The sequence below is a fragment of the Lagenorhynchus albirostris genome, chromosome 2 (genome assembly GCF_949774975.1).
Source record: "Lagenorhynchus albirostris chromosome 2, mLagAlb1.1, whole genome shotgun sequence".
In the NCBI taxonomy this organism is placed as follows: Eukaryota; Metazoa; Chordata; class Mammalia; order Artiodactyla; family Delphinidae; genus Lagenorhynchus; species Lagenorhynchus albirostris.
In genome coordinates this window covers 88,679,394-88,750,312 of record NC_083096.1, presented here as the reverse complement: position 1 = coordinate 88,750,312, position 70,919 = coordinate 88,679,394, and the positions used below count along the sequence as shown (strand labels likewise).

Below are 70,919 nucleotides of genomic sequence, written 5' to 3'. Positions count from 1 at the left end.
ATGTGCATGATTTTAAGCCAACTGATTTATATTCATTATCATAAAGTCTGAGAAAGTAATTATGTTCAAGCAATATTTACCATTTCATCTGATAGAGTAGAATGTAAGAATTGCCAATACATTCCAATTTTTAAAAAAACCCGGTTGCTTAATTTAGATTTTTCTAAAGAACTTTGAGTACATTCATAATGATAACACAAATAATTTTTCTAAAGTGTTCAGTAGTGAAGGAAAATTATTATACAGAATATTTTATCAAGGCAACATCAAAGTTTCTGACCAGGCCCAATACCAAAGCAATGTTATTTTAAATTGAGGGACTCATGGATTTTGAAGTTTTTCTTTTCTATCCTTTGCTTTAAAGGAACAGCCAGCTGAAAACTCTCCTGGCCATTGGAGGCTGGAATTTTGGAACTGCCCCGTAAGTCCTCTGCAAGAGAGCCTGGTGTTCATTTGTTACAGAAAACAAGTTAGCCCAATGTGACCTATGTCCCTTCAGATTTCACATCTTAAGACAGGATATTAAGGATATACATTAAACAAATATGCTACTTAAATAAATTACTACACCAGAATCTCAGTATTAATTAGAACACCATTTATTTTGTATGTTTACATTTAGTTGGATATTCTGGGACTACATTCACAGAAGCTTAGTTACTGAGATTTCAAAACAACCTCTTCTCAAAATGTTTCAGAAGTACAGCCTCTGAGGAGAGTGTTATAGCACTTCTGTCTATTTACCTTCTGGGAGAAGGGAAGAGAAAGGCATGCAAATAAACAAGAAGAATTTTTTGAGGGTATGCGAACATCAGGGACTATTTGGAGAGATAACACAGTGGGCCAAGGTAGCCAGGTGTTCAAAGCAACAGGTACAATTTGGGAGAAAGATCAGAGTTGGGTGGATAACAAAACAAAGAGAACACTGAGGTACCATGGCTGACAGAGCAGTGATTACAAAGCAAGCACAGGAGAAAGCCAGGAACATAGTTTTATCTGGGATGTGGGTCTTGGTGTAAAGCTCTGAGGCAGAAATATAGGAGTTTGTCTTTGCTACAAGGTGTTGGGACTACCAAGGCCTCACCCTGCCTTCTTTGGATCTCCTTCAGTTTCACTGCCATGGTTTCCACTCCAGAGAATCGCAAGACTTTCATTTCTTCAGTCATCAAATTCCTGCGTCAGTATGGATTTGATGGGCTGGACTTCGACTGGGAGTACCCTGGCTCTCGTGGAAGCCCTTCTCAGGACAAGCATCTCTTCACTGTCCTGGTGCAGGTGAGGAGGGAGGTGGCAGTGTTTAGCCCAAGAAAATTCAAAGCCTGTTCTTTTCAAGGAGAACCTGGTAGTTCCAGAGTGAAACTAAACTGGAATTTAGAATTTTGGAAACTTTACATTGCAAAGATTCTTAGATATCATGCCTACATTTAACAGCATTTAATAATAATAATATTATTATGTGTGCTCTGTGTCAGGCACAATTCTACAAGCTGTTTCTAGAATCATAACTCATTTCATCTTCGTATCTACTCTATGATATAGGTACTGTAAGTACCATAATCTTTATTTTACAGACGAGGAAGCTAATATATAGCGGGTTTAAGTAACTTGCCTAATATCACACAACTAATAGGTGTCATAACTACCCAAGTAGTCTGACTACAGAGCCCATTGCTTCTAACCTTTATATTAGACTGCCTATTATCACTGAGCACTTACACCATCCCAGACACTGCATTAAGTGTCAGGCTAAAGATAAGAATAAGACACAATCCTTGGCTTTAAAAACTACACCATCTTAGGTGGAAGCCTGAAAAATAACCAACAATTACAGTACACTTAGGTAAATGTCATGATAGAGGTATTCAGAGTGCAAAAGTAGCACAGAGAGAAGGTACCTAATTCTGCTCTGGGGCAGGATCAAGAAGAGCTTAGTCTTGAAAGTGGTGTTAACCAATTAAGTGACGATGGGATTGCACAAATGAAGACATGTAGATATGTGTGAGCAGGTATGTGAGTAATGGATTATGAGGCTGCACCAGAGACAAGAATCAGATCATGTAGGATTTGTATATTATGTTAAGTAATTTGGACATTACGTTCAAGGCAAATTTGAAGGATTTTTAAGTAATGGCAAGATATGACAAAGCTCATGTTTTAGAAGGATCACTCTGGCTTTAACCACGGCAGGTGAATTAGAAGGTAAGGAGTCAGGGATAGAGTTAGGAGGCTATTGCAATAAATCGAGCAAGAGATGCTGAGGGTCTAACGAATACCCTAACAGTGAGAACAGAAAAAAGAAGTATATAAGATATTAGGAGGGTAGAATCAATAGGATTTGGAGACCAATTGGAAGTGGAAAAAGAGAGAACTTCCAGTTTTCTGACCTTGAGAACTAGTTTGACTATGGTCCTGTTAACTAAGATGGTAAATACAGGAAAAAAGGTAGATTTGGAGCAAGAAAAAGGGCTCATTAATTTGTCTTTGAACATGCTGAGTGAGAGGAATCTGTAGGACATCCTATAGTTTTGCCTAATAGACACTGGATGAATAGATATTGGGTGAATGCCAAGCTGGAGTTCAGAACAAAGGACTTGATTTGATATACTGTATTGACATCATCAGCAAAGGTAGATAACTAAGAGATCACCAAGGAAAAATGAATGGAGTGAGAAAAGCCAAGGATGGCTTTTAGATTTACTCTCCCCCAAGACAGGGTTTTTCCTATACCATCTGGTATACCAGATTGTCAGGCAGCCTCCAATAGTTTCAATATTAAGTAATTCACTGGTTGAAAAATAAACCTACTTACTTGTTGAACAGCTCTAGAGATCAAAAACAACATCTGTATTCTTAGTCAATACATGCGTCCAGTCATAATTAATAACTTCCAATTAGTGGTTCTAGCTCTGCCCACTGAAGTAACATAGAATAAAGCTGCACCTTTTGCAATATATTAGTTTGATATTTGAAGACAGCTATATCTTGCCTATAATTTTTCTCCTTCCAGTTAAATAACCTAGTTCCTTTAACAAGTACCCATACAACAATTTTCAGAGCCACTCTTCACTGGAACACACTCTGGTACACCCTAATAATGCAGTTATAAAAACTAAATCCATGGATTCCCTGGTGGCGCAGTGGTTGAGAGTCTGCCTGCCGATGCAGGGGGCGCTGGTTCGTGCCCTGGTCTGGGAAGATCCCACATGCCGTGGAGTGGCTGAGCCCGTGAGCCATGGCCGTTGAGCCTGCGCGTCCGGAGCCTGTGCTCTGCAATGGGAGTAGGCCACAACAGTGAGAGGCCTGCGTACCGCAAAAAAAAAAAAAAAAAAAAAAAAAAAACTGAATCCAGTGCTCCGGGTAAGATTAGAGTCACAAAATAACAGTGGATTAACCTCTAGCATTGAACGGGAATCTATCACCTGGCTGTTACCACCTTCCTCACTGGCCAATTCAGCATTTCATTTGATGGGATGTCAGTCCTATAAAGTAGCTCATTTACTGGACAAAGGGAAGCAAATCTCTATATTGCTAAAAGCTGGATATAGGTTACTGTAGCAAGTATAACTTCAAAGTGTAGTGATATAAGTAAAGCTCTGACTGGTCATCTGGAACCTGGGTTCTCGTCATGACCTGGATACTAACTTGCTGTGAGACTTTGGTGAAATTGTCTAACTTCTATGCATATTAGCTATAAAATGAATACCATCAATTCTGTCTACTTTATAGGGATATGCAGAAACTAAAGATAAAATATGTGAAAGCACTCTGAAAAAGAAAAACATTATACAAACATATATTTATTAATATTTAAGGAGGTGAAATCAGTTTCATAGATGTCCTACTATACTTGATTATTCTATAGGAAATGCGTGAAGCTTTTGAGCAGGAGGCCATCCAAACCAACAAGCCCAGGCTGCTGGTCACTGCTGCAGTAGCTGCTGGCATCTCCAACATCCAGTCTGGCTATGAGATTCCTCAGCTGTCCCAGTGAGTGACTCACCTTATCCTCAAACTCCTATAGGTATCAGTTTTGCAAAGCAGACTTGTCCTTAGTCTGTCTTGCCACTCAGGGACTTTGTTTAAGAGGCATTGGAAGTGGTATCTTTTGTCTGCACAGGTGTGGGAAATAACAATTGGAAATGCTTTTAAACGCTTTATCCCACCTCAGGTACCTAGACTACATCCATGTCATGACTTATGACTTCTATGGCCCATGGGAGGGCTACACTGGAGAGAACAGCCCCCTCTACAAATACCCAACTGACACTGGCAACAATGCTTACCTCAATGTGGTGAGTACCCACACAGATGCAGGTTCAGACCAGAGATGTTGTAAATCACATGGAGATTCAGAGACAAAAGAAATATAAATTCTGCAAAAGTCTCATTTGGGCAACTCTCTTCTTAAGTGGCTGATCATATTTCATTAACTATAACCTCACCAAAATATTTCCAAAAATACCAACTAATCTATCTGTTATTAGCATCATTCAATTTTACCTTTTAGGACAGTGGACTAGCATAACTAAGCAATGGGTCATCAGCTGGGTGGGCCTCTAACTCACCTGCTACGTTTTCAGGATTATGCCATGAACTACTGGAAGAACAATGGGGCCCCAGCTGAGAAGCTCATCGTTGGATTCCCTGCCTATGGACACGACTACATCCTAAGCAACCCTTCCAACAATGGCATTGGTGCCCCCACTTCTGGTGCTGGTCCTGCTGGGCCCTACACCAGGCAGGCTGGGTTCCTGGCCTACTATGAGGTAGGTAGCCTGGGCTTTACAGTTGAAATTCTGTGAATTTCATGCCCTGTGCTGCACAGTAGCCTTAGGGCTAGAATCTGTGTAAAGCTTGAATGTTCATTTTGTCCACTACTTACCTACTGTAACACAGATGTTACTCCAAACGCTTCAGGTGTTTAAGTAACCTATTCATTTACCTAATCCAGTATGAAGAACATTTGTAGTGTGCAATATCCCTTCAAACAACAGACTACATACTTAAGGTCATTTATATTAGCACTTAAGGGAATTAAATAACTGTATCTCCCATACTAACATGGGTTCTCAAAATCAAGCACTAAAAATAGGGATAACATCTGAGTATTTCAAAAACAACTTGATCTTATTTACTGCAAACAAAAACCCATAATTAGAAATCTGAGGAAATCCCCTATTGCAGGCATGGCAGAAAAAAAAAATCAAAGAGGAAATTGTATGTTTTCTCTTTTTGGGGAGTCATACTTAAAGGATTTGAATCTCTTGACTTTTTAAAGATCTGCACCTTCCTGAAAGATGGAGCCACTCAGGCATGGGATGCCTCTCAGTACGTGCCCTACACCTATGAGGGCAATGAGTGGGTTGGCTATGACAACGTCAAGAGCTTTAATATCAAGGTAAGGTCAGCCCCTCCAATGTGCTGTGAGCTCAGCCCTGAGTCCCCCGAAATAAAATGACTGCTGGTGTCCTCTATCCTTAAACAGGCTGAGTGGCTTAAACAGAACAACTTTGGAGGTGCCATGGTCTGGGCCATTGACATGGATGACTTCACAGGCACATTCTGTAACCAGGGCAAATTCCCCCTGATCAACACCTTGAAGGATGTTCTTGGCCTGAAGAGTGCAAGTAAGTGACAGCAGGGGGATGCCCATGGTGTATAAATGCTCCTTTTCCAACTCAAAAGACAGCCTAACATCTTCCCCCTTTGCCCCAGGAGTCTCTTCCCATTTTACCTCACTGTTCTTGCCTGCCTGAGAGAGAAGTGTTATATTCTTTCCTTACCCTTGAATGTCCACATCAGGAATTTTATGTTCTTATGAGAAACCAGGCTTACTGGGTGGGTTTTCCAGGTCTACTAATTCTTAAAGGTGTGGAAAAGCCTCAAGAAATTAGGCTGACCTTCAATATAAGCATTTATTTTTCTATGAATCCCTTATTAAAAGTCTCCTTCAGCCTGCTTGGGGAGATCGAACAAAAAATCCTAAGCAGTACTGAAATATTTCTAATCTATAATTCAGAGGAAGTACCAATTCCCTAAAATTTGTCCAGATTTTCTCTTACAGCTTATTTGCTTACCGCTTATAACCAGATCCTAGAAAAGCATTTTGCATATACTGGGTGCTCAGTAAAATATTTTTTAAATGATTTTAACATTATAAGAGAGAACTTTTAAAATTTAAAACTGGGCTGGCTTGAAATTATAGCTGTTCCTAATTCCTAAGATGGAGTTATCTTGTGAGCTCCTCAGTTACAGGGACCCAGAGCGAACTGCACTCCACCTCCAGACCTCACCCCAGGTCTGCTAGTTCTTCACCTCTACGTGAATCTGAGAGCTTCTTCCAGGTCCACTAGTACGCTCTTCATGCTGTTTCAGGTTGCACCACCTCCACTCAGTCCAGTGAGCCCAACAGTCGTACTGGAAGTGGGAGTGGAAGTGGAAGTGGGAGTAGCAGCTCTGTGGGTAGTGGATACTGTGCCGGCAAAGCCAATGGCATTTACCCTGTGGCAAATAACAGAAATGCCTTCGTGAACTGCGCAAATGGAATCACATACGAGCAGTATTGCCCGGCTGGGCTTGTCTTTGACACCAGCTGTCAGTGCTGCAAGCTGGCATAAATCTGACCTGTGTCTCCATTCCCTAGTGTGCTGAACAGTCTCCTTTGTTTAGCACACCTTGCTCCTACCTAGAGTTCTGCAATAAAATCCATCAGTCAAAACATGAGTGTCCTTGGTTTTAAGTGATTTGGGTGGAGACCCTTCTAGATTTGAAAATACAGGTTGTGCATGGGGGTGGAGTGGCAGAAGAGAGTGTGTGAGGAAATGATGACACCAACAAACCCACAAGCCTTCTACTGGCTTAGGTTGATCTGCATAAAGGTTGGATGCTGTCAGGAGGAAACATCTGAATGTTTGGTGTTGGCATGGGATGAGGACATGAAGAAGATAGGTCTGCATCTTGGTGACTGTTCTCAGTAGGGAACCAAAGTGATTCTGGGAGACTCGGGGGCACAGGCCTGTTTGGCTTGCTCAAGGAACAGAAGGCCAGGACTTTCTTTCCGTGTCTGCTGAGGTCCCAGAGCTGGTCCAGCTCCCCTGAATTGGCACCATCGGGAAGGTCTTTGCAGTGGGCTCCTTTGGGGATGTCTGCCTTTCTCAGGAGTGAAAGCAGAGGTCCTTTCCTTGAAACCATAGCTGTGGTCACTAGCAGCTGTGGTTTTACTGCATTATCTCCTCCCCTGGCTTGGCTGATTGACTGGCGTAGACGTCAGATTCAAGAGGGCTTATCAGATTATCACCCCTTGGAATCTGCAACAGAGAACAAGGAATGGCGAACAGTCCCTGAGACTGGCTTTGCCTATAATATGTAAGCTTAGGATCTGTAGTGAGAAACTGAAGAGAAGGGAAAGTTGCCCTGGATGCAGAGCAAGAAGACTAAAGGGGAGCAGTGGAGAAAAGCCACGATGAAAGATGCAGAGAGGACATTTATCAATAGCTTTCCAACTCTTCATTCTAGCTCCTTCCTGAGGCCCAGATGCATTTCTGCCTTTGGGTTCTGTGAAACACCCCTATAACTATGTAATAACCTCCTCTTTGCTACATAAGCTGGCTTAAGTTTGTTTCTTTTATTTTCAACTGAAAGAATCCTAAGTAATAAGAATATAATGACTCCTATTTTCCGGCATGCTTACTGTATGTCAAACTCCATTTTAAGTGTTTTACATGTGTTTTGTTATTTAATTCTCTCAGCAACTTTGTGAGGAAGATAACATTAACCCAAGAAGCTGAATAACCTGCCCGACATCTCACAGCTAATAAGTTGCAGAGCCAGATCCAAAAGAGGTCACAGTCCTAACTACTATGTTTTACTGCCTTCTTTGACACAGATCTCAGTGTTCTCATGGTAGATGGCAGCAGTGGTGGTAATGATGAGTCACATGCAGCTTTCTGGGTAATGACTATTCATTCATGAGCCCACAACATTTCTTGATTATTATGTGCCAGATAATGTTCTAGGTACTAAAGACATAGTGGTGAATAACATAAAGAGTTCACCCTTATGGGGATTATATTTTGCTGATGGGAGTGTTAAGCAATAAATTAGCAAAAAAGAAAAAGAAATGAGGAAAGTGAATCAGTGATAGAAAGTGACCAAGGGAGGAGCCTATTTTAGTTTGAGCAGTCCAGGAAGGCATCTCTGGAGAGATCCCATATGAGATGATCCTTGATATTAGAGAGGAATCAGTCATTCTGAGATCTGGGAAAAGTGCAGAGGTGCAGCAAGTACAAAGTCCTTGAGGTGGAATGAACATGGCATGTTGGGAAAAAGAAGATCAGCGGTGACGTCAATATCATGGTAGTATGAGACAGTCTGTTGGTCTCTCCTCTTCAATCTACAATGAGTAAAACGTTCATAACTCAACAAAGGTTCCTCTGGTCCAGGACACTAGGATTCTGGAGAGATCCACACATCTGTACATCTGAAGATAAGTAGACTGGAACAAATAGAGGAGGTGGAATTGGGAGAACAGCAGAGGTGGTACTTGCAATCTGGACTCCGTGGCCATGACAGTACTGAGCCAACAGTTCCAGAGGACCCAGTAGTAATAGGGGAGGCAGCACACACAAAGTAGGCCTCCAGACTGCAGCAATAACCCAGACACAGGGAACCAGGCATCAGCAGAGGCAAGGCCCATGACCTCAGTCCCTCCAGTTCTGGTGGTGCCTGGACTCTGGCACTCCTGCATCTGACAATCCCAGATGCATCAAAGGCACCCATGACCCCCTTCCCACCCCACCCTCCCTCTGCCCTTGCTGTGGCAGAGTTGCCCACCACCCAAGCATCCCTGGACCCAGTGGAGGTGCCCACCATCCCGATGCCCTTGGCAGTGACCCTAGCAACAATGGCAACATTGACAACAGCAAGGCACCAGAGATTCTGGAGGCAAAGCAGCAAGGGCATAAGTGACACCTCTGGCAGAGGCGGTGGAGGGTGGAAAGTCAATTTTCAAATATAGCCAGAGACATTTCAGGTAAGAGAAACAAAAACTGTGCTATAGCACTACCTACTGGAAAAAAAAAAAAAGCCCTCTAATAACCAACATGTTGAATTGTTAAAATCAAAGTGAAAAGAGTTTTACCTAATTAAAAAAGGTGTTTGCTACTTCAAAAGTGCCAACAGAGGAACAACTCATTAAGCACCATGAAAAACCATGGTAATATGGTATCACAAAAAGAAAACGGCAATTCTCAGGAAACCAAACTTAAAGTCATGAAAGAGTGTGAACTAACTGATAGAGAATTGAAAATATCTGTTATGAAAGAACTCAATGAGCTACAAGAAAACTCAGAAAGACAGTTCAATGAGCTTAGGAATAAAATTAATGAACAGAAGGAATGCTTTGCTGAAGAGACTGAAACTCTAAAGAAGAACAAAACAGAAATTCTGGAGCTGAAGAACTCAATAAATTAGATGAAGAAAGCATTAAAAACATTGGAAATAGAGCAGACCATAAGGAAAAGAGAGCTAGTAGGTTCAAAATCTACAAATGATTCAGGTAGAAGAGAAAAGAGAACTACAATTTTTTTTAACGAATAAATTCTATGAGAACTACCCAATTCCATTAGGAAAGGCAACATAAGTCTAATGAGTATCCCAGAAGGAGAAGAGAGGGAGAAAGGAACAGAGAGTTTATTTAAAGAAATAATAGGTTAGAACTCCCAAGCCTGGGAAGGAACTGGGTATACAAGTTCACAAAGATAAGAGAACACATAATTATCTCAGTGCAAGAAGACCTTTTCCAAGACACATATTAAAACTGTCAAAAGTCAATGACAGGGCTTCCCTGGTGGTGCAGTGGTTGAGAGTCCGCCTGCCGATGCAGGGGACATGGGTTCCTGCCCTGGTCCGGGAAGATCCCACGTGCCGTGGAATGGCTGGGCCTGTGAGCCATGGCCGCTGAGCCTGCGCATCTGGAGCCTGTGCTCCGCAACGGGAGAGGCCACAACAGTGAAAGGCCCGCGTACCACAAAAAAAAAAAAAAAAAAAAGTCAATGACAAAGAAAGAATTTTAAAGGCAGCCAGGGGGAAAATAAAGACAGTAACCTACAAGGAGCCCCCATTAGGCTATCAGTAGATTCCTTAGCAGAAACTCTACAGCCCAGGAGAAAGTGGGATGACATACTCATAATATTGAAAAATTAAAAACTGTCAGCTGAGAATACTCTACCCAGCAAATTTATACTTAATTATAATGAAGAAATAAAGGCTTTCCTAGACAAACAAAACCTGAGGGAGTTCATCACCACTAAACCTGCCTTAAAAGAAATGTTGAAAACACTTCTCACTACCTCTATTTCAACTACGTTGGTGTCTTTGCTGTTTCTCCAATAGTCCAGGCGTGTTACTGCCTCAGGGCTTTTGCACAAGCTAGAATACTCTTTCCCAAAATATCCATTTGACTTTCTGCCTCACTTCCTGTAGGCCTTTCTTTGAAGCCACCTTCTCAGTGGGCCCCTTCCTGGCCATGAAACTCCCTTTTCCCTTCTTCCCTGTCTGTGATTCCTTTGTTTTTCCTTGGCAAAATCAATACCTGACATCCCATACGTTTTATGTATTTACCATTTTTATTGCCTCCCCTGCTAGAATAAATCTCTAGAAGAACAAGGATTTCTGTTCACTGCTATATTCCCAAAGCCTAGAGCAGTACCTGACATATTATAAGAGTTTAATAAGTACCTGTTGAATGAATAAATCAATGAGGGCAGGAAGGGAAATGATGAACAAGTTGAGTAAGCCAAGCATTGGACTTTATATAAGTTATCTCCTACATGGTGAATATTGTCCTTGTGCTACAGGTGAAGTAACTGAGATATTGTGAGGAAAATTTGCCCAAGATTATGAAGTTAATAGTTAGCAGAGCTTATTTTCAAAGTTGGGCTTTTCTGGCTCCTTCTACATCATAATGTTGCCTTGTAGAAAGCAATGTCACAATGACTTCAAGCGGGAGGGGCTGTTGCTTAGCAGCCAGTCTGAGTTACACCCATCAAATTCTTGGTTAAAGTCCACTTGTAAGAGTAGTCACTCATGGAGATGGTATACAAGAGAGTCAGGGTTTTTAAAAGTCCCTTTGATAGAGAGTTCTGGTTCAGAGCTTCTCAGAGATCTTCAAAGTTCATGCCATCTGGTCTATCCAGGAACATGAAGGGAAACAAAATTATGCTACAGATCACCCAGCCATTCCTTTGGGACTTTGATCATGGTAATCATATTCTTGGACTCCAGCACATGTATGAAAACTCATTCCTTCAGTATTGGAGTCTAATTGGAGAGAAGTAGGGGAAGGACCTTGATCCTCATGGGGATAGGCGCAGTGCTCCACTCACCAAGTCATGAGCCTTGACTGGGTGTGACACCCATCCAGATGAAAGGATACAATTTTAAAATTTGCACAAAGGTACCCTTGGAGTTAGCTATAGTCCTGGGCATGGAGTTGGTAGATTGGAAGTGCATTAATATTTGTTCAATGTCAATTATAGGTTAGTCACTTGCTGTGCAAGATTTGTCTGTGTTATCTCCTAAATTCTCATGGCAACCCTAAGAAGCAAGAAATGATTAGTGCTATTTTATAGGTGAACCAAGGCTTAGGTGGTTTAAGTAACTTCCACAAGGTCATGTAGCTAGTAAATAATAGACCTGTACCTATTAGAAACCAGTTCTGAGGGGCTTCAAAGCCTGTGTTTGTTCTTCTACCAATAAATGAAAGAGAGTGGTGTTTAAGGAAGTCAGGAAAGTTGGATTTAGAAAGTCTATTATCCTCTCCTTTGTTTCCCTTCTCAAGACACATCCATCCTACAGCAGAATCCCTATTATTTTGATCAGAGGTTCTCAATTCTGTTTAGACCCAAGTCCTGCTTTGAGTAACAAATTATTTTGTAACTCTCCCTTTATTATCCTAAGATTAACTTCATGGATAGCATAACCTACTAATATAATGCTATAATTGTAAAGGAGGAAAAATAATTCCTAATAAAAGAATAATATTGCAATATATAAATGCTCAGATACAACTACTTTAGAAGAATAGAGTAGTCAGGCTCTTGCACCATATAATGAATAATGAGTAAGTCTAGAATTAAGAGAGAAGGTTAAATGTCATTTCATACAAGTAGTTTAGGAAAGTAAAAGAGCAGTGTTATAAGTGGACATCAGAAAAAAAACTAATGTTAGGAGAATTAATAACACTCTAGACTTACTGGTTTCTGGTAACAGAAGAAGGTAAATAGCTTTAGTTAGAAGAAGGATAATACTCAAATTACAAATCATTGAAGTAAAAAAAAAAAGTGAAGTGGGTGTGACTATGTTATTCTTGAAAAGAAGTGAGTAAATAATGTTAATGTGCCAGATTTTTAAAAATAAGCTATTTTATTGGTCTATCTTACATACCAAAAAAGGTCCAAATCATAACTGAACAGATTAATGAAATATTCAAGGTGGACTCATTGGTTTAAGCAGTATCCAGTTCAAGAAATAGGGAGAGTTAGCCAAGATGGAGGAGTAGAAATACCCTGAGCTCACCTTCTTTCATGGGCACATGAAAATTATAACAATTTACAGAACAGCTATCAATGAAAAAGAAAAGGGCTTACCAGAAAAGATCTTCTACAACTAAAGATATAAAGGAGGAACTACAAGAGATGGGTAGGAGGGGTGGAGTTGCAGTATAGTTAAGACGGATACCCCTGGGTGAGTGACCTACAAACAGGAGAATAATTACAAATGCAGAGTTTCTTCCCAAGGAGAGAGGGGTCTGAGACCCACAACAGGTTCCACAGCCTGGGAGTCCTGCACCAAGAAGACGAGCCCATAGAACATTTGGCTTTGAATGCCAGGAGGGCTTACTTGCAAGAGACTCAGAGCATTGTGGGAAATAGAGACTCCATTCTTAAAGGGCTCACATAAATCTCACATGCTTCAGGACCAAGGGAGAAGCAGTAATTTGAAAGGACCCTGGGTCAGACCTACCTACTGATCTTGGAGAGCCTCTGGGAGACACAGGAGAGAACTGAAGCTCACCCTGGGGACCTAGACATTGGCAGCAGCATTTTGGGGTGCTCATTCTACCACGTGGACACTGGTGCTGGCAAGCACCATTTTGGAATTCTCCTCCTAGCTAATTAGCCTCAGGACCCAGCCCGCCCACACTCACCAGCTCGTAGGCACCAATACTGGGTTGACTCGGGCCAAGCAACTAAGTGGGGACACAACCCCATCCACCAGCAGAAAGACTGCCTTAAGATCCCCTGAGCCTATAGCCACCCCTGGACATGGCTCTGCCCATCAGAGGGCCCAAGACCAGGCCCCACACAATGGTGTCTTCTTCTAAGAAGAAGACATAACAATTGTAAATATATATGCACCCAGCATAGGATCCCCTAAATACATAAAGCAAATATTAACAGACATAAAGGGAGAAATTGACAGTAAAACAATAATAATAGGGACTTGTAACACCCCATTTACATCAATGGACAGATAATTCAGACAGAAAATCAATAAGGAAGCATGGGACCTAATTAACACATTAGACCAGATGAACTTAATGGATGTATAAAGAATATCTCCTCTAAAAGCAGCAGAAAACACATGTTTTTCAAGTGCAAATGGAATATTCTCCAGGACAGATCATATGCTAGGCTACAAAACAAACCTTGATAAATTTAAGAAAATTAAAATCATATCAAGCATCTTTTCCAAACACAGTGCAATGAAACTAAAAATCAACAAGAAAAAACTGGACAAAAACAAACATGTGGAGGCTATACGATATGCTATTAAACAACCAAAGGATCGCTGAAGAAATCAAAGAGGAAATAAAAAATAATACCCAGAGACAAATGACCATGAAAACACAATTCAAAATCTATGGGACACAGCAAAAGCAATTCCAAGAGGGAAGTTTATAGTGATACAAGCTAACCTCAGAAAACAAACAAAAAATCTCAAATGAACAACCTAAACTTACACCTAAAGGAACTAGAAAAGAAGAGCAAATAAATCCCAAAGATAGCAGGAGGATAGAAGTCATAAAGATCAGAGAAGAAATAAATGAAACAGAGACTTAAAAATAGGAAATATCAATGAAGCTAAGAGCTGGTACTTTGAAAAGATAAACAAAATTGATAGCCAGACTCATCAAGACAAAAAGAGAGGGCCCAAATCAATAAAATTAGATGGGAAAAAGAAATGACAACTGACACCACAGAAATACAAAGGAGCATAAGAGACTACTACAAGCAACTATATGCCAATACAATGGACAACCTAGAAGAAATGGACAAATTCCTAGAAATGTACAATCTCCCAATCTCTGAAGGCTGAACCAGGAAAAAATAGAAAGTATGAACAAACCAATTACCATTAATGAAATTGAACCAGTAATGTAAAAACTCCCAAAAAACCAAAGTCCAAGATCAAATGGCTTCACAGGTGAATTTTACCAAATATTTGGGGATGGGTTAATAAATTATCCTTCTCAAACTATTCCAAAATAATTACAGAGGAAGGAATGCTTCTAAACTCATTCTATGAGTCCAGCATCACTCTGATACCAAGACCAGACAAACATATCACAAAAAAAAGAAAATTACAGGCCAATATCACCAATGAACATAGATGCAAAAATCCTCAGCAAAATATTAGCAAACTGAATCCGACAATACATTAAAAGGATCATACACTGTGATCAAGTGGGTTTTATCCCAGGGATGCAAGGATTTTTCAGTATCCATGAATCAATCAATGTGATACACCACATGAACAAACTGAAGAATAAAAACCATATGATCTTCTCAACAGGTGCAGAAAAATCTTTTGACAAAATTCAACATCTATTTATGATAAAAACTCTCCAGAAAGTGGGCATAGAGAGAACATATCTCAGTGTAATAAAGGCCATATATGACAAACCCACAGCTAATATCATACTCAATGGTGAAAAGCTGAAAGCATTTCCTCTAAGATCAGGAACAAGAAAAGGATGTCCACTCTCACCACTATTATTCAACATCATATTGGATGTTCTAGACACAGCAATCAGAGAAGAAAAAGAAATAAAAGGAATCCAAATTGGAAAAGAAGTAAAACTCTTACTGTTTGCAGATGACATGATACTATACATAGAAAATCCTAAAGATGCCACCAGAAAACTAGAGCTCATCAATGATTTGGTAAAGTTGCAGGAGACAAAATTAATATAAAGAAATCTATTGCATTTCTATACATAAACAGAAAACTATCAAAAAGAAAAATTAAGGAAAAAATTCCATTAACAGTTATATCAAAAAGAATAAAATACCTAGGAATAAACCTACTAAAGGATATAAAGGACCTGTACTTGGAAAACTATAAGACACTGATGAAAGAAATTGAAGATGAAACAGACAGATGGAAAGATACACCATATTCATGGATTGGAATGATTAATATTGTTAAAACGTCCACACTACCCAAGGCAATCTACAGATTCAATGCAATCCCTATCAAAAAACCAAGGGCAATTTTCACAAAACTAAAACAAATAATTTAAAAATTTGTATGGAGGGGCTTCCCTGGTGGCGCAGTGGTTGAGAGTCCGCCTGCCGATGCAGGGGACATGGGTTCGTGTCCCAGTTCAGGAAGATCCCACATGCCACGGAGCGACTAGGCCTGTGAGCCATGGCCACTGAGCCTGTGCCTCTGGAGCCTGTGCTCCACAATGGGAGAGGCCACAACACTGAGAGTCCCGCGTACCACACACACACACAAAAAAAAAATTGTATGGAAACACAAAAGACCCTGAATACTCCAAACAATCTTGGGAAAGAACAGAGCTGGAGGTATCATGCTCCCTGGCTTCAGACTATACTACAAAGCTACAGTGATCAAAACAGTATGATCAGGCACAAAAACAGACACATGCCCAATGGAACAGAATAGAGAGCTCAGAAAGAAACCCACACATGTATGGTCAATTAATCTATGACATAGGACCCAAGAATATACAATGGAGAAAAGACAATCTCTTCAATAAGTGATGCTGAGAAAACTGGACAGCTACATGTAAAAGAATGAAATTAGAACATTTTTCACACCATGTACAAAAATAAACTTAAAATGTATTAAAGACCTAAATGTAAGGCCTGAAATCATGAATCTCCTAGAAGAAAGCAAAGGTGGAACACACTTTGGCATAAATAGTAGTAATACTTTTTTGGCTTTGTCTCCTAAGGTGAAGTAAACAAAAGCAAAAATAAACAAATGGGACCTTATGAAATCTAAAAACTTTTGTACAGCAAAGGATATCATCAACAAAATGAAAAGGTAACATACTGAATGGGAGAAAATATTCCAAATAATATGACTAGTAAGGGGTTAATATCCATCATATATAAACAGCTCATACAATTCAACATCAAAAAAACCCAGCCTTATTAGAAAAAGGGGAGAAGACCTGAAGAGATATTTTTCCAAAGAAGACATGTAGATGGCCAACAGGCACATGAAGAGATGCTCAATGTTGCTAATCATCAGAGAACTGCAAATGAAAACCACAATGAGAGTTCACCTCACATCTGTCAGAAGGACTGTCATCAAAAAGACCACAAACAACAAATGTTGGTGAGGATATGGAGAAAAGGGAACACTTGTACACTGCTGGTGAGAGTGTAATTGGTGCAGCCACTATGGAAAACAGTATGGAAGTTCTTTTAAAAGCTAAAAATAGGACTACCATATGATCCAGTAATTTCACTTCTGTGTATATATCCAAAGAAAACAAAAACACTAATTTGAAGGGATACATGCACTCCAATGTTCATAGCAGAATTATTTACAATAGCCAAGGTATGGAAGCAACCTAAGTGTCCATCAACAGATGAATGGATAAAGAAGATATGAGATATATATACATATATATATATATATATATACACACACACATACACACAATGGAATACTATTCAACCATGAGAAGCAACAACTGCTATTGTTATTATTATTGTTGTTATTTGCAACAACATGGATGGAGCTGGGGGTTATTATGGTAAGTGCGATAAGTCAGACAGAGACAGACAAATACTGTATGTCATCACTTATATGTGGAATCTACAACATAAAGTAAAATAATGAATACCTTTTTTTAACTTAAAAAAATCTTTTCAATAGAACCCCTTTTATTATTATTTTTAACATCTTTATTGAGTATAATTGCTTTACAATGGTGTGTTAGTTTCTGCTTTATAACTCAGTGAATCAGCTATACATATGCATATATCCCTATTACTACTCCCACTTGCATCTCCCTCTGGACCTCCCTATCCCACCCCTCCAGGTGGTCACAGAGCACAGAGCTGATCTCCCTGTGCTATGCAGCTGCTTCCCACTAGCTATCTACTTTACATTTGGTAGTATATATAAGTCCATGCCACTCTCTCACTTCGTCCCAACTTACCCTTTCCCCTCCCTGTGTCCTCAAGTCCACTCTCTACGTCTGTGTCTTTATTTCTGTGCTGCCCCTAGGTACTTCATAACCACTTTTTTTTTTTTAGTTTCCATATATTAGCATATTAGCAAATATTAGCATATTTTATTTGTTTTTCTCTTTCTGACTTATTTCATTCTGTATGACAGATTCTAGGTCCATCCACCTCGCCACAAATAACTCAATTTCGTTTCTTTTTATGGCTGAGTAATATTCCATTGTATATATGTGCCACATCTTCTTTATCCATTCATCTGATGATGGACACTTAGGTTGCTTCCATGTCCTGGCTATTGTAAATAGAGCTGCAATGAACATTTTTGTACATGACTCTTTAAATTATGGTTTTCTCAGGATATGTGCCCAGTAGTGGGATTGCTGGGTTGTATGGTAGGTCTATTTTTAGTTTTTTAAGGAACCTCCATACTGTTCTCCATAGTGGCTGTATGAATTTACATTCCCACCAACAGTGCAAGAGGGTTCCTTTTTCTCCACACCCTCTCCAGAATTTATTGTTTGTAGATTTTTTGATGATGGCAATTCTGACTGGTGTGAGGGGATACCTCATTGTAGTTTTGATTTTCATTTCTCTAATGATTAGTGATGTTGAGCATCCTTTCATGTGTTTGTTGGTAATGTGTATATCTTCTTTGGAAAAGAGTTGATTTAGGTCTTCAGCCCATTTTTAGATTGGATTGTTTTTTTGATATAGAGCTGCATGAGATGCTCATAAATTTTGGAGATTAATCCTTTGTCAGTTGCTTCATTTGCAAATATTTTCTCCCATTCTGAGGGTTGTCTTTTCATCTTGTTTATGTTTTCCTTTGCTGTGCAAAAGCTTTTAAGTTTCATTTGGTCCCATTTGTTTATTTTTGTTTTTATTTCCATTTCTCCAAGAGGTGGGTCAAAAAGGATCTTGCTGTGATTTATGTCATAGAGTGTTCTGCCTATGTTTTCCTTTAAGAGTATTATAGTGTCTGGCCTTACATTTAGGTCTTTAATCCATTTTGAGTTTATTTTTGTGTAAGGTGTTAGGGAGTGTTCTAATTTCATCCTTTTACATGTAGCTGTCCAGTTTTCCCAGCACCACTTAATGAAGAGGCTGACTTTTCTCCGTTATATATCCTTGCCTCCTTTATCAAAAATAAGGAGACTATATATACATGGGTTTATCTCTGGGATTTCTATCCTGTTCCATTCATCTATATTTCTGTTTTTGTGTCAGTACCATACTGTCTTGATTATTGTAGCTTTGTAGTATACTCTGAATTCCAGGAGCCTGATTCCTCCAGCTCCATTTTTCTTTCTCAAGATTGCTTTGGCTATTCAAGGTCTTTTGTGTTTCCATACAAATTGTGAAATTTTTTGTTCTAGCTCTGTGAAAAATGCCATTGGTAGTTTGATAGGGATTGCATTGCATCTGTAGATTGCTTGGGGGAGTATAGTAATTTTCACAATGTTGATTCTTCTAATCCAAGAACGTGGAATATCTCTCAATCTCTTTGTATCATCTTTAATTTCCTTCATCAGTGTCATGGTTTTCTGCATACAAGTATTTTGTCTCCTTAGGTAGGTTTATTCCTAGGTATTTTATCCTTTTTGTTGCAGTGGTAAATGGGAGTGTTTCCTTAATTTCTCTTTCAGATGTTTCATCATTAGTGTATAGGAATGCAAGAGACTTCTGTGCATTAATTTTGTATCCTGCTACTTTACCAAATTCATTAATTAGCACTAGCAGTTTTCTGGTACCATATTTAGGATTTTCTATGTGTAGTGTCATGTCATCTGCAAACAGTGACAACTTTAATTCTTCATATCCGATTTGGATTCCTTTTATTTCTTTTTCTTCTCTGATTGCTGTGGCTAAAACTTCCAAACCATGTTGAATAATAGTGGTGAGAATGGACAACATTTTCTTGTTCCTGATCTTATAGGAAAGGGTTTCAGTTTTTCACCATTGAGAACTATGTTGGCTGTGGGTTTTTCATATATGGCCTTTATTATGTTGAAGTAAGGTCCCTCTATACCTACTTTCTGGAATTTTTTTTTTATCATAAATGGTGTTGAATTTTGTTGAAAGCTTTTTCTGCATCTATTGAGATGATCACATGGCTTTTATCCTTAAGTTTGTTACTATGGTGTATCACCTTGATTGATTTGTGTATATTAAAGAATCCTTACATCCCTGGGATAAATCCCACTTGGTCGTGGTGTATGATCCTTTTAATGTGTTGTTGGATTCTGTTTGCTAGTATTTTGTTGAGGATTTTTGCATGTATATTCACTGGTGATATTGGTCTGTAATTTTCTTTTTTTGTAGTATCTTTTTCTGGTGTGGCTTTCAGGGTGATGGTGGCCTCATAGAATGTGTTTGGGAGTGTTCCTTCCTTTGCAATTTTTTGAAAGAGTTTGAGGAGGAGGGGTGTTAGCTCTTCTCTAAATGTTTGATAGAATTCACCTGTGAAGCCATCTGGTCCTGGACTTTTGGTTGGAGCATTTAATCCATTCACATTTAAGGTTATTATTGATATGTATGTTCCTATGACTATTTTCTTAATTGTTTTGGGTTTGTTTTTGTAGGTCCTTTTCTTCTCTTCTGTTTCCCACTTAGAGAAGTTCCTTTAGCATTTGTTGTAGAGCTGGTTTGGTGGTGCTGAATTCTCTTAGCTTTTGCTTGTCTGTAAAGCTTTTGATTTCTCCATCGAATCTTAATGAGATCCTTGCTGGATAGAGTAATCTTGATTGTAGGTTCTTCCCTTTCTTCACTTTAAATATGTCATGCCATTCCCTTCTGGCTTGTAGAGTTTGTGCTGAGAAATCAGCTGTTAACCTTATGGGAGTTCCCTTGTATGTTGTTTGTCGTTTTTCCCTTGCTGCTTTCAATAATTTTTCGTTGTCTTTAACTTTTGCCTATTTGATTACTATGTGTCTCAGTGTGTTTCTCCTTGGGTTTATCCTGTATGGGACTCGCTGCACTTCCTGGACTTGTGTGGCTATTTCCTTTCCCATGTTAGGGAAGTTTTTGACTATAATCTCTTCAAATATTTTCTCTGGTCCTTTCTCTCTCTCTTCTCCTTCTGGGACCCCTATAATGTGAATGTTTTTGCATTTAATGTTGTCCCAGAGGTCTCTTAGGCTGTCTTCATTTCTTCTCATTCTTTTTTCTTTAATCTGTTCCATAGCAGTGAATTTCACCATTCTGTCTTCCAGGTCACTTATCCATTTTTCTACCTCAGTTATTCTGCTATTGATTCCTTCTAGTGTAGTTTTCATTTCAGTTATTGTATTGTTCATCTCTCTTTGTTTGTTCTTTAATCCTTCTAGGTCTTTGTTAAACATTTCTTGCATCTTCTCGATCTTTGCCTCCATTCTTTTTCCGAGGTCCTGGATCATCTTCACTATCATTATTCTGAATTCCTTTTCTGGAAGGTTGCCTATCTCCACTTCATTTAGTTGTTTTTCTGCAGTTTTATCTTGTTCCTTCATCTGGTATATAGCCCTCTGCCTTTTCATCTTGTCTATCTTTCTGTGAATGTGGTTTTTGTTCCACAGGCTTCAGGATTGTAGTTCTTCTTGCTTCTGCTCTATCCTTCTGTGAATGTGGTTTTTGTTCCACAGGCTTCAGGATTGTAGTTCTTCTTGCTTCTGCTCTATCCTGTATTCTTTTCATTCTTTTTTCTTTATTCTGCTCTGTGGTAGTTATTTCCACTATTTTATCTTCCAGGTGACTTATCTGTTCTTATACATCAGTTATTCTGCTATTGATTCCTTCTAGAGAATTTTTTATTTCATTTATTGTGTTGTTCATCATTGTTTGTTTGCTCTTTAGTTCTTCTAGGTCCTTGTTATACGTTTCTTTTATTTTCTCCCTTTTTTTTCCAAGATTGTGGATCATCTTTACTATCACTACTCTGAATTATTTTTCAGGTTGACTGCCTATTTCCTCTTCATTTGTTTGGTTTGATGGGATTTTACCTTGCTTCTTCATCTTCTGTGTGTTTCTCTGTCTCCTATTTTGCTTAACTTACTGTGTTTGGGGTCTCCTTTTCACAGGCTGCACGTTTGTAGTTCCCGTTGTTTTTGGTGTCTGTCCCCACTGGCTAAGGTTGGTTCAGTAGGTTGGGTAAGCTTCTGATGGAGTGGACTGGTGCCTGTGTTCTGGTGGATGAGGCTGGATCTTGTCTTTCTGATGGGCAGGACCATGTCCAGTGATGTGTTTTGTGGTGTCTGTGACCTTATTATGATTTTAGGCAGCCTCTCTGCTAATGGGTGGTGTTGTGTTCCTGCCTTGTGAGTTGTTTGGCACTCTAGCTTGCTGGTCGTTGAGTGGAGCTGGGTCTTAGCATTGAGATGGAGATCTCTGGGACGTCTTTCACCATTTGATATTACGTGGAGCAGGAGGTCTCTGGTGGACCAATGTCCTGAACTTGGCTCTCCCACCGCAGAAGCAGAGGCCTGACACCTAGCCAGAGCACCAAGAACCTGTGAGCCATATGGCTCAGAAGAAAAGAGAGAGAGAAAGAAAGAAAGAAAGAAAGAAAGAAAGAAAGAAAGAAAGAAAGAAAGAAAGAAAGAAAGAAAGAAAGGAAAGAAAGAAAAAGAAAGAAAGAAAAAGAAAGAAGGAAAGAAAGAAAGAAAAGAAAGTTATAACATAAAGAAAAAAACTATTAAAAATAAAAATATTAAAAAGTCATTTAAAATAATAAAGAAAGAAGAGAGCAACAAAACCAAAAAATAAAACAAATCCACCAATAACAAGTGCTAAAAAGTATACAAAAAAACACAACAAATAAAAGGACAGGTAGAACCCTAAGACAAATGGTAAAAGGAAAGTTATATGGACAACATCACACAAAGAAGCATGCACATACACACTCCCAAAAAGAGAAAGAGGAAATATATATATATATATATTTATATATTAAAAAAATAAAGGAAGAGAGCAACTAAATCAATAAACAATTCTACCGGTGATAATAACCTCTAAATAATAAACTAAGATAAATATCAAACCAGAAACAAACTAGATGCAAAAAGCAAACCCCAAGTCTACAGTTGCTGCCAAAGTCCACCACCTCGATATTGGGATGATTCATTTTCTATTCAGGTTCTCCACAGATGCAGGGTACATCAGGTTGACTCTGGAGATTTAATTTGCTGTTCCTGAGGCTGCTGGGAGAAATTTCCCTTTCTGTTCTTTGTTCGCACAGCTCCTGGGGTTCAGCTTTGAATTTGGCCCTGCCTATGTGTGTAGGTTGCCTGATGGCGTCTTTTTCCTGCCCAGACAGGACGGGGTTAAAGTAGTAGCTGATTAGGGGGCTCTGGCTCACTCAGGCAGAGGGAAGGGAGGGGTATGGAATGCAGGGCAAGCCTGCGGTGGCAGAAGCTAGCATGACATTGCAACAGTCTGAGGCGTGCCATGTGTTCTCCCAGGGAAGTTGTTCCTGGACCACAGGACCCTGGCAGTGGCAGGCAGCACAGGCTCCCAGGAGGGGAGGTGTGGATAGTGACCTGTGCTTGCACATAGGCTTCTTGGTGCCTGCAGCAGCAGCTTTAGTGTTTCAGGCCCTTCTCTGGTGTCTGCGCTGATAGCCGTGGCTCATGCCCATCTCTGCAGCTCATTTAGGCAGTGCTCTGAAGCCCCTCTCCTCGTGCACCCGGAAACAATGTTCTCTTGCCTCTTAGGCAGGTCCTTACTTTTTCCCGGACTCCCTCCCGGCTAGCAGTGGTGCACTAGTCCCCTTCAGTCTGTGTTGACGCAGCCGACCTCAGTCGTCTCCCTGAGATCTGACCTCCGAAGCCTGAGCCTCAGGTCCCAGCCCCCACCCGCCCCGGCAGGTGAGCAGACAAGCCTCTCAGGCTGGTGAGTGCCGGTCGGCACCGATCCTCTGTGCGGGATTCTCTCCACTTTGCCCTCTGCACCCCTGTTGCTGCGCTCTCCTCCATGGCTCCGAAGCTTCCCACCCTCCCCCGTGCCCACCCACCCCCTAGCTCTGCCAGTGAAGGGGCTTCCTAGTGTGTGGAAACCTTTCCTCCTTCACAGCTCCCTCCCAGAGGTGCAGGTCCTGTCCCTATTCTTTTGTCTTTGGTTTTTCTTTTTTCTTTTCCCTATCCAGGTACGTAGGGAGTTTCTTGCCTTTTGGGAAGTCTGAGGTCTTCTGCTAGCGTTCAGTAGGTGTTCTGTAAGAGTTGTTCCACATGTCGATGTATTTCTGACGTATTTTGGGGGAGGAAGGTGATCTCTGTGTCTTACTCCTCCGCCATCTTGAAGGTCCCGTTTTAATGCTAATGGACATTCATTTGTTCCAGTTTGGGGACTATTATGGGTAACATTGCTTTCAATGTTCTTGTATCAATACATGTTTTTGGAACACAACTGTATTCATTGCTGCTAAGTAGATATCAAGGAGTAGAAATTATTAGGTCACAGAGATGTCTATGCCCAGCTTCAGTAAATACTATCAGTTCTCCAAAGTGAATGTATCAATTTACCCTTTTATTAAAAGTGCATTAAAGCTTTCCAGTTATTTCACATCATTAGCACTATTCTCCATCTTTATAGTTTTAGCCATCAGGTGGGTATGTCATTATGATTTTAATTTTCATTTCCTTTTGACTACTGACATTGAGCACTTTTTATATGTTTACTGGTCATTTGAATGTTCTTTTTTCTGTGGTGCGCATTCAAGTCTTTTACCAATTTTTAAAATTAGGTTGTTTTTCCTTATTGATCTGTAAGAGAGCTTTATATCTTCTAGATCAGCACTATCCAATGGAAATACGATTTGAACAAATGTGCTTAATTTTAAACTTTCCAATAGCTACATTAAAAAGAGTAAAAAGTGGCACATGAAGTTAATTTTACTGTATGTTTTATTTAACCAATTATATCTAAATATCATCGGTTCAACATGTAACCAATATAACATTATTAAAGACATAATTTGTACACTTTGTTTTCATTCTAAGTTTTTAAAATCTAGTGTGCATTTTTCACTTATATACATCCCAATTTGAACTAACCACATTTCAAGTGCTCAATAGCTACATATGGGTAGTGGATACTTTATTGCATATTGCAGGTTCAGATGCTTTTTTGCTTATATCTTCTCCCATATCTTGTCTTTGTTGTTCACTCTCATAATGATACCTGATACATATATTTTTTAAATTATTATTTTGAAAGTTTCAAATTTAAAGAAAAGCTACAAAAACAGTACAAAGAATCTCCTTATCCCCCTCACCCAAATTCCTCAACTGTTAAATGTTACTTCTCTCTCTCTCTCTTTCCATATATACATATTTTTTCTGAAATGATTCCCCCTTCTCCCTAAAAACTCTACTGTTACTCTCCCAGACATTCTCTCATAAATTATGATCATACAACTGTACCAATCTGAAAATCAACACTGATAAACACTATCATTAAATCCACAGACCCTATTCAGATTTGCCAACTGTCCCAACTACATATTTTTCCTATCTCATTCAGGATCCTATCCAGGAATAAATGTTGCATTACATTATGTTCATCAGTATCCCTCAGTCTGAAGTAATTCCTCAGCCTTTCTATGTCCCTCATACTCTTGGTACGCATACATTAACTTTGTTTCTGTTAGTTTTCATATGAGATATATATTCCATCCTTTTACTGTTATTTCTTTAGCACTTAAAAATACAATTCCATTGTCTCCTGGCTTCTCTTTTTTTCTATTGAAGAGTTACCCTCCAGGCTTCTTGTTGCTTCTTTAAAAGTAACCTGCCTTTTTTATCTGGCCAATTTCAAATCTTTCTTTTTAGGTTTTCATCAGTTTTACTATGATATGACCAAATGAAGTTTTCCTTGTATTTGTCTTGCTTAAGATTGTAGCATTTGTTAATCTCTGGTTCGATGTTTTTCATCAGTTCAGAAATATTCTTAACCATTATCTCTTCAACTCTTGCATCTGCCACATTCTTTTTCTCTCCATTCCTTGTGGAACTCCAAATACATCTGTGTTAGAACTTTTCATTGTTTCTCATCTGCCTCTGTATATTCTGTCTTTGTCTCTCCAAGCTTCAGTCTGAGTACATTCTTTTGATTTATTTTCCATTTCATTAATTTTTTTCACCTTTTATAATCTTCTGTTCTTTATGCATTCAGTTATTACTTTTGGTGACAGCACTTTTAATTTCTACAGTTTTTATTTGCTTCTTTTTTTACTTCTAAAATTCTCCATCTTTTCATTTAGTCTCTTAAATACAATTATCAGCTTTTACTATTTGCTGTATATTGACATATTACTGTTAAATCCAATACATTTTTATTTTATTTTATTATTTTTTTAACATCTTTATTGGAGTATAATTGCTTTACAATGGTGTATTAGTTTCTGCTTTATAACAAAGTGAATCAGTTATACATATACATATGTTCCCATATCTCTTCCCTCTAGCAGCTCCCTCCTTCCCACCCTCCCTATCCCACACCTCTAGATGGTCACAAAGCACCGAGTTGATCTCCCTGTGCTATGTGGCTGCTTCCCACTAGCTATCTATTTTACGTTTGGTAGTGTACATATGTCCATGCCACTCTCTCACTTTGTCACAGCTTGCCCTTCCCCCTCCCCATATCCTCAAGTCCCTACTCTAGTAGGTCTGTGTCTTTATTCCTGTCTTACCCCTAGGTTCTTCATGACATTTTTTTTCTTAGATTCCATATATATGTGTTAGCATACGGTATTTGTCTTTCTCTTTCTGACTTACTTCACTCTGTATGACAGACTCTAGGTCCATCCACCTCACTACAAATAACTCAATTTCGTTTCTTTTTATGGCTGAGTAATATTCCATTGTATATATGTGAAATGAGACAAAAATCTATTTCAAACATTATACAAAATGTTGAGTCTACTTATCCCCATTCAATTAGACCACTAAAACAGAGGAAGTGGTTCCCTAGAATCATAATTCTTACAATGGCCTCATACATAGTCAAATGAGGAAAGCAGATAATTATCTCATAAATCTGTAACAGATAGTCTCCATAAATATCAGGCATCCTCTTTATGCTATCACTATGGTTAGAAATGTACATGACAAGAACTGCTGAATTCTTTAAGGTCTTCATCAAAAGTGGCTACATATAAAACTTTGTCTAACTATTCTTCTGTTCTAAGTGGTCATCTGCAAAGTTTCCTTTGCACATTATCATCATTCAAAATAATCCATCATTTAAAGATTCTATGATTCTTGACAATCCTTGGAGCTACCTGAAATTCTGCTTAGCTTCTGAATTTTACCATTCCACAAAGAGTAATACAGGAGACATAACATATAGACAGTCTATCTTTGACTGCACTATGTCTGGATTGGCTTTAATGAAAAGTTGATACATTTGCATCAGTCTGGATGAAGGTGGGCTCTGTTGTGTGTTATATGAGTAACATAAACATAAAGACTGATGGGGAAATTTTATCTTTCCCTGAGTACACTGGGATCTCTATTGGTTTTGTTTTTAGGGTCTAATCTATCTTTTTCTTTTAGCTTCTTACCTCAGAAACAAAGAATTTGCTTCATGATCACAAATTTCCTTGCTTTCTTTTGCTTCCTATGTTCATGCTGCAATCTTCAGCCTTCTTCTAAAATCTGAAGCCAAGTACGGGTATTTTAAAGTCCGCACTTGATTTTAATGTCCACACTAATCTCTGGATTTCCTTTGGGTTTATTTCTACTTTTTTCTTTTTTCTCTTTTTTCTTTTTTGTAGGAGTGGTTGTTTTATATTGAATGCCAAACATTTTGCATAAAAAAGTTATAAAAATTATTTGAGGCTCGGATGATGTTATGCTAATACATGAATTACTTTTGTTTCTGGTATGCAGTAAGGGTAGAAATAGATCATCTTAATGCAACTGGGGACTGAGTTGATACAAAGCTGAATTTCAGAATTTTTTGAGAGTTGCTCTAGTTCTTACTTACTTTTATTCCTGAGGTGTATTTCTTTAGAGCTCTAACTAAAAGTCCAAGGTGTTTTCCAGTCTCCTCTCCCCCATGGTCAGCCTAATTTTTGCTCCCCATCTTTCAGAGACCGTTTGCTCAAGTTTCTGCTCAAATCCTCTGCTTCTCCACCAGGTTTTTAAAAAATTATTATATTTTAATTTATTTTATTTATTTTTTTAATTTATATTTTTATACAACAGGTTCTTATTAATTATCTATTTTATACATATTAGTGTATATATGTCAATCCCAATCTCCCAATTCATCATACCACCCCCCCCCACCCCACTGCATTTCCCCCTTGGTGTCCATATATTTGTTCTCTGCATCTGTGTCTCTATTTCTGCCCTGAAAACTGGTTCATCTGTACCATTTTTCTAGATTCCACATATATGTGTTAATATACGATATTTGCTTTTCTCTTTCTGACTTACCTCACTCTGTATGACAGTCTCTAAACCCATCCACATCTCTACAAATGACCCAATTTCATTCCTTTTTATGTCAGTCAACTTTTAATTAGTGAATGTTCAAAGGGAACAGGAGCATCAACTGTTGGGCTCACCACTTTGGGCTACCCCTTTCTCCGGGATCTTGGTCCTGCAGGTTCTTTCTTCTTCGGTATATCTCTGATGTCTTGAAATATATATGCTTTATTGAGTCTGTTTTTTCTATCTCTTCTCACCTGGAGGATTATCTTGAAGCAAACCAATCTACCAATGAGGGAATATGTTGCCATAATTTCAAAATACTTTGTGAGACATGTTTCATGTCACTAATAATGTAAACACTAATTTTCAAAAAACACTGTATTAAAAATGTTAATATTCCTTAAAATATTAAAGAAAGTGAAAATTATCAAATTAATACTACATCTCTTTACATTTTGTTTACCATAATTTTTACTGTAATTATATTTTGAGTGGAAAGGAGGCTTGAAGCAAATTGTGCAATAATGTTGAGACCATATTTTTATTCCAATTAAGCTTTGTTTCTCATAAGACCTTCTCCTATATTACTGGGCTTTCTGCATTATTTGGTTTTAAAAAAAAAAACCTTCTTCAATGTTGCTATATATGTCAGATACAATCAGTTATTTTTGTAGAGGCCAGGAAGACATTTGAATGTTATATACGACTTGACACAATTCACTGTGTAACTGGGCAATGAGCTACAGGTATCCAGCCTCCCTGGCCCATTGACCAGGAGCATTACCTCAGTAATTTTTAACAAGCAAAACACTTCTACAAGTTTCCAAAATATCCTCTAGGACTCAGTGTTACCTCTTTTGGAACCCCTATATTAGAGCTATAAAATCATCCCTGTAGACTGTGCTAGCCTTGGGTATGTGTGGATCCCAAGATCATCCTTAGAAGCCAAAGGTAGAATGTACCAATCACACTGCATCCTGTTGCCTCTCACACCTGACAACTCCTAAAGTTATCCTAAAATCAAGTGATAACAAGTTAGTGTTAATATCTAGGACAAAAGTAAAGAAGTCATCATACACTCTGATATTTCTTCTTGGGTTAGGATGGGAGTGCTCCTAAGCTAGCTAGATACTATTTCAGTAATAATAGCCTCTTGCATTGTCACCTACCAAGCACCAGGCAATGAACTGCTTTAATCCTGTTATCTTAATCTTCTCAACAACCCTATAAAGAGGAATTATTATTCCCAATTTAGAGATGAGGAAACTGTGACTTAAGTAACTACCCCCAAATTTAAACTATTAAGCACTTCTGTGATTCCACTGCACTCTTACTGTTCCCCTAAGGATTCCAGACCTTTTAAAGCCTTGAGCACCACTTAGGGGTAGAAGGGGGTAACCTGATGGGAATTGCTTGAAGAAAAGGGAAAATGTGTCTAAGAGAGGCCTAATACAGAACTTTCTGGGCTCCATTAGGTCCCCAACTCTTCTCTTCTGGGCATTTCCCAGGAATCCCACCCCCATAGGCCACCACTGCAGAGGCTGTGTTTTCCTACATCCCTGAACCTAGTAGCCTGGATTTCAGGGCATCCTGAACATGGGGGTCCCTCCTTCCTCAGCAGTGCATTTCTGGTGGCCCAGCTTCCAAAGCTTTTCAGCCTACAACCTCAGATCCAGCAAATCCCCTGCCTCTTGCCCAGCTGCAGAATTTTCACTTCCCTAGGCTCCTGGACTTGGAGGTGCAGTTCCTGCCCCAAGGGTGGCTCTGCAGGATTCCCCACTTGCTGAGTAGGCTAACTCAGAGCCGCTCCTCTCTGGGAGCTTGGCAGCTGGGGCTGCCCAGCCCCGCCTCTGTTTCCTAGGCAATGCAGTACACAAACTCTGGCCCTGGTGGCACTGCTGAGATGTGCTTCAATAAAGCAGGTAAGGAGGGCTGTAATGGAGGATTCAAGAGTAGAGGTAAGAGGAAGAGTAGGGAGGCTGTGAAAGAAGAAGGGCGAAGAGAAGGAAAATGCGCTTCACCCCCTTACATGGAGTTGATCTGGTTTTTGTTAAGAGCTGGGCCTGCTCTTAAGAGCTCTGCCCCGCCTCCCTACACCCCACCCACCCATGAGGTCTCACTTAGACCAGGGGTCTTCCCTCATGTGGAGTTTCTCCTCTTTCTTGATCTTCAGAGCCGCTGGTTAACTACTCCTTTGGAACATGTCAACAGAGGAAGGTCTTTCCTCACTCCTGTCCCCCAAGCTTGTTGAGGAACAAGTTTCTCCCTTTTAGGGGAGAGCCCAACAGAGGGCCTGGATGTTACATAGCAGAAGATGTGAGTATTCACCTTCCCTTAGGTGGGTCTCAAGGTATCTAAGGATACCCAAGTTTCCTGGAAGAAAAACTCTATGGGATTTGTGACCTTCAGGGTCCCAACATGAGAAAATGCCCTCTGAAACCAGCCGTCAGGGCCAATATCAGAAATCAAAGGACAGTTGCTCCCTTTTTGCCTCCCACCAAACGCAAGCCTTGGCCTCATGCGGTCCCCAGTACAGTCCTCACCAAAAGAGACTCCATTCCTACCTCCAAAGGCAAGTGACTCAATAGCTCCCCTTAGTCCAAATCTAGACTGTGGCTGTGCTGGTAGGTCAGTTTATGAAATCATATAATCAGACTGACAGTTGCATTACAGCAGATTCATCTCTGTGGGGCTCAGAGGAGTGGATTCACTGGAAGTAGAGAAATGTCATTCACTCTACCTATCCAGCCACATTCCTTTGTAGAGTTGCCTGGGTTACTTATGTAATTGCTTGTATGGTCTTGATGCAGAGGAATCAAGAAAGAGCAACTGTGGCAGAGAAGATTCAGGAATACTCTAAGTTCGCTCTGTTTTAATAACTATAATGTTCTCTATGTATGTTTTTTCTTTGTTTTCTATATACTACTGGAAGAGGTATGGCTTGGCATACAACCTCTCTAAGGTCCCGACCAGTATAAAAGGATATGCTTTGGGAGCCAGAACAGCCGTGAGGTTTAAGCCAATTAACAAGGTGAGAAATGGCTGAATGTGCTTAGATTTTAGTGTGATCCGTATTGCTGTGTGTATTTGCACTGGGGAGCAAAGCTGGAGGTTATGTAAAGAATATGCCCTGAAATTCAAGAAAAAAGTCATTTGGGCAAAAGCTACTAAGAAGCCTATCAGAAAAGCTTGGATGTTAGCATTTCAAATGTGTGTGTGAGTATCCTGGGAGAGTAGATAACAATTCTCAGAATGAATGGTACCAAGGCAAGGCTTCAGTCTTGAGACACCTGATGTTAAAATACTGGAAGCTTTGTTTATATGCATCATATTATCTTGTCAGTTAAAAATAAAATCGAACTTCTTCACCCTTTTGTGTGATTGGACTTCAAGTCTTCAGTATAGGCTCCTAATCTCTTGTTGGACATTTTCTTGACAGTTAAGCTCAAGGAGAGGGATACTGGCTCTAAAAGAATCTCTGAGTGGGATGGTGGCATGGTGGGATGGTGGGATAGTGGGGGTAGTAGCTGCAATAAGTTACCTTGGCTGTCTAACCCACCATAGGTTTATTTCTACACCCTAAGCCTAGGTACATTTAGGTAGCTGAACCATACCCTTATCTTAGTTTTCTACTTACTATAGGCTTGTTTCTAAACCATAGCTGATACATGAACAGGAAAAGGATGATTTTGTTTTCTCTACTTAGAAGGCTTTTCATGTGTGTGTGTGTGTGTGTGTGTGTGTGTGTGTGTGTGTGTGTATATATATATATCACCCTCTAACATATTGGTCTTTTTCTTGGAAACAGGATATGACACCTTACCCAGGCATGTACCAGACAGTCAATCCTCGAGAGCAAAAACACAAACACAATTTTGCTCCATTTAATTCTTTGCTGCCTCGATTTAGGACATACTTAAAGGACTCTTGTTATCCTGGGTATGTGTCCCTTTTTCTGGTGCACTTCAACAAATAGCAATAGGAAAGGAAGTACAAAAAGGGGTTTCATCCCAACCATGCCCTCTAAATAAGAAATCATCTATCTTTAAAGATTCAACCTCTTGCCTTCCAGGTCTCTAGAATTATAAAATTGTAGAGTATAGTGATTCATTCAATAAATATTTATAAATGGCCAGGCAGATTTGTAGGGTTCAGAGATTTTGCATTAAACCCATCACACAAGATTCCTAATGTCTTATATTCTAGATTCTTATATTCTTATTCTTATATTCTAGAGCTTATATTCTAGAGTCCAAACAATGAGAAGCAAATAAACAAGAAAATATCAATGGTATTAAGGAGAGTGACCATATTATTTGTTAGTCAGACAGTGACACTTCTCAGAATGAAAGGGTGTCAATTATACCAAGATGGTAGCCATAAACTAGGGCTGTCATGGGTGCATCAGGAAGTCTGGTGACCTGGTGATGTGCTGAATAAAATCAAACAGGATGATGATATCATACAGAGTGGTGCACTGGAATCTACTTTGGCAAGGATTGTCAAGATAGGTCTTTTGGGGGAAATGACACTATCTGAAATCACAATGACAAGACTGAGCTGGCCCTGTGAAGATCTGGGCCCAGAGCTTCTCAGAGAGGAGGAATAGCAAGTGTGAATGCTATAAGCTGGGACGGAATTTGGTGTGAGGAAAAAAGAAAGAAGATTAGTTTGGCTAGAGTGCAGTGAGCAAGGAGGAAATGAAAACATAGGAGGAGGGGTGGGGCTAGAATATGTAGGCCTAATAGACCAAGGGAGACATTCTAAGTGCTTTAGGAAGGCTTTCAGAATGTGTGGAATTGTAGGGCAAAGGGTCAAGGACTTTCTTTCTTTTTTTTTTTTAATTTAATTTTATTTATTTATTTATTTAACATCTTTATTGGAGTATAATTGCTTTACAATGGTGTGTTAGTTTCTGCTCTATAACAAAGTGAATCAGCTATACAAATACACACGTTCCCATATCTCTTCCCTCTTGCATCTCCCTCCCTCCCACCCTCCCTATCTCACACCTCTAGGTGGTCACAAACCACCGAGCTGATCTCCCTGTGCTATGCGGCTGCTTCCCACTAGCTATCTATTTTACGTTTGGTAGTGTATATATATCCATGCCACTCTCTCACTTTGTCACAGCTTACCCTTCCCCCTCCCCATATCCTCAAGTCCATTCTCTAGTAGGTCTGCGTCTTTATTCCTGTCTTACCCTTAGGTTCTTCATGACCTTTTTTTTTTTTTCTTAGATTCCATATATATGTGGTAGCATACGGTATTTGTTTTTTTCTTTCTGACTTACTTCACTCTGTATGACAGACTCTAGGTCCATCCACCTCACTACAAATATCTCAATTTTGTTTCTTTTTATGGCTGAGTAATATTCCATTGTATATATGTGCCACATCTTTTTTATCCATTCATTTGATGATGGACACTTAGGTTGCTTCCATGTCCTGGCTATTGTAAATAGAGCTGCAATGAACATTTTGGTATATGATTCTTTTTGAATTATGGTTTTCTCAGGGTATATGGCCAGTAGTGAGATTGCTGGGTCATATGGTAGTTCTATTTGTAGTTTTTTAAGGAACCTCCATACTGTTCTCCATAGTGGCTGTATCAATTTACATTCCACCAACCCTCAGAATGGGAGAAAATATTTGCAAATGAAGCAACTGACAAAGGATTAATCTCTAAGATTTACAGGCAGCTCAATAACAATAAAACAATCCAATCCAAAAATGGGCAGAAGACCTAAATAGACATTTCTCCAAAGAAGATATACAGATTGCCAACAAACACATGAAAGAATGCTCAACATCATTACATCATTAATCATTAGAGAAATGCAAATCAAAACTACAATGAGATATCATCTCACACAGGTCAGAATGGCCATCATCAAAAATTCTAGAAACAATAAATGCTTGAGAGGGTGTGGAGAAAAGGGAACACTCTTGCACTGTTGGTAGGAATGTAAATTGTTACAGCCACAAGGTCTTTCTTTTACTGGTGAGAAATCCAAGGATCAGAGAGTGAGTGTAACTTTCTCAAGGTTGTAGTAAGGAAGTGTAGATGTTGAATCTTGATTCCCTCATCCATTCTATTTGTTATTTCCACAGCAAAGAGTCTACACCAAAAGACAAAGTGTTATGAACAAAGGCAATTATTAAATAATCCCATTATCAAGAAATTTCACCTGGTTCTGCTTTGCGTTCACTAGATTACTGATAACTTTAAATTAGCACTGCACTTTTATCCTCAATTTTATATCATGAGCAGTACTTATGCATCACTGTGTTAGCTGTCTTTTATTACCCACCATTTCTGGGAACTTATGGTCTCTCAGCTAAGGATACTGAAGTTCCGGAAATATTTTAAAATAGAGTTGATTTTTACTTTGTCAAGACTAGATATCTTGAACGCTAAAACTTAGTTAGAAATACATTAAAAGGTAAAGGAATCCTGTGTTAATCAGTTGGCTGCCTTTCCCCAGAAAGTTAGGACTCTAGATCAGAGGTAGAAATTCATATATGGCCACTAACTCATTACATATGATGTTTTGTGTTTTTGTTTCTAGCCCCACCACGTACAACCCAGAGATAAAGCCACCCAAAAAAGTCACCTGGCCAATGAAATTTGGATCTCCAGACTGGGCTCAGGTTCCATGTCTACAGAAAAGAACACTGAGAGCAGAGGTAATAGGATTGGACTTCTATGGAGCTCTTTACCTAACACTTCCATGTATATCAGTGATTCTTAACCAGGAGTCTGTGAATAAGCTTCAAGAAATCATTGTCCCCCTGAAATTACTTGCACAGTTTTGTGTGTATATGCATATGGGGATCTTTTTGGAGAGTTACACAATTTCACTTGATTTTTAAATGTGCGTGTGAGCAAACAAGTCGCATTTTCTTATTTAGTTCTCAAGTAATCTATAGTAGTCCGAGATACTTATCCCTCTATGACTGAGGAGAAAACTGAGGCTCAGATGAATTAAGTGGCTTGTAGAAGTTACTCAACTTGAATCTAGGTCTTGTGAGTCCTAAGCCAGTGTTCTTCCCATCACACCACTTGCTTATTAGATCATCAAGGGGCTGTGGATCATTCTGGCAAGAACATGAATTTCAGGGACAGACTGCCTGGATTCAAATACTAGTTCCATGTTTGCTTGCTTTGTGATCCTGTCCAAGTCCTCTAACTACTCTTAGCCTCAGTTTGCTTATCTTTAAAATGGATATAATAATAGACTCAATCTGATAAAGTAGTAAAGATTGAGATATTGTAGAAAAGCATTTAACACAGTACCTGTAACATAATAAATGTTCTCAATCCATGTCAGCTATCATAATTCAGGAGGTGCCTTTTTTCCCCTAGTGGAACTTTGGATTAATTCTACAAATATTTATTAAACGCCAAACGTATTAACATCATTGTGCCTATGGGTAACATTCAAGTATTAAACACATAATCTTCATTTTCAAGAAGTTTACCAGCTATACTTGACAATTTACCACGTAGAAAATAATTCCTAGAATGATATATTCCAGAGTAAGATGACAAAGAGTACATGTACAAAGCAATGTTGAGAGACTCACTAAGGCTAGGTTACTATGCAGTTGGGGTTCAGCTAGGCCACAACAGCTATAACGTACAGTTCTGCTTTGCACAGCCAGGAAGACTAGAGGCAGAGGGTTCTCATTCGAATATTGACCTAGAAAATATTCTTTCACTGCAGCTGCCCACAGACAAAGACTTTAGAAAGCATCGGAACCGTGTGGCCTACCTAAGCCTGTATTACAACTGAAAAGCTGTGACTACCTTCACGTGTTCCTCCTGACCACAGACTCTCCAGGATTGAGGACAGAGCTGCTCTTGTCCTTCTGCATTGCTCTGGCCCGCCTGTCTGCCAGCATGGGGCACAGGGAGGGGCAAGGGACTCATAATTACTATATGACAGCATAAAGACTAGTTCAGAGGGCTCTCTCTCCATGTGCTGGTTTGTTGTATATACATGTAGATGGGTCAAGGGGGTTTCTACTGAGTGTTCAGTGGGGTGGCTTCACTTTACTGAAATACTTGTGGGTCCCTGCCCTTTAGCTCTAATTCCCAGGCACGAGTTTTATGTTTTATACCACTAGCCCTCGTGATAGGTGACTGTTAGTCTATACATATCAAGGATTTGGATGGCTTGCTTGGCCTTGTATTTGGGCTTGCTAGAAGCAGAGGATACTTAAAGGCAGTGTTAATGTTTAGGTTTTAGGAGCTCTTCCAAGTGTCTGAGTTCCCCAGCATGGATTGGGGAGGCCCTGATTTGATTGCCTTTCCCAGATTTGTGTAAAACTCACAGAATCAAAATATCCCCCCTTTCCCATTACATCATCTATTTAGTCTTTCAGTCATCATCATATTGAGTTCCTACCATGCATCAGGCAGAGTGACAAACACTGGGGATACAGCAAGAATCAAAATAAACTCACTTACTGGCTTCTTGAGCCTGGACTGAAGTATGAGAAGGACTCCCCAGGGAGGCTAATGGATTGGATCTGTTCCCCACTCCCAGTTTGAATGATGTCCTGAAGCCTTACAAGTTACTCTAGGTGTGTTAAGGTCAGAACTCATAGCAGCCACATTCAATGTACTTATGTAGACACTGGCCTGGGAGACAGGCCTTTTCCTTCCAGCACAAACTGAAATAACTCAAGTATGGTTCCTTCAGAAAGGGCATTAAGTATAGTCTACCTTATCTTTTAATGGGAAGGTCCTTTTGTGCCTACTTAGCCTTCTTAGTAATTATCAGACCGATGGCAAAGTCTTCATGTGTCTGGATACCAAAGAGTGAGATGCTGCTAGTGCCTCAAAAAGCTGTAGCCTGATGTACTCTTCAGGGTCAGCGTATGATAAGTGTTAGCTGGTGAAAGAAGCACTAGGAGTTGAAACCTATTGGGAGTATGATGCTGAGAGGCCTAATTCCTTAGGGGCCAAGATCTTCTGAAGAAAAATGGTGAAAGACAAGTCCACTGGAAATCAAATTAGAATATTGAGATAATGTTAAATATACCTCAGTCTAAAAACTTTTACTTCATTTAATCTGATCATTTAAAGATTTCTCTTATCTTGTCAAGAAGTATTTTTATGACTTGAGATAAATCAAGATTAACATTTCTCACCGCTTTTGCACACCTCCCTCCCTTTTCTCCTCTGGATCCACACAGATGCTGCTTTTTCCAGAGGTGGTAATTTAGCATTCATTATTTTTTCTGACTTAGGGTCTTGGGCCCCTTCTTTGGAGGATATTGACAGGGATGAGAGAACATCTTTCACACTGTTTTTTGGTTCATACTCTCAAGGCTTTTGCCAGGGAAGGCAACTCCCCTTTCTAAAATAGTAATCTGATTTGACAAAAAGTAAAAATTTTACTATAGCTTCAGTTAACCTCCAGGGTCCCTTGAAATGCTTAATTGTATATACAAGTACTTAAGAAAAAATACAAATGAGTACAAAACATAAAGCATACAGTGTCATTTATTTTACATATGGATTTTGTTCAAGGGGTTTACAGTTTTTTTAGATCTTAATGGAGTAAAACCTAATTATAATTCTGTTTTAGTAAGGTAGGGCTTCCAAATTGACAGATAGATTGATATAATATGTAGACTACATGGAGTATTGGAAGATTAAGTTTGACATGCAGCACAAGAGAATTTGTGACAAAGTAGAATTTTTCCAACATTTTGAATTGAAGGCCAATTACGACACTTGCAGTTCTGGTGGAACACCAGACCCTGAGCACACTGGGAGTGGAAGGTCTTGCCTCCAACACACTGGTGGAACTTGGTGGTGTCTTTAGGATTGCTATAAATGCCATCTGCTTTACCAGTGCAGAAACCTTCACCTCCTCCACTGCTCCCATCACCGTCACCTCCACAACTTCCTCCATCACCACCACCTTCTCCACCACTGCCGCTGTCTCCACTGATATTGGCATAGAAACCTTCACTTCCGGGTGTCACTGGTGGGTTGTCTCCACCGATACTGGCACAGGAAACTTCATTTCCGGGTGTCACTGGTGGGTTGTACCAGGCCTTGGTGGCTGGTGGAGTGCATTCTAAAAGAATAAAAAGGCCATTTCAGAACATCATCATAAGCTGTTTTTGAACCTAGAAGCAAAAGCTATAGATCTCCTCTTATATCAGTTTTGTTCTCCAAGAATTTGAGCCCTGTGAGAGTTCCCAAGCTATGGTTGGGAAGAATGTTACAAGGAGACAGATGTCCAAAGCAAGGAGGAAGGGAGAACAAGGGCCACTGGAGTCCTAGCAGGATGTCAGCCCTGGGCTTATGCTACGTTTCTACTCAGGGAGAAGTGAACCCAACCCTACCGTGATTAGACCAAGGATTTTATGTGGGGGGCTAATTAATACTTGTGTTTTCGTAGAGGAGGCTTATCCATATTTCTGTCATAAGTAATACATCTGCATTTTGTCATCTTGTCAGCCATATTATACTTAGATTTTTCATCTTGTTATGTTTTGTTTCTTATACTTTATTTTTGCTTGTTTCCTTTCAACATTGCTTTTTATCCCCTTTTTCTCCCCCTGGCAATTCAGACATTTTATATTTCATTTTACTGTATTACTAGAACCCGCTCCACCACTAGAATTTGCTGCCTCTTACTCCCTCACTCTATAATTTGAGCCCATCTTTTTATAATCATCTCTTAACAGGTTTTACAATTTAAAAAAATCAATTATTCTGTCAATATCCTGAGAATAGAGACATACAGAACCCTTATATCTTCTACTTCTCTACCTCCATCTTTAGCCTTACCTCAGGGATGCTTAACCAAGGAACATACAAAGCATGTGAAGAGCAGGGGTTTCTCTCCTCACACTGCTGAATCATGGACCAATCAGCAATGTGAGCCTTTGTGCCTGCTCTTTTTCAAGACCTACCTCCAACCCTCCCCACTAGCACCCAAAGACAAAAGCTGTAACTAAGGCAGGTGGTAGTGGCTAAGCTGGCCTGCTTATGTCTAAGTTAGGATATGGTGCACTGCATTGATAGGGGAGCTGTCTAGTTTAGAGAAAATGTCAGCACATGCATCAGACTCACTTTCAAGATATCAGATTCTTCCTCCCAGACAAAATTTTCCTGAGAAGAAAGGCCCACCTCTAGGGTATAAGGTATATTCAAATCTTTGCCCACATGGCTACTGAACTTAGACTGGCCTCTTGGTTGAAAAAAGTCTTTCTAAAAAACCTCTTCCTGTAAATCTGTCCCTTTTTCACATGATGCTCTGTGGCCACCTCCATGCACTCTTGCGCCTCTGCAGTTGCCATTCTTGCAGCTTGACCTACATCATCTTTAGAACAATGTGGTGAACTTAGTAGTGATGCACCTGAGGACAAGCCCAGGAGTGACTTCAGCTTGATTGTGAGTGAATATTTGCCCTTATTGCAGAAGGAGCCTAAGAAGTCATCCAGATCAATGGCCCAAATCACGACCGCACCAAAATTGTTCTTACGAAAGTCAACCTGCAGACACAAAGAGCACTTGGTAGCCAGAATCGAATGGCATCTACACAACAAAGGATGGAGTACAGGGTGACAAGGGGATATTAGGGAGAAAAATGCAAGTGGGTTAAAACCCTATGAATTTTTCTTTTATGAAAAGATATGTGCTTTATGAATTCAAGGTATGATTGTCTAACTCAGTTCTATTTTTGTTTTCTTGCTCCAGTTAATAAACTCTTGGGTATTAATATAAACAAAGCTAATATTTATTTAATACTAGTATTCCAAGCTAAGCTACATTTTAACATTCATTACTTGCTTAATCTTCACAGGAACTACTAGGTAGATCCTATTATTATTACTCTTTCACAGGTTTCTGGGAAGTCACCCAGTCTTAGATCAGGACTTGAGAACCAGGTATATCTGACACCAAAGTCTAGACTGTTAACCACTGCACCATACAGCCCCTTTCTCCTGACCAGGATTCTGTAAAGATGAACTGACAGAGCAGTGCGATGGAAAGAGCTGGACGTGAGCCAATGTGGTAAGTCATTGAACAGAAGACTGGCAGCAGGCCCAGGAGCAGAGTTCAGACAGCCCACCTGAGGGAGTCCAGGAGCTGCACAGAGAAGGCATCACTCAGGCTGGAGGGCTGGGCCAAGGCCCGGATGTGACAGAGAGAAAGAGCCGCCATAGGGCCCTTGCTAGGCAGCTCTTTGTCCAACACCTGCAGGTGATGGCAGTAAATAACCTTCTGCTACCGCTGTCTTGCCCTTGTCCCCGGCCTTAGGCTTCCCCTGTGCCCTGAGCCCAGATATGATCAAAGTACAATCATTTCTGGATTCGGGAGCTGCCAGGCTGGCCTTACTTCAAGTAAGAAGACAAAGGTCCAGCGGTCATGCCTGGGGCTGCCTCTGAGTCCAGGGTACAAGAAGAAGAGGTCCAGACCATCAAAGCCATGTGCCCTCAGGAGGGCTATCACTGAAGTGACAAACTTCTGCCGGTTGGCGAATGTGGACAGCATCGTGGTGAACCTGCAGGGAGAACAGAGGTGAGGCCAGGAGTGTTTTCTGCACAACCTCAGCCTCCTTTACAAGACCCCTTGGTTCGCACCCCATGGAGGGCACAGTGGATGTGACTGAGGAAAGGAAGGCAGGTCGTTGAAACTCTCAGAGCTTCTTAAAGCCCCTCCCAGCACGGGGCTCCAATACCCAGGAATGGGGACTTTAAGCTCCAGGGAGGATTTGCAAACCACAACTTCCCCTGCCAGATGGAAACAAGCACACAGCCTGGGGTGGAGAGAGCAGGCTCAGGCCAGCTTGGCCTCTGAAAACATGGTCCGTCCCTAGCCACGCACTATCCCTCTGCTGTTTCCTCGTGGGTAACAACTCAGTCCTGACACCCTGTCCTGGCACTGACTTTCTCTGCCTGAACAGATTAGTGGAGGGAACATGAGCCAAGGGCCAGCATTTCCAGAAAGATCTCTGAGCTAACGTGGCACAGGAGGGCCATGCTCAGACTAGGAGTTCTGTACTCTTTGCTCTTTTGTTCTTTGGCTGTTTGATTGTTTTATTTTTTTTTTTCTAGTGCTTTCTCTTCCACAGTGAAGACACTATTGGAAAACTTGTAACTTATCGGAGTTGAACTTTAAGCAATTTGGGACTAGTCCTGAGTGCAATAATTAGAAAATTAACCAGATTCAGACTTAGGCAGGCCTAGTTCCATTATCTCGTTTCCACCCATAGCTGGGCCATCTCTCATGGTCACCTGTGTGAAATATGGTACGTTTCTTAAGCTCGCGTTCCTGCTTTTCTCTGCAAATTTAGAATGTAAACAGCCACTTTGTAAGCCTCTCCCAAGTAACCATGAGATAATTCATGCAAAGTCTCTGGCCAGCGTCTGTACACAGCGAATGTTCAAGAAGTCGTGGCCCAGGGAGAGGCGAGGCCTGGGGTCAGGCAGAGCCAGTTCTCACCCAGCTCCCTGCATCCTCCCTGCATTGCTCCTGGGTTCCGTGCCAGGTGCTTCCTCACATTCCCCCACTCTCAGGCTTCCAGGTGCCCCTCTCCTACAGCTCCTTCCTCTAAGGCACGAAGGGAGGCAACTCTCTACCCTTGGCCTCAGCCATGAAATAGGGGGAAAGTTTCTTCAGAGAACATGAAGGCAGTTTGTCACCTCCACACTGCCTAGTGGAGGGTAACGAAGAGTAGCCACCATGCACTGGACACAGACCATGTGCCCAGGTGCTCAGCTGAGCATCTGGTTTCTATCACTTTCTTTCCTCCCATCCTTTCAGGTTGATACCACTGGCTCCATTTATAAAGCGAGGAAACCCAGGCCCTGGGAGGCTTGGGGTTTATCCATGTCCTAAACAAGACTCCTCCCCTCTCTGAGGCAAAAGCCCTGCCTCTTCTGAAGCATTGAGGGGACAACTGTGAGCACCCCATTTTCCCGTCATTTCCCCCCAGCCCCTTTCTCACCATCTCCTGAGCCTGCCTTGTCTCCCCTCATTCACCATGGAGGAGAGGTCGGGGGACCCTGGACTCCAGGGCCAGGTCAGGACTCGGGGGAGTACTAGCGTGTCTCCCCACAGCCCAGCTGGCTCCCCACTCTGTCCTCACCTCCGGCCTGCCTGCTTCTCCCCCATACACCGCCCCCACCCCAGAGAGAAGACCTGACAGCACAGTCTCACCTCGATGTGCCGAAGTTCCACCCCCCGATGGACAGCAGTGTCTTCAGCTCCTTGTTCCTGTGACGCAGGACAGAGTCTGTGAGCTGGGTTCTCATTCTTTCATTTGGGGACTGTGGCAAGTAAGGGGGATGGGAGGACAGGAACGGAACGGGGGAGACGGGTGGGGGAACCTAAGGAAGAAAAGAGCAGAGCCCAGCAGAACCCAAGAAGGGAAGAAGGAAAAGAGGGAGAACAACCAGCCCACACAAAAGTCATCACACCCAGGAACGCCAAGGCTGCCCAAAGGCCCCCAAACTCCCCGCTCCCATGACAGTCCCATAAAAAGGAAAAGAAAAAGCCTCCTAAAATTTCTCTTCACTCACTTTCTTAGTCACAAACGTTTACTGAGCAATTATTATTTGCCACTGACTGCTTTAGGTGCTTGAGATACAGCAGTGAACAGAGGATAAGCTCCCTGCTCTCCTCTCCAGAGCTTGTAATCTAGTAACGTGGATTCTCCCCACCCTTCTATAACCATGCATGCAGTGACAGACCACTCCCTGGACAGGAGAGCCCAGGAGTCCTGTGGAGGGAGTACTGAGCACCAGCTCTCTGCCGGGCACTGACCCAGTGGTGAACAAAGATTTCACAGACATTGGCCCTTCCCTTGGGGGGCTCATTTGCAGGTGATAGATGGTAACAGAAACACTAGCATTTGTGAAGCATTTGTGATGCACAGCCCTCTCTGAAGCGCTTGAACAGCATTAACACATGGAATCCTCAACACGGGGCTTGAAGGGTGAGTTGGGGGATGCCAGGCAGAGAAGAGAGAGGAGGGCATTCCAAGCAGGGGCCACAGCAGCCACGAAGGCAAGGAGGCAAGGACGAGCTGAGAGGGCTGGTCAGTGGGGAGCTTCCAAGGCAGGGAAGCTCCGGAGAGCCCTGGACAGGAGGTTAGGACACAAGAATCAGAGGAAAGTGGACGACTCACAGCAGAAAAGGATTAACTCTCTTCCATTTGTAAAATACAGCCCCACATCCAAAGGGAACACACCTCTCCTTGAGCTTGTTGAACTCTGGGTAGAGGATTTTCTCATCCTGGGGATCCTTAGGAACAATCTGATTGTTGTTCATTGAGGCAAAGGCAAATACCAGGTGGGTGCAGAGAAAGGGGTCCAGGTCCCGGGGCAGGATCGAAGCAGGGCTGGGCCGACTAAATGCCCAGTTGGTGAAATAACACACCAGTTTGTGGGCAGCACCTGGCAGGGGAGAGCAGGCATTTGTTGGCAGAAACCAAGGTGGGGATGGAGCTCAGCTTCCAAAGAGCAGCGTGGACACAGCTCAAGAGGCAAGGCCACAGTAACGCATCCCCACTCACACCCCAGAGCTACACTGAAGGCAGGTTCTCTCCCCCACTGCTGGGGTCCCCGGGGGCGGGGGGAAGGATGCCTTGTGAAACCCTGTTCAGAATGGATCCTCGAGTCTGGATCCTGGCACAGAGAGTGAGCCAAACAGCAGGTGACTGAAAATACTCTGCTGAACTGCATTGGGTCAGCGATTCCTGACATGAAGCCAGGGCAAGGCGGGGCTGCAGGGGCACTGGACCTGGAGCACTTCTTAGGTGGACACTCTCCCTGGCTCTGGAGAGGACCACACAGGGTCCTTACCATTGTGGTGTTTCAGCACAAGAACTAGCCCTGCAGGACACAAAGGAGGAATCACACACAGATTCACAGGCACACCCAGAGTGACAAGTCCCAGCACACCCTCCAGTTCTGAGTACATCCACAAACTAACACAAATAGAGACAGACACACCCTTCCATCTTTCCTCTTCTCTACCCTGAGCAGACGAAGCCAGATCTACCTAAAAAAATAAACACCACTTCAGTAAACACCACATATATACACACATGCTTTGCACAGGGACAACCATGACATTTAGAAGTCCCAGCAAAAGCTCAAGGTCAGTGGTTCTCAACCCTGGATGCTAATTTAAAAGTAGTGTTATCCTATTATTCAACATAGTTTTGCAAGTTTTAACCACAGCAATCAGAGAAGAAAAAGAAATAAAAGGAATCCAAATTAGAAAAGAAGAAGTAAGGCTGTCACTGTTTGCAGATGACATGATACTATACATAGAGAGTCCTAAAGATGCTACCAAAAAACTACTAGAGCTAATCAATGAATTTGGTAAAGTAGCAGGATACAAAATCAATGCACAGAAATCTCTGGCATTCCTATACACTAATGATGAAAAATCTGAAACTGAAATTAAGAAAACACTCGCATTTACCATTGTAACAAAAATAATAAAATATCTAGGAATAAATCTACCTAAGGAGACAAAAGACCTGTATGCAGAAAATTGTAAGACACTGATGAAAGAAGTTGAAGATGATACAGATAGTTGGAGAGATATACCATGTTCTTGGACTGGAAGAATCAACATTGTGAAAATGACTATACTACCCAAAGCAATCTACAGATTCAATGCAATCCCTATCAAACTACCAATAGCAATTTTCACAGAAGTAGAACAAAAAATTCCACAATTTGTATGGAAACACAAAAGACCCCGAATAGCCAAAGCAATCTTGAGAAAGAAAAACGGAGCTGGAGGAATCAGGCTCCCAGACATCAGACTATACTACAAAGCTACAATAGTGAGACAGTATGGTACTGGCACAAAAACAGAAATATAGATCAATGGAGCAGGATAGAAAGTCCAGAGATAAACCCACGCACGTATGGTCACCTTATCTTCGATAAAGGAGGCAAGAATGTACAGTGGAGAAAAGACAGCCTCTTCAATAAGTGGTGCTGGGAAAACTGGACAGCTACATGTAAAAGAATGAAATGACAGCACTCCCTAACACCACACACAAAAATAAACTCAAAATGGATTAAACACCTAAATGTAAGGCCAGACACTATAAAACTCTTAGAGGAAAACATAGCAGAACACTCTATGACATAAATCACAGCAAGATCCTTTTTGACCCATCTCCTAGAGAAATGGAAATAAAAACAAAAATAAACAAATGGGACCTAATGAAATTTAAAAGCTTTTGCACAGCAAAGGAAACCATAAACAAGACGAAAAGTCAACCCTCAGAATGGGAGAAAATATTTTCAAATGAAGCAACTGACAAAAGATTAATCTCCAAAATTTACAAGGAGCTCATGCAGCTCAATAATACAAAAAAAAAACCAAAAAACAAAAACAAAAAAAACCTACCCAATCCAAAGATGGGCAGAAGACCTAAACAGACATTTCTCCAAAAAAGATATATAGATTGCCAACAAACACATGAAAGAATGCTCAACATCATTAATCATTAGAAAAACGCCAATCAAAACTACAATGTGATACCATCTCACACCAGTCAGAATGGCATCATCAAAAAATATACAAACAATAAATGCTTGAGAGGGTGTGGAGAAAAGGGAACCCTCTTGCACTGTTGGTGGGAATGTAAATTGATACAGCCACTATGGAGAACAGTATAGAGGTTCCTTAAAAAACTAAAAATAGGGCTTCCCTGGTGGCGCAGTGGTTGAGAGTCTGCCTGCCAATGCAGGAGCCACGGTTTCGTGCCCCCGTCTGGGAAGATCCCACATGCCACAGAGCAGCTGGGCCCGTGAGCCATGGCCGCTGAGCCTGCGCATCCGGAGCCTGCGCATCCGGAGCCTGTGCTCTGCAACGGGAGAGGCCACAACAGTGAGAGGGCCTCATACCGCAAAAAAAGAAAAAAAAAACTAAAAATAGAACTACCATACGACCCAGCAATCCCACTACTGGCCATATACCCTGAGAAAACCATCATTCAAAAAGAGTCATGTACCACAATGTTCACTGCAGCACTATTTACAATAGCCAGGACATGGAAGCAACCTAAGTGTCCATGGACAGAAGAATGGATAAAGAAGATGTGACACATATATACAATGGACTATTACTCAGCCATAAAAAGAAACGAAATTGAGTTATTTGTCGTGAGGTGGATGGACCTAGAGCCTGTCATATAGAGTGAAGTAAGTCAGAAAGAGAAAAACAAATACCATATACTAACACATATATATGGAATCAAAAAAAAAAAGGTCATGAAGAACCTAGGGGCAAGATGGAAATAAAGACACAGACCTACTAGAGAATGGACTTGAGGATACAGGGAGGGGGAAGGGTAAGCTGGGACAAAGTGAGAGAGTAGCGTGGACATAAATACACTACCAAACGTAAAATAGATAGCTAAAGGGAAGCAGCCACATAGCACATGGAGAGCAGCTCAGTGCTTCGTGACCACCTAGAGGGGTGGGATAGGGAGGGTGGGAGGGAGAGAGATGCAAGAGGGAAGAGATATGGGGATATATGTATATGTATAACTGATTCACTTTGTTATAAAGCAGAAACTAACACATCATTGTAAAGCAATTATACTCCAATAAAGATGTTTCAATAAATAATAAATAAATAAAATAAAAGTCGTGTTATCTTGGGTCCTCCCCCAGAGATTCTGATTGAATAGGTCTGAGGTGGATGCCAGGCATAAAAATGTTTAATGTGTAGCCAGAGCACCACCACTGCTCTGATCTCTCCTCCCTCGGCCCCTCTGGCCCTTCACTGTGTCCTGTCCTACCTCTACCTAATCCAGGCCCCTGAGTCCCAGGATGCTTCTCAGGCACCAGAGAGACAACAAGTTTATGAAGCCTGGCACCCCTGGTCTGAGAGACATTGCAGGGCTGGAACCCACCACAGTCACCACCCCATAGCAACAGCTTCCCTGTCTCCATGTTGTGAGAGCTGTAGGCTTAGACATGGGACCCCTTTATATGCGCTTCCCCAGGTATGACCCTGGGACAACACTGGGATAGCCCAGCTAAATACAAACAAAACCAGGGACAATGATTAATGGGCAGCTGCCCCAGAGTCACAGCGACCCCAGCATCTCCCGTCCTCCCGTCCAGCAGAGCTATAGCTCTCAGATCCAACAAAGCAACAACTCCCTCTGACACTGGCACAGAGCGGGTGTCCACCATGGGCCCTGGCGAGGGCAGGGCAGTGCTCAGCCCTCTTCCTGGTGGACTGAGTATGAGGAAGAAACACTGAAGGGCAGCAGTAATTCTATTGTTTTAAGATTAGTGGTTTAGGAAAGCTGTGTAATGTAAAGTTAAAAAGCACCAGACATGGACTCAGGCAGGCCAAAGTCTGAATCCTAGTGTCAAAAATTAGAAGTTTTAGGGCTTCCCTAGTGTCACAGTGGTTGAGAATCTGCCTGCCAATGCAGAGGACTCGGGTTCGAGCCCTGGTCTGGCAAGATCCCACATGCCACGGAGCAACTAAGCCCGTGCGCCACAACTACTGAGCCTGCGTTCTAGAGCCCATGAGCCACAACTACTAAGCCCGCATGCCACAACCACTGAAGCCCACGCACCTAGAGCCCGTGCTCCGCAACAAGAGAAGCCACTGCAATGAGAAGCCTGCGCACTGCAACAAAGAGCAGCCCCTGCTCGCCACAGCTAGAGAAAGCCCGGTGCGCAGCAACGAAGACCCAACGCAGCCAAAAATAAAAATTAAATAAATAAATTTATATATAAAAAAAGTAGAAGTTTTATCATCTTGCACAGTTACTTGGCTCTTTGAGCTCCAGCTTCCACACTTGTAAAACGGAGATAACACTTGAACCTACCTCATAGGGTTTTATACATATTAAAGAGATAATGTGTCACTTCGTCCCAACATTGACATATACACACTACCAAATGTAAAATAGATAGCTAGTGGGAAGCAGCAGCATCACAAGGGTAGATCAGCTCGGTGCTTTGTGACCACCTAGAGGGGTGGGATGAGGAGGGTGGGAGGGAGATGCAAGAGGGAGGGGATATGGGGATATATGCATACATATAGCTGATTCACTTTGTTATACAGCAGAAACTAACACAACATTGTAAAGCAATCATACTCCAATAAAGATGTTTAAAAAAAAGAGAGATAATGTGTGAAAAACTGTTAGTTCAGTGCTTTGCATATAGTAAGGGTTCAGTCAATGGTAGCAGGTATTAGCGATACCATAAGAGTTTCCCCGAGAGCAGGGTTCTCAAACTCAAATGGTGACAGGCAGGTAATGTAAATCAGTGTAGTGGACACAATAGAATAGTTCACTTTCCACTTAATTGGAAGAATAACAGTTCAAGCTCAGTGATACACTTCAACTAACATGAGGAGGCAGCAGAGATTGGTATGAACAGGGACAGCACTGAGTAGCCACTAATTTCTGCCTTGCAGTGAAATAGAACCAATCTTTTGGAGGATTCTTCAATTTCTCAAGAGAAAACAAAAATCTGAATTTTTGTTTGAGTCAACAATGTTTGAGCCAGTATAAGAGCCAATGGTGACACTGTCATGAGAGGTGTCATGAACCTAAGGAATATAATGAACCCAATTCTGGACACCTGGATTTTTAAAATATACAACAATAATACAGCAATAATATGAAGGGTACAATAATTTATGAAGGATAAATAACATAAGTCTATACTCCAATGATCCATCAGCTTTTTTTCCTGCTACAGAGGCTCTCAGACCATGAGAATTCCCATATTTCAGGGTCTGAACCTCAATCATGGGGGACCAGAAACTGGATGTTCTCAGTATATCCACTATGCCCATCCTCTTGGAGACTCACACAGCTCACCTAATCCACACGCCATTGAGGTGCTAACCAGATATCAATATAATAAATGACCCTGGCAAATAACAATGGCTAGTGGTTGAATTCACTTCATTTCCAATATGAGGAAACTAGGAAAGTTTCATTTGTATCAGCAGGTTGCTTGCATATCGTGGAATAAAAACAATAAGTATAAACAATGGTATAGAATGTTTAGGGCAAGGATATTTCACTGAAACTTGGGAAAGCTTGAGGGAATACCCCATCCAACAGAGGCTGTGTCTCCATTCGTTCAGCCCTCTTCGCCTTCCTTCATGTATTCAATGAATATTCACTGAGCACAGGCCAGGCCCTGATAGCCACCCTATGTTTGTGATGATGAAGGCATAGTTTCTGCTCAAGGAGCTTCTAGTCTAGTGAGCACATGGATCACATCCTCCAGAGCTAGTGTGTGTCTCTCTCTTGTATCTCTTGGATAAGTGCAGTGGAAATCACATGAGTTTTATTTCTAAACAGGATTGAGATTCAGTTCCTGCTTTGCACTGTCATTACGTCCCACCTGCATGTTCAATGTCACCCTCCATACCTTGAGCTAATATTAACCTGAATCAGGAGATAATTAAGTCCCTGAATGCAGTGCTAGATCAGATTTGGCAACATCTCGCACCATTGGTAGATTACCCCTGGTGCGGTTTCTAACTCTAGTGACCAAGCTCTTACTTGTTTCCTAATTCCCAGCCCATGTGCCTTAAATCTTGTTTCTGGGTCTCTGCTTTGATTTCTCTCCCTGGTTTATAACTGTAGGCACCACAGTTGGTTCCTAGGGCCTGGGTCCTGACTCATTCTTGCCAGGCTCCTGGGGCCTTACTGCCTGTCTTTTAAGACCACCCTGATGTGAATGCCTGCTTCTCTCTGCTTCTAAGCCTCCCTTCACCCCACCTCCTGCTCCCCAGATACCACATCACTGAGATTTCCCACGAGGTTTGTGCCCTTCCACCCAGACTCCTGCCAGGAGCACTAGCTGTTCATGCTGTACCCATCACAGGGCCAGATCTGCCTGCCAACTGAACCTCCTTCACCTGCACCTGGCTCAGTGTTCTGGGCTCCTAGTCTGCTGCAGTGGGCAAGGCTGGATCCCAGACCTCCCTCTTCCATACATTCAAAAGTGACTAATGATGCTGAGAAGAATGGCAAGATATAACAATGGATGCCCAGGAGTGACGTCTGCTTCATTCAGGGATGACTGTGCCAAAGAATTGGCAACTAAGCCTCTGTGTGTAGGAGATGATGAACAGTGAAATGCTGAGTGAGGGTCAGGTTGAAAATCACTGTGCCACGTCGCACTGCTCACTCCCAATCCTCCTCCTTGGGTTCCTGCTGTCAAAAGTACAACCATTGCTTTGTATTTTCACACACCCACCCAGTGCTTAGAAAACACTCCTTCCCAATGCTCAGCCTGTTCTCACAAAATGAGAAAAGGCACGTACAATACCTTTTAGTTGGCTTGCTGAAGAAATCCCCACTGCAGCACAACCTCTTCCACATTCTACACACTCAACTAGATGAAGGAAAGATCACAGACGTGAAGGGCTGTGGGTTTAACAAAGCATTTGACCAAACTTTTCATGATTCTCATGCGGAAGAATTGGAGAAGTATGACTCGAACAAAAGCAATTGGTTGAATAACACAAGAACACAAAGAGCGTTGACTCCAGATCAGTGTAAACTTGAAGTAGCTTTACCACATCTCTAAAATGAAGGAGATAGACTAGAGCATTGTTTCCCAATGTTTAATATAAAAGATGATTTTTGGCTGTACATTAGGATTTTTTAATTTTAATATTTATGTGCTTATTTTTAATGTGTTAGAAAATGTAATTATCCAAAAACCCCATGATTTCTTAGATATTATTTAAGTGTAAAACTTGAGGCAATTCAAAAAAGAATATTTTGATAAAGTCGTAAAGGTAACACTATTCATTCAATCTCCTTAGAAGACATTTTGAGAACACCACAATCCTAAACGCATTTTATAACCCAGCAAGTTCACTTTTAGAAATTTACCATGCAGACATATCTGCCCAAGTACACAAAGAGAGTATGTTCGCTGCAGGTTCATTTGTAACAACAACAAAAAAGAGAATTCCCAACTAACTAAATGACCATTACTTGGAGACAGATAAATATGTTATTGCACATACACGCAATGACCTCTTTCTTTACCTTTTAAGCCAGTGGTTTTCTACTGGGCAATAAATCACCCCCATGGGACACTTGGCAATGTCTGGAGACGTTTTTGCTTGTCACGATGGGGACGGGGTGCTACTAGTACCTAGTGGGTAGAAGACAGGGATGGTGCTAAACACCCTACAAGGCACAAGACAGCCTCCAACAGCAAAGAATTATCCATTATTGATAATTAATAATCTCAAGGGTGAAAAAAAACCCAGTTAAAGCAGAGTTGCTTTCATTATTGTTCTTGTTCTTTTAATGCCATCACAAACCTGAGATCACGTATATACTTACCCCTTATTACCCTAGATTTAAAATTAAACAACTGTTTCAACTATTGCAAAGTGAACTCTTTTAGTGAGGATAAGTGATTGATTTATCTTTGTAGCCCCAGAACCAATAATTAAATAGTCTGCCTTTGGAATGAATGAGCTAAGGAAAAGCACAGCCAAGGAGCACACTCTGGCTTAGAAAGAGGCAACTGGCATTGGGTCCAGTTATAGAAGCAGGGATTGTAACAGCTATATTTTATATTACTTGTTTTTATCTTCCCATTTCCCTCCTGTTACTTTATATGAGGGCACTGTTGATGGCTAATTGTTTAGGTTTAAAGTGAAATTATGAACAAATGAACATCATCCCATGATGATAAATAGCTGATGGAACTTTGGGCATCTCTTGTGTTGAGGTCATGACATTTGACCTGCATTTCAGACAAGAGAGGACAGTAGGGGGCAAACAGGCTGGACCACAACAGATATTTTCCAATTGTCCCTCTACCTCCCTATCTTTCTCCACCTTGCTCTCTGCCCCTGCAAGTTAGTCTGTTTGGACTATATCCAATAGCTCAGTGGGCTCTGCCTGACAGAAGAGTAGATGGAGGAAGGAGAGTGAGGTCAGGGTAAGGATCACTCCCTGTGAGGTCACATCAAGATGACCATAACCCTCCTTCGAGGTTCACTGCTCCGCTCAAGGAAGACTGCTCGACCTGACTATCTCTTCTTCCAGTTTCAGGTAACCTCTCCCTGTAACAGTTCCACTCTTCTAGCCCTGGCTTCCTACATTAGCTCTATGATTCCCCTAAACCACTCCCCAAACTCTGTAGTTACTCTCTTTGTAAATGAACCCTCCTCACATTATCTTAATTTGAGTATACCACCTGTTTTCCTTAGGACCCTGACTGACAGACCATATAATCTTGGATCATGTTGCTTAATCTTTATGAGTCTGTTTTCCCGCCTATAATGTTAAAATATTAATAATTATCTTTCTGAGTGTTCAGATTATTAAAAGTCTTACTTTAAATAGAGCATTTAAAGGGTAAGTACGCAAAAATATAATGACTATTAACTATTTGCATTTTTTAGGTGCAACAGAACACTCAACTAGAAGCAATTTAACCAAAATGAAAACTTATTTACACTCATTAAAAGAAGTCCAGAAGAGATGGCTTAATCAGCACTGCTTAATTCAGGTGTTTAGCAGCATCATCCAGGACCCAAGCTCTTGATGTGTTTCTTCTCTAAAGGACATGGCCACCCATACCTGAACAAAATCAAAGTCCTGTTGGTAATTATGGAGGAAGGAGGGAGAATAGTTATTAGACAGCCAACTACGCAGGCTACGCTGTTATTAAAGTGTATGTTAATGAGCAGCTGCCCAACCTTTGGTGGCACACCAGAGTGCATGGGGCCCAGAAAGACTCTTGGGGGGTTGCAGTCAGAAGAGCAGGGTCAGAACAAGAAAGAGAATACCCTTCACAGAAACCAATGAAGAGGGACCGTTATTCCTGACGACAGTGATGACTTTGCAGAAAGATTCTCATAACTCTGACAACAACTTCTATTCACTTCCAACCTCACAGAACATGCAGCATTTTCCCCACTGACCAAGACAGTAATTGTTGGAGTTGTGGGGTTGCAAACAACAGACACCAGCTCTGGCTAAATCAATCAAAACAGGAATTCAAAGGAAAGCCTGTAAGGCAACTTACAATCAATGGGCATGTTGTAGAATAGTCTTGAAACACAGGCAGTGTATATATGTCCATTCTCTAACAGGTCTGTGTCTTTAGTCCCGTCTTGCCCCTAGGTTCTTCATGACCACTTTTATTTATTTATTTTTTAGATTCCATATATATGTGTTAGCATACGGTATTTGTTTTTCTCTTTCTGACTTATTTCACTCTGTAGGACAGACTCTAGGTCCATCCACCTCACTACAAATAACTCAATTTCGTTTCTTTTTATGGCTGAGTAAATTTCGTTGTATATATGTGCCACATCTTCTTTATCCATCATCTGTCGACGGACACTTAGGTTGCTTCCATGTCCTGGCTATTGTAAATAGAGCTGCAATGAACATTGTGGTACATGACTCTTTGCATTATGGTTTTCTCAGGGTATATGCCCAGTAGTGGGATTGCTGGGTTGTATGGTATTTCTGTTTTTAGTTTTTTAAGGAACCTCTGTACTGTTCTCCATAGTGGCTGTATCAATTTACATTCCCACCAACAGTGTGAGAGGGTTCCCTTTTCTCCACACCCTCTCAAGCATTTATTGTTTGTTGATTTTTTGATGATGGCCATTCTGACTGGTGTGAGATGATGTCTCATTGTAGTTTTGATTTGCATTTCTCTAATGATTAATGACGTAATGATGTTGACAATTCTTTCATGTGTCTGTTGGCAATCTGTATATCTTCTTTGGAGAAATATCTATTTAGGTCTTCTGCCCATTTTTGGACTGAGTTGTTTGTTTTTTTGATATTGAGCTGCATGAGCTGCTTGTAAATTTTGGAGATTAATCCTTTGTCAGTTGCTTTGTTTGCAAATACTTTCTCCCATTCTGAGGGTTGTCTTTTCATCTTGTTTATGGTTTCCTTTGCTGTGCAAAAGCTTTTAAGTTTCATTAGGTTCCATTTGTTTATTTTTGTTTCCATTTCTCTAGGAGGTGGGTCAAAAAGGATCTTGCTGTGATTTATGTCATAGAGTGTTCTGCCTATGTTTTCCTCTAAGACTTTTATAGTGTCTGGCCTTATATTTAGGTCTTTAGTCCATTTTTAGTTTATTTTTGTGTATGGTGTTAGGGAGTGTTCTGATTTCATTCTTTTACATGTAGCTGTCCTGTTTATGTTTTGGTTTTTGATAATAGTCATTCTGAAAGGTGTGAGGTGTTATTTCATTGTAGTTTTGATTTGCATTTTCCTGATGATTAGTGATGTTGAGCATTTTTTCAGGTGTCTGGTGGCCATATTTATTTATTTATTTATTTATTTACATTTGGAAAAATGTATTTCAGGTCTTCTGTTCATTTTTAATCAAGTTGTTTGGGTTTTTTGATATTAAGTTATATGAGTGCTTTATTTTTCTAGATATTAACCCCTTTATTGAATATATGATTTGTAAGTGTCTTCTCCCATTCCGTAGGTTGCCTTTCTGTTTTGTTGCTGGTTTCTTTCTCCTTGCAAAAGCTTTTTAATTTGCTATAGCTCCATTTTTCTTTCTTTCTCTCTCTCTTTTCTTTCTTCCTTCCTTCCTTCCTTCCTTCCTTCCTTCCTTCCTTCCTTTCTTTCTTTCTTTCTTTCTTTCTTTCTTTCCTTCTTTCCTTCTTTCCTTCTTTCCTTCTTTCTTTCTTTCTTTCTTTCTTTCTTTCTTTCTCTGTCTCTCTCTCTCTCTCTCTCTCTCTCTCTCTCTCTTCTCTCTTTCTTTCTTTCTTTCTTTCTTTCTTTCTTTCTTTCTTTCTTTCTTTCTTTCTTTCTTTCTTTCTTTCTTTCTTTCTTTCTTTCCTTTCTTCCTCCCCCCATTTTGTTGTCCTTGCCTGAGGAGGCAGATCCGAAACAATATTGCTAAGATCTAAGTCAAAGATCTGACTGCCTATGCTTTCTTCTAGGAGTTTTATGGTTTCAGGTCTTACATTCTTACATTCAAGTGTTTGAAAACAATTTGAATTCAGCTTTGTATATGCTGTAAGATAGTGTGGCCCAATTCATTCTTTCACATATAGCTGTGCAATATTCCCAACACTATTTATTGAGGAGACTCTCTTTTCTCCCCCGTTCTGTATTCTTGCCTCCTTTGTCTTAGCTTAATTGACCATATGGGCATGGATTTATTTCTCAGCTCTCTATTCTGGTCCATTGAGCTATCTGTCTGTTTTTGTGGGAGAATCATAGTTTTGGTGTCATATTTTACATATTTTTATTTTGCATACCCTTAACTAATCATTTTAGATGTAGATTATTTTACTACTTTTGTCCTTTAGCCTTCATACTAGCTATAGGTGCTTGATCCACTGCCTTTTACTTTATGTTTCCATTTACCAGTGAGAGTTTTCTTTCATAATTTTTTTGTATCTAGTTGTGGCCTTTTCTTTTCCATTTGAAGAAATCCCTTAACATTCCTTACAGGGCCAATTTACTGGTGATGAACTTCTTTTACAGTTGCTTATCTGGGAAACTCTTTTCTCTCCCTCAGTTATGAATGATAACTTTGGTAGGTAGAGTAGTCTTGCTTTTTTTTTTCTTTCAGCACCTTTAATACGTCATGCCACTCCCTTCTGGCCTGTAAACTTTCTGCTGAAAAATCAGCTGATAGTCTTATGGGGTTCTCTTGCCTGTAACTAGTTGATTTTCTCTTGCTTCTTTTAAGATTTATTTTATCTTTAACTTTTAGACATTTTAATTATGTCTTGGTGTGGGTCTCTTCTAGTTCATCTTGCTTGGGACTCTTTGTGCTTCCTGGTCTTGGATGTCTGTTTTCTTCACCAGGTTAGGGAAGTTTTCTGCTATTATTTCTTCAAATAAGCTTTCTGTCCCTTTCCCTCACTCCTCCTTCTCAGACTCCTATAATATGAATGTTACTACAATGTAATGTTGTTCCCAAAGTTTGTTAAACTCTCCTCATTTTAAAAATTATTTTTTCTTTTTGCTGTTCCAATTGTATGGTTTCCATTGCTATGTCTTTCAGATTACTGATCTCTTCTTCTCTGTCATCTAATCTGATGTTGATTCCATCTAGTGTATTTTTTACTTCAGTTATTGTATTCTTCCCGATTTGTTCTTTTATATATTTTCTATCTCTTTGTTGAAATTCTCACTGTGTTCACCCTTTCATACTCTATGATCATTACTCTATGACCATTACTTTGAACTCCTTATCAGTAGATTACATATCTCCATTTTGTTCAATTGTTCTTTTGAGGTTTAGTCTTGTTCTTTCGTTGGAACATATTCCTGTGTCTTCTCATTTTTTCTAACTCTCTGTTTGTTTCTATATATTAGATAGATCACCAAAATCTCCCAGTCTTGAAGGAGTGGCTTTATGTAGAAGAATTCCTATGGGGACCAGAGAGCAATCACTTCTGGTCACCAAAGCCAGGCACTCTAGAGGTGTACCCTGCATGGGCCTTCCTGTTGTGGTGGTTCTATGACAGTTGTGGGTGTGGTGGTAGGTGGGACTAGCCTCCAAGCTGGCTGAAAGTGAAGCATAGCAACAGCTGCTGTAGGTGTACTGGTGGGCAGAGCTGGCTCTGGGGAGCTGACGCAGGGTGCAGCTGCAACATTGAAAGCACACTTCTGGACAGCACTGACTCCTGGAATATCAGACTTAGAATTCACACCCACCACCACATTCCTCCTCTACCAGGGACAGAGCTGGTTTTGAGTCAGCCCCCCAGAACAGGGAGACAGTCAACAGTTTGCTTGCTTCAATCACCCAGTCCCCTTGAAAGAGACAATATTTTTCAGAAGAGAAAAAGGACCCAGTGATTTGCTGCTCCCCTCCCTAATTCCTGATCACAGGGTTCTACATCACACTTACAGCTCAGAAAAGCCTGAGTCAAGCACGGCAAGTGCGCAGTCTTCACTAACAGAGACCAGGACGGGAGCATTAAGAGAGAAGAAGAAGGTTGAGAAAGGTAAAGCCCATGGGTCTCAAGACAAAACCTGACTGGGCAATCCCCAAAGCCCATTCTAAAATGATCAGAGAAGGTGGCTTGATCCCCACTGTGGGTTAAAGTCTGGCTACCACTCAAGTCTACAGTACAAGTTCCAAGGAAAGATAAAGGAAATGGAGGGAAGCCAGGGTTGAAAGCCATCCTGGCAACTAACCATTCCATCTGGTCCCTCCCTGTAGCTTTGGCAAAAAGCCAGAAACACAGGCTTTCCAACCACACAGCCCTACAAGCCCACAATATTAATCATTTTGGATGTCAAGCAGGAACAAGACCATATTTTAGCCATTTGCAGTCAGAGACCATACAACCCCAAAAATGGACTACAGTCTTAAGAGATCTTTCACATTCCAAAACCTCAGCTACAACAGTGCCTGCTTTAAGGAGATACCCAATCAGCTAATGCTACGTCAACACAAGGATCCCCCCTCATTCTTCCTATTCATACCCACCAGGCCCTTGATGACAAAGAACAGAACCTATGCGTGGAGAACACCAGCCCAGTGACACACTGGGAGTGCACAGCTGAGCTGAGGGCACAGCTTGCATTCTTGGTGTCCACAAGGGAGACAGTCCCATTCTCATCACCTGAAGGAAAGAGAGAGTACATCACAGAGGTTACAAGCAAGAGCTTTGGACTCAGCCAGATCTGGATTTGAATGCCCTCCATCATGAACAAGTTAACCCCTCTGAGCATCAGTTTCCTCTTTGGTAAAGTAGGAATAACTGGTCATTTGGGGGTTGTGGAAATTAAATTATGGATGACATAATTGTTATCACAAACTATGTCACCATATACCCAGCCATATCACCATTAACACAACTGTCCCTAGTATACAACCATATTCCCTATGTAACAATCCACTTGCTTTCTGGCCCACTGACTTCTAGCCATGAATACAAGAGCCACAGCAAACAGTCAGGAATCAAATCTTAGGACAAAAATCATCATGTTCTCCAAAGCTAAACTAAAACCACTTTTGGATCATCCCATCTCCCTACACCCCCATTAATATATTTCACCTTGCGCCCAAGTGTGCTGATGAGACTGAGCAGCCAGAGGCTCGAATTATGGGGTCAGCTCTCTGGCTCATCCTCCCCTTCCCAGAGTCAAGACACAGTTCGACATGCTGCCTTACCAAAGACAAAGACTTCACTCTGCTGAGGATGCCAAGCCAGGGAGGCGGGAAGGTAGCCAGAGGCACTGCAGCCTGCAAAGGGGAGAAGAGGGGTCTGGAACAAGACTCCAAGCCCAGCTCTGAGCCGAAGCTTCCCAGGTGAAGTCAGTTGAAATCCCAGGAGCACCTTTATTCAGTTTCCCAAGCCCTGCTAAGGCAGTCCTGTCCTCATCCTTGACCCTCACAACCTACATCTACCCATCAGCCTCTTGCCCTTTCCAGACGTGAGTCACGGGCAAGTTTCAAAACAAAGCATGATGATAACAACTCTGGCCCCTTTGTTCACCCATCCAGGAAATGTAAATGACCCACCCAGGAATCAGCCCTTCCTCTTGGGACCCTCTGCATGAAATGGGGTCAGCAGAACTTTAGTGGGAAGAAAACAATTTTGTCACTTGTGTCAAAGTGACTGGGCATCTGGCACCTTCACCTTTGACTCTGGTCAAGGAAAGCCTCTTCCAGGTGGATTCCTAGTACCATCTAAAAACAAAGCAGCCAAGGCTAGGACTGAAAAAGAAAGAGCATGCACTCACCTCGGTATGAATTCAGAACCATTTGCTGAGCAAGGTCCAAAACCTTGATGCTAAGAAGCAAAAGGAAACAGAAACTTAATGTTGACCTACACTGTCTACATAAAAACATGTGTTCAAACAAGAAATTCCTTTAACAGACACATCTTATGTCTTTGTCTACTGGACAGCTGATATAGCCTGTTTTCACAGTAGATTGCAAAATCTCTAAGGAAACCTTATAGACATGTCATAATTAGTCACTGGGTTCTTATAATAAGTCCAAAACATTACTTAATGAGGCCAGTATGACACTAAAGACACACAAAGGAGGCCTAGAGACTCAGTGGGAGCAGGGACTCACCAGAAGTCTTTCCTACCACTGACAGCTTGTGTGCCAGAGCTCAGCACACTGACTGTAGACATGATGTCATAATGCTTATACTTGCAGAACTTGCTGACAATGAGTGTCTCATTCTCATCCAGCTCCCACAATTCAACAGCACCTGTTGGGAGTGGGGAAGAGGGTGAGGAAAACAAGCTTGGATTATGCCAAGACAGCAATTCACTTCTAGGATTCAAGTAGTCCATTGTCAATAAACTAACAAATTAAGTTATTCCTATAAAAGCAAAGTCTGCATCTTTAGAAGGTTTAACTAACTCTCAAGCCATTTGACTTTATTCTGACATTACTGATGTCCTACTAACAGTCCAGAAAATTAGGTGGGGAAAGCTTCTAGAAAAAGACAGAGAAAGATGGAATGGCTAGTAAAATCCATTATCCTGCTTCCAGTAAGAAAACATTGCAAACAAAGATGAATCTCCACAATGATCTGCGTAGCATACAGTTCAGTATGGTTAAATCTTCTCTGTTATTTGGACACTAATAAATATTGGTTGAACAATTTGAATAAATGTCTTACAGAGTTATAAAAAATATGTTGAATAATTCAGTGTCTTCTCAGTGACTGGCTAAGTTCAAAAACCCTACACATAGCTGTCCTGAATAAGTAGTGTTCAAGCTCAACTGCCAGAGAGGCTCAACCTTTAAAGTCCCACTTTTACCTTCCATGCAATGTCTGCCAACACCCAAATGATGTTTTTTTTTTTTTTTAAATTCCAGAGTCTCCATTGCTGAGCCTGACATTCAAAACAAAGAAAGCAAAATGGGAAGAAACGGAAAGATACAGGTAGTACAGATTGGACATTCTTTTCTCTGAGGTGCCCATTCAAATTTTTACCCATGTTTAAAATTAGGTTCTATTTCTTACTGTTAAATGTTACTTCTCTCTCCCTCCCCCCGCCCCCACCCCCGCCCCACGTATAGATAATTTTTCTGATATGATTCCCCAACCATCCTAAAAACTCTACTGTTACTCTCCCAGAGATTCTCTCAAACATTATGACCATACACCCCTACCAACGTGAAAATCAACAGTGATAAACACTATCATTAAATCCACAGACCCTATTCAAATTTGGCAATTGTCACAACAACACATCTTTCTTATCTCATTCAGGAATACGTGTTGCATTAGATTTTCATGTTTCATCAATATCCCTCAGTCTGAAGTAATTCCTCAGCCTTTTTATGCCCCTCATATCCTTGGTACACATACAGTCACTTTGTTTTTGCTAGTTCACACTCTCCTGGGCTCCTGGCCCTGGAGGTGCATGTTCCCACCCAACGTGGCTCCGGGACAGCTCCGGGGCAGCTCCGCTTGCCGCGCATGTGTACTAGGAGCCACTCCCCTCAAGGAGCAACGGAGCTGGAGCTGCCGGCCAGCTTCTGTTTCCTAGGCAACGCAATACACAAACGCTGGTCCTAGTGGCACTGGCACAATGTGCTTCAACAAAACAGGTGAGGAGGGATGAGTCAAGAGTAGAGGCAGGAGGAAGAGTGGGGAGACTGGGAAAGAGGGGGAAAGGAGGGAAATTTGTTCACCCCCCGTCCTTGGATTGGTCACTGTTTTGTTCAGAGTACTGTCTGCCCAGGTCTCTGCTCCCCCTCCCCACACCCCACCTGCCTCCAGGCTCTCACTTAGACCATGGGGCCTTCCCTCATGTGGAGTTTCTCCTCTTTCTTGCTCTCCAGAGACGCTGGTTAACTACTCCTTTGGAACATGTCAACGGAGGAAGCTCTTTCCTCACTTCCACCCCCCAAACTTGTTGGGGAACAAGTTTCTCCCTCTTAGGGGAGTGCCCCACAGAGGGCCTGGATGTTACATAGCAGAAGATGTGAGTATTCACTTTCCTTTAAGTAGGTCTCAGTTTCCAGACTATCTAAGGGTGCTTGAGTTTCCTGGAAGAAAAGCCCTGTGAGATTTGTGACCTTCAGGGTCCCAACATGAGAAAGTGACCTGGTCCTCTGCAACCAGCTGTCAGGGCCAATATCAGAAATTGCATTGCTTGCATTGCTCCCCTTTGAATCCCCACCAAATGCAAGCCTTGGCCTTATGCGGCCCCCAGTATAGTTCCCACACCATTCCCACCTACAAAGGAATCAATAGCTCCCCTTAATCCAAATCTGGACTGTGGCTGTGCTGGTAGGTCAGTTTATGAAATCATATAATCAGACTGACAATTGCATGAGAGCAGATTCAGCTCTGTGGGCCTTAGAAAACTGGATTCACTGGAATGCATAGAAATGTCATTCACTCTACCTATCCAGCCACATTCCTTTGTAGAGTTGCCTGGGTTACTTATGTAATTGCTTGTATGGTCTTGATGCAGAGGAATCAAGAAAGAAAGAGCAACTGTGGCAGAGAAAATTCAGGAATACTCTAAGTTCATTCTGTTTTAATAACTATAATGTTCTCTATGTATGTTTTTTCTTTGTTTTCTATATACTACCGGAAGAGGTATGGCTTGGCATACAACCTCTCTAAGATCCCGACCAGTACAAAAGGATATGCTTTGGGAGCCAGAACAGCCGTGAGGTTTAAGCCAATCAGCAAGGTTAGAAATGGCTGAATGTACTTAGAGTTTAGTGTGATCCATGATGCTGCATGTATTTGCATTGGGGAGCAAAGCTAGAGGTTACCTAAAGGACATGCCCTGAAATTCAAGAAAAAATGTCATTTAGAAGAAAGCTACTAAGAAGCCTATATGAAAAGCTTAGATATTAACATTGCAAATGTGTATGTGTGAGTGTCCTGGGAGAGTGGAAAATAATTCTCAGAAGGAATGGTACCAAGGCAGGGCTTCAGTCCTGAGATACCTGATGTTAAAGTACTGGAAGCTTTGTTTATATGCATCATATTATCTTGTCAGTTAAAAAACAAATTCCAGCTTCTTCACCCTTTTGTGTGATTGGACTTCAAGTCTTCAGTATAGGCTCCTAACCTCTTGTTGGACATTTTCTTGATGCTTAAGCTCCAGAGGGATACTGGCTCTAAAAGAATCTCTGAGTGGGATGGTGGGATGGTGGGGGTAGTAGCTGCAATAGTTACCTTGGCTCTCTACCCACCATAGGTTTATTTCTACAACCTAAGCATTAGGTACCTTTAGGTAGCTGAACCATACCATTATCTTGGTTTTCTACTTATTGTAGGTCTATTTCTATAGCTTGAGGTGGTTCAATCATAGCTGATAACATGAACAGGGAGAGGATGATGTTGTTTTTTTTACTTAGAAGGCTTTACATGTATATATATATTACCCTCTAACTCTTGATCTTTTTCTTGGAAATAGGATATGACACCTTACCCAGGCATGTACCAAACAGTCGGTCCTCAGGAGCAAACACACAAACAAAATTTTGCTCCATTTAATGCCTTGTTGCCTCGATTTAGGACATACTCTAAGGACACTTGTTATCCTGGGTAAGTGCCCCTCTTTCTGGTGCACTTCAACAAAGAGCAATAGGAAAGGAAGTACAAAAAGGGGTTACATCCCAACTATGCCCTCTAAATAAGGAACTATCTATCTTTAAAGATTCAACCTCTTGCCTTCCAGATCTCTAGAAATACAAAATTATTATAGAGGATAGTGATTCATTCAATAAATATTTATAAATGGCCAAGCAGTTTTGTAGGCTCTGAAGATTTTGCACTAAACCCACCATGCAAGGTTCCTGATTTCTTGGAGCTTACACTCTAGAGTCCAGGCAGGTGAGAAGCAAATAAACAAGAAAATATCAGTGGTAATAAGGAGAGTGACCATATAATTTATTAGCTCGTGTGCCACTTCCGAGAGTGAAAGAGGATCTTATTAATAATCATACCAAGACCATAGCCATAAGCTATGGCTGTCATGAGCACACCAGGAAGTATAGTGACCTAGTGATGTGCTTAATAAAACCAAACAAGATGATATGATATGGAGTGATGGCTGGAATCTATTTTGGCAAGGACTGTCAAGATAGGTCTTTCTATGGAAATGACACCTGATCTGAAATCACAGTGATAAGACTAAAATGGCCCTGTGAAGACCTAGGCCTAGAGCTTCCCAGGCAGGAGGAGCTGCAAGTACAAAGGCTGTAAATTGGGAAGAATTTGGTGTGAGGAAAAAATAAAAACGGCTAGTATGGCTACAGTGTAGTGGGCAAGGAGGAAATGAGAACAGAGGAGGAGGGGCTAGAGTATATAGGCCTAGTAGACCAAGGAATGCGTTCTAAGTGCTTTAGGAAGCCATTCAGAGTATGTGGAATTGTAGGGCACAGGGTCAAGGTCTTTCTTTTACTGGTGAGCATTCCAAGGATCAGAGAGTGAGTGTAACTCTCTCAAAGTTTCAGTAAAGGAGTAGAAGTGTTAAATCTTGATTCCCATGACCACTCTATGTGTTATTTCCACAGCAAAGAGTCTACACCGAAAGACAAAGTGTTATGAACAAAGGCAATACAAAATATCCCATTGTCAGGAAATTTCACATCATGGGCAGAACTTAAGCATCACTGTGGAAGATCTCTTTCATCGTCCACCATTTCTGGGATCTTTTGGTCTCTCAGCTAAGAATACTGAGGTTCAGAAATATTTTAAACTAGAGTCGATTTTTACCCTCACTGCATGTCAAGACTAGAAATCTTGAACACTAACACCTATTTAGAAATACACTAACAGGCAAAGGAACACTATGCTTGCCTGACATTAAGATCTAATCAGTCTGTTGCCTTTTCCAAAGGAGTGAGGACTAGCTCAGGTGCACATGTGGTACTGATGAGGTTTGTATATGGTCACTAACTCATTCAACATAATATTTTATATTTTTATTTCTAGCCCTGACACATATAACCCAGAGATAAAGGCACCCAAAAAAGTCACCTGGCCAATGAAATTTGGATCTCCAGACTGGGCCCAGATTCCATGTCTACAGAAAAGAACCCTGAAAGCTGAGGTAATAAGATTGGACTTCTGTGGAGCCCTGTATTTAATACTTCCACATGTATCAGTGATTCTTAACCAGGAGTCCGTGAATAAGCTTCAAGAAGTCCTTGTTCCCCTGAAATTACTTGCACAATTTTGTGTGTATATGGATATGGGGATCTTTTTGGAGAGTTACACAATTTCACTTGACTTTTAAAGGTGTGTGTGCTGAACAAAAGTCACATTTTCTTACTGAAACATCAAACAATCTTTTATGGTAGTCCAAGATAATTCTCCTCTATGATTGAGGAGTAAACTGAAGCTCAGATGGATTAAGCAGCTTGTAGCTGTGACTCCTAAGCCACTGCTCTTTCCATTACTATACTTGATCTACAAACGGCTGTAGATCATTCTGGCAAGAACATGGATACCAGGAACAGACTGAGTGGGTTCAAATACGAATTCCATATTTGCTTGCTGTGTGTCTTCTAACTTTTATATTTGCTTGCTGTGTGTCCTCTAACTTTTCTAAGTCTCGGTTTGCTTGTCTTTAAAATGGATGTAATAATAGACTCAATCTGATAAAGTTGTGAAGATTGAGAGGTCGTAGAAAAGTGTTTAGCACCGTACCTGTAACATAATAAATACTCAATCCGTGTCAGCTATCATAATTCCAGAAGTGCCCTTTTTTCCCCTAGTGGAACTTTGGATTAATTCTACAAGTATTTATTAAATGCCAAATGAATTAACATAATTGTGATAGGGCCGTTGGGTAACATTCAAGAACTAAACACATAATCTTTGTTTTCAAGAAATTTACCAGCTATACTTGGGTAGTTATCAAGAGAAAATAATTCCTATGATATATCCTAGAGTAAGATGACAAAGAGTAGATGTACATAGCAATGTTGAGAGACTCACTAAGGCTAAGATCCTATGGGTTGGGATTCAACTAGGCCACAACAGCTCAACATACAGTTCTATTTTGCACAGCCAAGAAGACCAGAGGCAGAGGGTTCTCATTCTAATATTAACCTAGACAGCATTCTTCCATTGCAGCTGCCCACAGACAAAGACTTTAGAAAGCATCGGAACCTTGTGGCATACCTAAGCCTGTATTACAACTGAAAAGCTGTGACTACCTTCACGTGTTCCTCCTGACCACAGACTCTCCAGGATTGAGGACAGAGCTGCTTTTGTCCTTCTGCATTGCTCTGGCCTGCCTGTCTGCCAGTATGGGGCACAGGGAGGGACAAGGGGCTCATAACTACTATATAACAGCATAAAGATTAGTTCAGAAATCTCTCTCTCCATGTGCTGGTTTGTTGTATATACATGTAGATGGGTCAGGGGGGTTTCTACTGAGTGCTCAGGGGGGTGGCTTTACTTTACTGAAATACTTGTGGGTCCCTGCCCTTTAGCTCTAATTCCCAGGCACGAGTTTTATGTTTTCTACCACTAGTCCTGGTGATAGGAGACTGTTGGTCTACACATATCACGGATTTGGATGGCTTGCTTGGCCTTGTATTTGGGCTTGCTGAATGTAGAGGATTCTTAAGGCAGAATAAATAATGTTTTAGGAGTTCTTCCAATTCCTGGACAAGATGGCAGAGTAGAAGGACCTTGAGCTCACCTCTTCTCATAAGCACACCAAAACCACGACTAACTGCTGAACAACCATCGATAAAAATAGACTGGAAACTACCAAAAAATATTCTACATCCAAAGACATAAAGAAGTAACCACAACAAGACAGTAAGAGGGGCACACTCATGATATAATCAAATCCCATACACCCTGGGTGGGTGACCCACAAACTGAAGAATAATATCACAGAAGTTCTTCCACAGGTGTAAGAGTTCTGAACCACACATCAGGCTCCCAGCCTGCAGGTCCGGCATCAAGAAGAGCCCCCAGAGCATCTGGCTTTGAAGGCCAGTGGGGCTTAATTGCAGGAGCTCCACAGGACTGGGGGAAACAGAGACCTCACTTAAAGGGTGCACACAAAATCTCACACACACCAGGTCTCAGAGCAAAGGCAGTAACTTCATAGGAGCCTGGGCATGACCTACCTGCTGGTATTTGAGGTTCTCCTGGGGGAGCGGGGGCAACTTGTCCTGGGGACATAGACCCTGCTGGTGAAAATATTGGGGAGTGTTCATCTGCATGAACTCTTGCTGGAGGCTGACATCTTGCTTGGGTCATTAGCACCAAGACCTGGCCCCATCCAACAGCCTCTAGGCTCCAGTGCTGGGACGTCTCAGGCCAAACAACAAACTGGATGGGGATACAGCCCCACCCATCAGCAGACAGGCTGTCAAAAGACTTCCTGAGCCCACAGTGACCTCTAGACATGCCCCTTGACATGGCCTTACCCACCGGAGGGCCAAGACTCCCAGCTCCACCCACCAGTGGGCAGGTACTGACCCCTCCCACCAGGAAGCCTGCACAAACCTCTAGACCAGCCTCACCCACCAGGGGGCAGACACCAGAAACAAGGAAACTACGGTCCTGCAGCCTGTGGAACTGAGTCTTCAAACAGTTCAGAACCCACCCTGGGACCAGCTGGTCCCTGGTCCTTGGGAGATGAGAGGGGAGTGTACTCCTGGGATACATAAGACATCCCCTACAGAGGGCCACTTCTCCAAGGCTGAGAAATATAACTAACCTTCCACATACATAAAAATACAAATAGAAGTTTAGACAAAATGAGATGGCAGAGGAATATTTTCAGATGAAAGAACAAGATAAAACCCCAGAAGAACAGCAAAGTGAAGTGGAGAGAGCCAATCTACCTGAGAAAGAGTTCAAAGTAATGATTGTAAAGATGTTTCAAGAACTTGAGAAAAGAATGAATGCACGGAGTGAGAAGTTACAAGAAGTTTCTAACAAAGAGTTAGAAAATATAAAGAACAACCAAACAGAGTTGAAGAATACAGTAACTGAAAAGGAGCTCTTCCAAGTGTCTGAGTTCCCTGGCATGGAGTGGGAATGTCCTGATTTGATTGCCTTTCCCATATTCATGTAAAACTCACAGAGTCAAAAATCGCCCCTTTCAGGGACTTCCCTGGTGGCACAGTGGATAGGACTCTGCACTCCCAATGCAGGGGGCCTGGGTTCGATCCCTGGTCAGGGAACTAGATCCCACATACATGCCGCAACTAAGAGTTTGCCTGCCACAACTGAGGAGCCCACGTGCTGCAACTAGGGAGCCGGCGAGCTGCAACTAAGGAGCCCACGTTCTCCAACTAAGGAGCCGGTGAGCTTCAACTAAGGAGCCCTGGAGCTGCAACTAAGGAGCCTGCCTGCCACCACTAAGACCACACGCAGCCAAATAAATATATAAATTAAAAATCCTCCTTTCCCATTACATCATCTATTTAGTCTGTCAGTCATCATCATATTGAGTTCCTACCATGGATCAGGTAGTGACAAGCACTGGGGATACAGCAGGAATCAAAATAAACTCATCTACTGGCTCCTTGGGCCTGGCTGAAGTATGAGAAGGACTCCCCAGGGAGGCTAGTGGATTGTATCTGTCCTCCACTCCCAGTTGTAATGATGCCCTGAAGTCTCACAAGTTACTGTAGGTGTGTCAAGGTCAGACCTCATAGGAGCCACATTCGAAGTACTTATCTAGACATTGCCTGGGGTCTACTCCACTTTGTGCATATTTAAAACTTTGAAACCATAGATCTTAGTGAAATGGGCTCCTGATGAGCTTAAGATTCAAAGCTAGAATTGTAATTTTTTTACACTGTTCATGCGTTATATCCATAGCTCTCAATATTGTCATAACCAAACCATTCAGTGTTTTTATAAGCATATAGGACTTTTTGGTCTTCAGTCCAGGCATTTGTGGCTTTATTTAGGAATATGCAGATCTATGCGGGGAATGAAGAAGGCAACATTGAACACGTCACAGATTATGTCATATATTGGAAGAAAAAGGACTTAAATGGGAGAAAAATAGTAAGAAATGGGAGGGGGATAGAAAAGGGGACGTTATGAAATATCACCATTAATTTCACATATTTCTCTCAAAAGTGATTTTGTTTCATAAAATGAATACAAATTTCTATGAAAACAGGCTATGAACAAGTGAAATTCTAATTCTGTACCCAGAGGTTGAGAAATGGTAAGCATGACCATATGTGCTGAGATCATTCTTCCACAAACACTCTAGTCTTTGGCAAACACTGCTAATCATTCCCTGGATTTTCAGCATAGAATTTGAGTAAAATCAATCAATTCAGATTGGCAGGGAGATCAAAATATTTGCCATCCCCAGGCTAGTCTGTTGAAATCCTTCTCCACCTATTTACGCGGGTGTACTAAAATTCAGTATTACTTTGGGCTGTGGCAAAGATGGTGCTATACACTTCAAAACCCAAAAAGGAAATTCAGATTGATTTTTTTAAGTGAAAAGTATTACACAGCCATCAACCTGCCTTTCCACAGGCTGCTATGCTCAGAGCTGTCAGATCTGTGAAAGCTGGGATGGATATAGGATCTCAAGAGCAGAAGGGTAGCAAGATGACTTGGAGAGTGGAAGAATTTTCCCCAGGGCATTTTAGCCTGAATTAGCTGTGTTAGTTACCTCATAGTAAGCCCAGAAGCCAGCCTCACCTGTGTAAGGACCAGATGACCCTGCTCCAGAGACTGGGCACAGACTGAGGTGTCAGAAGTGCTGAGCCGGAAAGTCCTCCCATAGGTGGGGAAACCCATGATGAGCTTCTCCGAAGGGACCCCACTGTCTCTCCAGGGCTTCATGGCATATTCCTGCAGAAGGCGACACAAACATTATTCCTCACCAGTGTTTGTTCCATATGATCAACAAAGTCTAGCTAATTGTCCCCCAAAGAGAAACCCTGTTTTCCAACAACCAAGACTCCCAATCCCTTCCCCATCTCCCTTCTGCATATGATTTGAGTCTTTTCTTTCTTACACAGTTGCAGTAACACATGTCACCTCCATCCTTGCTTCCTACATGCAGGAAAATGTTGTGTCCTGTATATATGCCCCAGACACCATGGAAGTCATAGGTCATCACACTGATGGGATCAAGGAGCCCAGAACAAGAGATTTTGAGCCATCAAGATCCTGGGAGCATTTTCTTATAGACAATTTAAGAGCAAGAAATGGTAGCTGTGGAAATTCATGATGTCAAGTAGATGTCCATATGGCCCCACTAATGTGGCTTGCTTGGTGTCTCCAGGGAGCAGATTATCTTCTGTGACTCCCATAGGGCTAGACAGAAAGTCTCCTTTACTTCCTTGAAAGATTAAGGGCAAACCCAGAGAAGAGGGAAAGATACGTTGTTAGAAGAGTGTGTTTTAGAAATACACATCTCCGGGGCCATGGTAAGCACAAATGAGTAGCTTTGTCAATAATAGTTCTCCTGATTTTACAACCTTTTCCAAAAGGAACTGCTAATGAGAATTTCTATTACATATAAGGATTTGCCAAGGTCTTGAATCTTGTTCCTCTTTTCCCCAACACCCATCATAGTGGCAATTTAAAGGAGTCAGCTCTTTATCCCGAAGCCATTAATTCCCCAAACTTCTTTGGCAATTGAAGGTACCAGCTTTCTCAACATTATTTTTACATAACTACTTGGGATGCTCTCCACCAAAAAGTTTACAAATCTCTGCTCTAGGATTTGGGGGCCCTGGGAAGTTCATCACACTCACTTCCCAACCTCTGCAATTTCATATCCTGTGTCAATGGTCCCTTTGCCAGCAGATACAGCTGCTGTGATCAGTAGTCTTGGGTATCCTGTTTCCTTAGCTTCTTCTTCAAAAGCCTGTAGCATTTCCTGGAGAGAACAAAGGGTGAATTTTTGCGGTTGTCTTCATTATCTCTGTCCAATAGTATGTACATTTGGGGCTGCTTTCCAGCTTATAGCAATTCCCTTATTTCTGGAAATAACCCCTGAAATATAGGGATAGGTTCTGGCAAGGTGTAACTTGAACCAAAGAGGTACAAGGACACTAACAGTCCTTGAATCCAAGTCACACTTTATGACAATTCTAAAGAAAAAGCCTAGGAACTCCTGGCAGAGAGTCTAGGAGCTATCTTGCCTGCTGTGACTTCACTCTCCCTTTTAAAGCTCTAGTCTCTCAATTTTTAATAGCCATGCCTCTTTCCTGCCTTCAGTCCTTTGCTAATGCTGTTACCACTTCCTTAGAAAATTCTTCTTCCTATCTTTTGTATGCCTGGCTCCTTTTAACTCTTCATATTGCAGCTTAAATATCACTTCCTCTGGGAAGGCCCCCTGTCCCGACCATCCTATTTGCTGCTATCACTGCTATTATCACCATTTGCAATTATTTGATTTTTTCTTTTTTCATTTTATTTTTCTTTCTTTTCTTTTTTCTTTCCCCCTCTGTATCCTCCACTATGCTGTAACCCCACAAGAGCAGAGATCATGCTTGTCTTGTTCACTGCTCTATCTCTAGTGAAAAGCACAACGTCTGGATCACAGTAGATGCTTAATAAATACTTACTGAACAAATGATATAACAAACGGTTCCACCTCCTCAACTCAAGAATGTCCTCCTTGGGTTCCTTCAGATACCAGTATCCTTTCAATAAATCCTCTTTTGGCTTGAGTTAGCTAGTCTGTTTCTGTTGCCTGCAAACCACAAACACCTTCACTAGTGTACTTCCGAGGGCAGCATCCTTTGCTATCCCCAGGAAAGGCAACTCTTACAGAAAATCTACTAAGGTACCAGCCTCCCTACAAGAAGACACAGAGCTAGTGCTTCATTCCCACCTTAATCAAGATGGTAAATCACTGTTTGTCCTCAGGTGGGAGAGATATTCCCTGGGATATTCTATATCCCTGGATATTCTATATCCAAGTCAATGTCATCAAATCCATGTTGAAAAAGGAAGTCAATGACAGGACAGATGAAGATTTTGCTTTTGACAGCTGTGGAGACCAGGGCGGTGAATCTAGGCAGAGAGT

The 70,919-nt window shown here is 41.2% G+C and overlaps 5 protein-coding genes across 7 annotated transcripts in view; 3 read left to right on the top strand and 2 right to left on the bottom strand.

Moving 5' to 3' along the window:
• The window catches only part of CHIA (chitinase acidic), a 9,624-nt gene extending 3,007 nt beyond the window's left edge, over positions 1-6,617 (top strand). The window contains exons 4-11 of the mRNA XM_060142411.1: positions 365-421; positions 1,110-1,275; positions 3,863-3,987; positions 4,169-4,292; positions 4,581-4,766; positions 5,279-5,398; positions 5,486-5,627; positions 6,376-6,617. Coding sequence (XP_059998394.1) covers positions 365-421; positions 1,110-1,275; positions 3,863-3,987; positions 4,169-4,292; positions 4,581-4,766; positions 5,279-5,398; positions 5,486-5,627; positions 6,376-6,617 — 1,162 coding nt within the window. The remainder of the gene's footprint in view (positions 1-364; positions 422-1,109; positions 1,276-3,862; positions 3,988-4,168; positions 4,293-4,580; positions 4,767-5,278; positions 5,399-5,485; positions 5,628-6,375) is intronic.
• Positions 6,618-29,831: 23,214 nt separating this feature from the next.
• Positions 29,832-35,726, top strand: LOC132516026 (protein pitchfork-like). 2 transcript variants are annotated; one of them, XM_060142408.1, is made up of 6 exons: positions 29,832-29,850; positions 30,102-30,244; positions 30,861-30,959; positions 31,737-31,867; positions 34,500-34,617; positions 35,658-35,726. In XM_060142408.1, exons 1-6 carry the CDS (start codon positions 29,832-29,834, stop codon positions 35,724-35,726), a joined length of 579 nt encoding a protein of 192 aa, XP_059998391.1. The 2 variants fall into 2 exon arrangements, with proteins under 2 accessions (XP_059998391.1, XP_059998392.1); XM_060142409.1 differs by lacking the exon at positions 30,861-30,959.
• A 1,808-nt stretch (positions 35,727-37,534) lies between these two features.
• On the bottom strand, positions 37,535-59,888 carry LOC132515484 (uncharacterized). Its single transcript, XM_060141893.1, has 5 exons — positions 59,885-59,888; positions 59,008-59,149; positions 58,668-58,717; positions 58,096-58,167; positions 37,535-38,027 (listed from the first exon to the last, which is right to left on the bottom strand). Exons 1-5 carry the CDS (start codon positions 59,886-59,888, stop codon positions 37,597-37,599), a joined length of 699 nt encoding a protein of 232 aa, XP_059997876.1. The 3' UTR covers positions 37,535-37,596.
• Positions 39,985-50,342, bottom strand: LOC132514528 (oviduct-specific glycoprotein-like). 2 transcript variants are annotated; one of them, XM_060139361.1, is made up of 4 exons: positions 50,266-50,330; positions 43,158-43,362; positions 42,125-42,181; positions 39,985-40,466 (listed from the first exon to the last, which is right to left on the bottom strand). In XM_060139361.1, exons 2-4 carry the CDS (start codon positions 43,235-43,237, stop codon positions 40,253-40,255), a joined length of 351 nt encoding a protein of 116 aa, XP_059995344.1. In that variant the 5' UTR covers positions 43,238-43,362; positions 50,266-50,330; the 3' UTR covers positions 39,985-40,252. The 2 variants fall into 2 exon arrangements, with proteins under 2 accessions (XP_059995344.1, XP_059995342.1); XM_060139359.1 differs by lacking the exon at positions 43,158-43,362 and having other exon boundaries at positions 50,266-50,342.
• A 597-nt stretch (positions 59,889-60,485) lies between the features above and the next one.
• LOC132514526 (protein pitchfork-like) lies at positions 60,486-65,218 on the top strand. Its single transcript, XM_060139358.1, has 6 exons — positions 60,486-60,504; positions 60,739-60,881; positions 61,503-61,601; positions 62,337-62,467; positions 63,860-63,977; positions 65,006-65,218. Exons 1-6 carry the CDS (start codon positions 60,486-60,488, stop codon positions 65,072-65,074), a joined length of 579 nt encoding a protein of 192 aa, XP_059995341.1. The 3' UTR covers positions 65,075-65,218.
• The last annotated feature ends 5,701 nt before the right edge of the window (positions 65,219-70,919 follow it).

Bases quoted from the DNA above. Each gene is read 5' to 3' on its own strand.
- LOC132514526 (XM_060139358.1), top strand. The intron at 62,468-63,859 runs GTAAGTGCCCCT...TTTTATTTCTAG, and splicing joins AAGGACACTTGTTATCCTGG to CCCTGACACATATAACCCAG. The intron at 63,978-65,005 runs GTAATAAGATTG...CTTCCATTGCAG, and splicing joins AAAGAACCCTGAAAGCTGAG to CTGCCCACAGACAAAGACTT.
- LOC132515484 (XM_060141893.1), bottom strand. The intron at 58,718-59,007 runs GTGAGTCCCTGC...TTTGCTTCTTAG, and splicing joins AGTGGTAGGAAAGACTTCTG to CATCAAGGTTTTGGACCTTG. The intron at 58,168-58,667 runs GTGAGTGCATGC...TCCCCTTTGCAG, and splicing joins GGTTCTGAATTCATACCGAG to GCTGCAGTGCCTCTGGCTAC.
- LOC132516026 (XM_060142408.1), top strand. The intron at 30,960-31,736 runs GTGAGAAATGGC...TCTTGGAAACAG, and splicing joins GGTTTAAGCCAATTAACAAG to GATATGACACCTTACCCAGG. The intron at 34,618-35,657 runs GTAATAGGATTG...CTTTCACTGCAG, and splicing joins AAAGAACACTGAGAGCAGAG to CTGCCCACAGACAAAGACTT.
- LOC132514528 (XM_060139361.1), bottom strand. From the start codon at position 43,237: ATGAACAACAATCAGATTGTTCCTAAGGATCCCCAGGATGAGAAAATC. The intron at 42,182-43,157 runs GTGTGTTCCCTT...CCTGCGTCACAG, and splicing joins TTCAACAAGCTCAAGGAGAG to GAACAAGGAGCTGAAGACAC. The intron at 40,467-42,124 runs GTGAGACTGTGC...TTCTCCCTGCAG, and splicing joins TGGAACTTCGGCACATCGAG to GTTCACCACGATGCTGTCCA.